We start from the raw sequence: 72,089 nt of genomic DNA, 5'->3' as shown, positions 1-72,089 counted from the left end.
TCTTGTTTTCAAATCCTACCAGGACCTCCCCCTTCCCCTTTTCTGCGATTTCTTCCAACATCACAGCCTTCCGAGATATCTGCGCTCCTCCAATTCTACCCTCTTCAGCATCCCCGATTTTAATTACTCCACAATTCGTGCAGCTGTATGTCTTGGGTTGCCTAGGCCCTAAACCTCGTCCCCTCTTCACCTCACTTTCTTCCTTTAAGACGCTCCTTAAAATGTAGTTCTTTGAAGAAGCATTTGGCCACTGGCCCTAGAATCAAATTTTGTTTTATAATGTTCCTGGGAAGCACCCTGGAGCATTTTATTATGTTAAACTGCTTTAGAAAAGGAATTGTTTGTGTACCTTTAAAGTGACAATCAGTATTCATTTCCCATGACCTATTTTTAATGAATTTCCTTCAAGTATCTTTAAGAAACTGTTGTTGACTGTGGTTTTTCAATCCGTGAGCTAAAGTCCTGCAGCCGACGTGCAGTTTGATGGAATAATTCCAGCGATATATGGCTCACCCTAGATTTTGTGAAAAGATGATTGTGGTAGTCGGTATTAGGGGTATTACGGTACCCAGGTGATGCTGTAAGATGGGAGGTACCTGAGACAGCAATATCATTGGTGAAGCCTGCCTGCTGGTTCCGCCCAGTAAGGCGGAGTATAAGAGCCTGTGTCTCCCCAGCAGCTGCATTCTGTACCTGGGCTGCTGGGGGAAACATCTAGTCCAATAAAGTCTTCAATTGTCTCCAATCTCGCTTCTGGAGCTATTGATCGAGCATCAATGATGGTAAGTAAAAGTCTCTTAAAAGGCATCCAACTGAACAACAGTCCCATTCAGGACAACGATTGCTTACATGGATTAAATATATTTTGCGTATTTAAATGTTTCAATTAAGGCACTTCACAGGAGCATTATAAAATGAGATTTGACACATAGTCACTTCAGGTGATGCTCAGGCAGATGGCCAAAGATTTAGTCAAAATGGTAGGTTTTAAAGAGTGCCTAAAGGAAGGAGAGTGAGAAGTAGAGAGCCAGAGAGGTTTGGTGAGGGAATTATAGAGCTCTGGGCCGCTAATGCTAATGATTAATATCAGGGACTGGGCCTCAGTTTTTAATTCAGAAAATCAAACTCCACCCAACTAATGAGGAAATAAACATTCTTTCATTCAAAGGTAAATAATCAATAATCTGACTCAGTTTTTCAGCGTTTGACTGAAATTTCTGCCTTTTATTATCGTGTGTACTGTCCTGTATTGTTTGAAAAATGCCTCAAATTATGAATGAGTAATTGCATTCTGAACAACACCAGTGGGTACAAAAACAGAAAACACTCGCCAATCTCAGCAAGTCTGATAGCACCTGTGGAGAGAGAACGGAGCTAACGTTTCGGGTCTGGATGATTCTGTCAAACCAGCGGATAAGTAACCAACATAATTCTGTAACAGCTCTGTGAGTCTTTATACACCACATAGATCACCATGGTTGAAGGAGGTGGCTCACAATCACCTTCTCAAGGGCAAATAGGGATGGGCAATAAAAATGATTACCTAGCTCACAACACCCTTTAAAAAATAAAAACAAAATCACAAACACCTTCTGTAACTCACCGACACCACTCTATAATCCACCAACACCACTCTGTAATCCTACAACACCACTCTGTAATCCATTAACACCACTCTGTATAGAATCCCTGCAGTGCAGATGGAGACCATTCAGCCCGTCAGGTCAGCAACCACCCGACCAAGATCACCCTACCGAGGCCCACTCCCCCATCCTATCCCCGTAACCCCACCTAACCTACACATATTTGGACATTAAGGGGCAATTTTATTGAGGTGGCCCATCCACCTAATTTGCACATCTTTAGACTGTGGGAGGAAACCAGAGCACCCGGAGGAAATCCACACAGACACAGGGAGAATGTACAATCACCACATAGGCAGTGACCCAAGGCCAGATCAACCCCGGGCGCCTGGCACTGTGCGGGTGACTGCCTGTGTAACATCCTTAGAGTAACTTAGCGACATCACTCAGTAACTCACTAACACCATTCAGTAGCCCATCAACACCACTCTGTAACTCACCAGCAGCCCTGTATAAACTACTAGTGACTCTGTATGACACACAAACAGTTCACAGTAAGTGACTGATTACACTCTATAACGCACCAGCGTCACTGTATAATGTCCTGACAGACTTTCTCAGGTGATATTCACATTCACATCAACAATGCAACTGGCCTTGGAGTAAGAAGAGCCTTGACAGATGGTTTCTTGCTGTGAGTTCTGATCTTAAGCAAGTTGCCCCCATTCCTGGATATCTAAGTTGCACCATTTCAAAGTTTAATGGTTGAATTGGTCCATCATGATTTGCCTCACTTCCTAATTGTTGAGCATTTTCACACCTACTTGCTGTAAACATTCAGAATGGCAACTCCAGGAATTGGAAGTACTTCAGGCAGTACAAACACCAGTCTGCTAGTCTTCCTGCTGCTTTAATATCATTGTTTAGCACAAAGCTAAAGAGCTGTCTTTTAAAGCAGACCAAAGCAGGCCAGCAGCGCGGGTTCAATTCCTGTACCAGCCTCCCTGAACAGGTGCCGGACTGTGGCGACTACGGGCTTTTCACAGTAACTTCATTTGAAGTCTACTTGTGACAATAAGCAATTTTCATTTCAACACTTAATACAAGTGAATTGAAATGAACAATGAAGATAATTGATGAAATCGGCAAGCTTAATATTTGTGAATTTGAAAATGGGATTCTCTACCTGAAGCATGTTGAATGTGGTGCAGACTTTATTGCTGCTTGAAAAACTTACACAGACCGGGGTCCATAAGTCAAGGTTTGAAACTCCCAAAAACCTTTCCAAAACAGGGGTGGACCTATACCCCGAATACAAAATGTGAACCGCTGATTGGTGATCGCCAGTCTGAAATGTGAGAATCAGAGAACTGTTACAGGCAAAGAGGCCATTTGGCCCATCGGATCTGCACCAGCTCTCCAAATGAGCAATTCACCTCGTACCGTTCTTCCGACTTCTCCCTTCAATCCTGCAAATTCCTACATTCCAAGTAGCAACCTCATTCCTTTTAAATGGCTCAATTGAACCTCCCTCTGGAGGTTCAACATAACTTTTTTTAAATTCATTAAAAAGTTATGGACATTGCTGATTTGGCCAGCATTTGTTGTCCATCCCTAATTAACCTTAGGGGCTGGTTTAGCACAGTGGGCTAAACAGCTGGCTTGTAATACAGAACAATGCCAGCAGCGCGGGTTCAATTCCTGTACCAGCCTCCCTCCGAACAACAACACCCCCTCCACAATAGTCCTCAATACCGGGGCCCCGCAAGGCTGCGTACTTAGCCCCCTACTCTACTCCCTGTACACACACAACTGCGTGGCAAAATTTGGTTCCAACTCCATCTACAAGTTTGCTGACAATACGACCATAGTGGGCCGGATCTCGAATAACGACGAGTCAGAATACAGGAGGGATTTAGAGAACCTAGTGGAGTGGTGCAGCGACAACAGTCTCTCCCTCAATGCCAGCAAAACTAAAGAGCTGGTCATTGACTTCAGCAAGCAAAGTACTGTACACACCCCTGTCGGCATCAACGGGACCGAGGTGGAGATGGTTAGCAGTTTCAAATTCCTAGGGGTGCACATCTCCAAAAATCTGTCCTGATCCACCCATGTCGACGCAACCACCAAGAAAGCACAACAGCGCCTATACTTCCTCAGAAAACTAAGGAAATTCGGCATGTCCATATTAACCCTTACCAACTTTTACAGATGCACCATAGAAAGCATCCTATCTGGCTCCATCACAGCCTGGTATGGCAACTGCTCGGCCCAGGATCGCAAGAAACTTCAGAGAGTCGTGAACACCGCCCAGTCCATCACATGAACCTGCCTCCCATCCATTGACTCCATCTACACCTCCCGCTGCCTGGGAAAGCAGGCAGCATAATCAAAGACCCCGCCCACCTGATTTATTCACTCTTCCAACTTCTTCCATCGGGTAGGAGATACAGAAGTCTGAGAACACGCACGAACAGACTCAAAAACAGCTTCTTCCCCACTCCTAAATGACCCTCTTATGGACTGCTCTCATTAACAATACAGCCTGTATGCTTCATCCGATGCCGGTGCTTATGTAGTTACATTGTATACCTTGTGTTGCCCTTTTATGTATTTTCTTTTATTCCCTTTTCTTCCCATGTATTTAATGATCTGTTGAGCTGTTTGCAGAAAAATATTTTTCACTGTACCTCGGTACACGTGACAATAAACAAATCCAATCCAATCCAATCCTCCACCACACTCTTAGGCAGTGCATTTCAGGCCTCAATCACTCGCTGTTTGAAAACGTTTTTCCTCATTTTGCCATTGCTTCTTTTACTAATTTCTTTAAATCTGCGTCTTCTTGTTTTCGATTGTTTCACAAGTGGGAACAGTTTTTCTCTATCCACTCTGTTCATCATGATATGAATACTTCTATCAAACCTCCTCTCAGCTTCTCTTTTCCAACAAAAACTGTTCCATGTTTCTCCAATCTATCTTCATAACTAAAGTTCCTCAGCCTAGAACCATTCCCGTGAAATTTTTTTGCACTCTGACCATCGCCTTCACATCTTTCCTGAAGTATGTGCCCAGAACTGGACACAATCCCCAGCTGAGGCAATACTAGTGTCTTGTACAAGTTCAACATAACTTTTTAAAAATTCATTCAAACGTTATGGACATCGCTGATTAGGCCAGCATTTGTTGTCCATCCCTAATTATCCTTCGGGGCTGGTTTAGCACAGTGGGCTAAACAGCTGACTTGTAATACAGAACGATGCCAGCAGCGTGGGTTCAATTCCCATACCGGCCTCCCCGAACAAGCACCGGAATGTGGTGACTAGGGGCTTTTCACAGTAACTTCATTGAAGCCTACTTGTGACAAAAAGCGATTATTATTATTATTATTATTAAGAAGGTGGTGGTGAGCTACCTTCTTGAACCACTTTAGTCCCTGAGATGTAGGTACATCCACAATGCTATTAATGGAGGCAGTTCTAGAATTGTGACCCAGCGACAGTGAAGGAATGGTGATATATTTCCAAGTCAGAATGGTGAGTGATTTGGAGAGAAACCTCCAGATGGTGGTATTCCCATGTACCTACTGCTTCTGTCCTTGATGGTCGTGGTCGTGGGTTTGAAGCTGCTGTATAAGGAGCCTTGATCTTGTAGCTGGTACACACTGCTGCTACTGTGCATCGGTGGTGGAGAGAGTGAATGTTTGTGGATGGGATGCCAATCAAGCAGATTGCTTTGTCCTGGATGGAGGTGAGCTTCTTGAGTGTTGTTGGAGCTGTACTCATCCAGGCAAGTGGAGAGTATTCCATCTCACTCCTGACTTGTGCCTTGTAGATGATGGACAGAATTTAGGGAATAAGGAGGATGCCTAGCTTCTGACCTGCTCTTGCAGCCACAGTATTTATATGGTTACTCCAGTTCAGTTCCTGGTCAATGGCAGTGCCCAAGATGTTGATAGTGGGGGATTCAGCGATAGTAATGCCATTGAATGTCAAGGGGCAATGGTCTGATTCTCTCTTGTTGAAAATGGTCATTGTCTAGCACTTGTGTGGTGCAAATGTTACCTGCCATTTGTCAGCCCAAAACTGGTATTGTCCAGGTCTTGCTGCATTTGGACATGGGCTGCTCAAGTATCTGAGGAATTGCAAATGGTGCTGAGCATTGTGCAATCATCAGCAAATATCCGCACTTCTGACCTTATTGCGCAAGGAAGGTTATTTGCGAAGCAACTGAAGATGGTTGGGCCGAGGACACTACTCTGAGGAACTCCTGCAGTGATGTTCTGGAACTGAGATGACTGACCTCCAACAACCACAACCATCTTCCTTTGTGTTAGGTATGACTCCAATTTGTGGAGGGTTTTCCCGATTCTCATTTATTCCAGATTTGCTAGGGCTCCATGATGCCACACTGACTCAAATGCGGCTTTGATATTAAGGGCAGTTACTCTCACCTCGCCTCTGGTGTTCAGCTCTTTTGTCCATGTTTGAACCAAGGTTGTAATCAGGTCAATAGTTGAGTGACCCTCGCGGAACCCAAACTGAGCATCAGTGAGCAGGTTATTGGCAAGCAAGTGCTGCTAGATAGCACTGTTGATGACCCCTTCCATCACTTTACTGATGATTGAGAGTAGACTGATGGGGCAGTAATTGGCCTGGTTCGATTTGTCCTGGTTTTTGTGTACAGAACGCATCTGGACAATTTTCCACATCGCCGGGTGCATGCCAGTGTTGCAGCTGTACTGGAACAGCATGGCTAGGGGTGTGGTCAGTTCTGTAGCACAGGTCTCCAGTATAACATCCTTGCTCTTGAACTCCATGCCCTTTTAGTAAAAACTAGGATCTTGTATGCTTTTAACTACTCTCTCAATCTGTCCTGCCACCTTCAATGAGTGATCATACAATCATAGAATCATAGAACTTACAGTGCAGAAGGGGGCCAGTCAGCCCATCGAATCTGCATCGGCCCTTGGAAAGAGTACCCTACTTAAGCCCCACGCCACCACCCGATCCCGGTAACCCAGTAACCCCACCCAACCTTTTTGGACACTAAGGGCAATTTTAGAATGGCCAATCCACCTAACCTGCACATCTTTGGACTGTGGGAGGAAACCGGAGGAAACCCACGCACACACGGGGAGAACCCACACACACATGGGGAGAACGCGCAGACTCCACACAGACAGTGACTCAAGCAGGAATCAAGCCTGGGACCCAGGAGCGGTGAAGCAACTGTGCTAACCACTATGCTACCATGCTGCACATATACACCCAGGTCCCTCTTCTCGCACTCACTTTCGTGTAGCACCCTATATTTCACACTGTCTCCCCATGTTCTTCTGAAAAAACCAAATTACGTCACGTTTCTCCCCATTGAAATTTATCTGCTGCTTTTCCACCCATTCCTCCAACTTGTTATGACCTTTTGAAGTTCTACACTATCCTCCTCACAGTTCACAATGTTTCCAGGTTTCAAATCATCCTCAAATTTTGAAATTGTGCCCTGAACACCAAGATCTAGGTTATTAACATATATCAGGAAAAACAAGGGTCCCAAAACTGGCCCGGGGAATAACACTATACACCTTCCTTCATCCCAAAAAACATCCAGTAACCATTACTTGCTGTTTCCTGTCACTCAGCCAATTTGGTATCCATGTTGCTACTCCCCCTTTTATTCCATGAGCTATAACTTTACCCACAAGTCTGTTGTACGACACTGCATCAAATGACTTTTGGAAGTCTATGTACATCACACAACATGTTTAATTCAAATTAAATCAATGTGCTACATTTGATTTAATGAATGTATTTCACAAGGATAGTTGGAACCACAAATGTAATGGTTTAAAAACACTCAATTACTTTTAGCTTGAAACCAGCTTCATTCTTCACTCTTTTTGTCAGAGGATCCATATCTGTTTGTCGATTGGCCACGCCATGCATGATCTGCTCTGCATGGGCGTGTCTTAAACTCCTGCACATTTTCTGGCAACACGGTCCATATTGCCTGCTTAGTGAGTATAACCGTAAACCTGTATTTCTGAGCTGAAATTGAGGCCAATTCCTAATGTGGATATTAATACTAAACATGGATATATTAGCTGAAAAATAGAAGGGGGTGGTGGTGTTCAACTTAAGTGCCAAGGACAGGCCTAAACATGCTTTTGATGCTGAAAGAATTTGGTCGTCATATAATAAGAATCTTTATTAGTGTCACAAGTAAGCTTACAACAACACTGCAATGGTGTGACTGTGAAAATCCCCTAGGCGCCTGTTCGGGTACACTGAGGGAGAATTCAGAATGTCCAATTCACCTAACAAGTACGTCTTTCGGGACTAGTGGGAGGAAACTCGGAGCACCTGGAGGAAACCCACGCAGATCCGAGGAGAACATGCAGACTCTGCACAGACAGTGACCCAAGTCGGGAATCGAACCCAGGTCGCTGGCGCTGTGAAGCAGCAGTGCTAACCACTGTGCTACCGTGTCATCAGCGGGTTGACTCATTTGCCATGATCTACAGTAAATAAATCTAATTCCGAATGTATCAGAGAATTACAAAGTCACAATATATTGAAAGAACCAGTGATAGTCTTGATCATTCTGCCATATTATTGTGTGATGTAGCAATTGAGATGAATCCAATTTTTGTTTCATGCCAGATCGGTATCTTTAGAAATGAATGGTTATTTTAATATGGGTGTTGAGTGGGTGCGCCAAATTAAACTCCTGAACCAAAATTAGCTCCTTTCCTGCCAATGGAGTGTCAAAGAAACTGACGTTTTTGCGTGGCAATGTGAGCCACAGCAGAAATATTCCTTAGAGAGGTCAAGGGGTCCATCGCTTTCTTGATCAGCTGCTAGATTGTGGTTAGAACACTTGTGCCTTGATTGGGTGTCTTTGTTTCTTAAATGATACATTTCGCAAGCCAACTTAACAGGAAATTGCTGGCAAATTGAACACTTTGTGTGAACAGTTTCTCCATTAAAGATTGTAATGGGTGAAATTTAACCCAGCTACTCATCTCTGCTTCCAAACAATTTTAGATTTTGACTTCTTCAAATTAAAAGTCTGACTGCACCCAGATACCTTTTTTTCCAAATCAATAGTTTTCATTAAAGCTTCCACTTACAGACATTGTGGAATCATTTAATCTTACAGCACAGAAGAGGGCCATTCATCCCATTGTGTCTGTACTGGCCCTTTATAAGAGCTATTCCAATTGTCTCTCTGCTTTTCCCCATGGACTCACAAATGTTTCCTTTTCAAGTATCTATCAAATTCTTTTTTAAAGTGTGTGGCATGCTAAATAGGATAGATTTTGAACAAATCTAGTAACTCAAGACTGGACATCCACGAGGCTCTGCGGGCTATCAACAGCAGCAGAATTGTACGCAACCACAATCTGTAACTTAATGGCCCGGCATATCCCTCACTCTACCATTACCATCAAGCCAGTGGACCACCCCTGGTTCAATGAAGAGTGCAGGAGGACATGGCAGGAGCACCACCAGGCATACCTAAAAATGAGGTGTCAACCTGGTGAAGCGACAACACAGGACTACTTGCATTCCAAACATCATAAGCAGCAGATCTAAGCAGTTTCACAGCCACCAGATCAGATCTAAACTCTGCAGTCTTGCCATATCTAGTCATGAATGGTGGTGGACAATTAGGCATTGGGCAGCACCGTAGCACAGTGGTTAGCACATTTGCTTCACAGCTCCAGGGTCCCAGGTTCGATTCCCGGCTTGGGTCACTGTCCGTGCGGAGTCTGCACGTTCTCCCCATGTCTGCGTGGGTTTCCTCCTGGTGCTCCGGTTTCCTCCCACAGTCCAAAGATGTGCAGGTTAGGTGGATTGGCCATGATAAATTGCCCTTAGTGGGCAAAAAGGTTACCTGGGGTTACTGGTTTACGGGGATAGAGTAAAGGCGTGGGCGTAAGTAGGGTACTCTTTCCAAGAGCCAGTGGGCCAATGGGCCGAATTACCTCCTTCTGCACTCTATATTCGATGAACTCACTGGAGGAGGAAGCTCCACAAATATCCCCATCCTTAATGATCAGGGAGCCCAGCACATCAATGTAAAAGATAAGGCTGAAGCATTCGCAACAATCTTCAGCCAGAAATGACTAGTAGATAATCCATCTCGGCTTCCTCCGGGGGTCCCCAGCATTACAGATGCCAGTCTTCAGGCAATTTGATTTTATTTTTATTCATTTATTGGAATTGGGGTTCGTTGGCCTGGCCATCATTCATTCCCATCCCTAATTGCTCTTCAGAAGGTGGTTTTGAGCGGTCTTCTTTAACCACTGCTCTCCATAAGACCATACGACCATAAGACATAGGAGCAGAAGGAAGGCCATTCGGCCCATCGAGTCCACTCCACCATTCAATCATGGCTGATTTCAACTCCATTTACCCGCTTTCTCTCCATAGTCCTTAATTCCTCGAGAAATCAAGAATTTATCAACTTCTGTCTTAAAGACACTCAATGTCCCGGCCTCCACCGCCCTCTGTGGCAAGGAATTCCACAGACCCACCACTCTCTGGCTGAAGAAATTTCTCCTCATCTCTGTTCTAAAGTGACTCCCTTTTATTCTAAGGCTGTGCCCCCGGGTCCTAGTCTCCCCTGCTAATGGAAACAATTTCCCTACATCCACCCTATCTAAGCCATTCATTATCTTCTAAGTTTCTATTAGATCTCCCCTCAACCTCCTAAACTCCAATGAATATAATCCCAGGATCCTCAGACGTTCATCGTATGTTAGGCCTACCGTTCCTGGGATCATCCGTGTGAATCTCCGCTGGACCCGCTCCAGTGCCAGTATGTCCTTCCTGAGGTGTGGGGCCCAAAATTGCTCACAGTATTCTAAATGGGGCCTAACTAAAGCTTTATAAAGCTTCAGAAGTACATCCCTGCTTTTATATTCCAAGCCTCTTGAGATAAATGACAACATTGCATTTGCTTTCTTAATTACGGACTCAACCTGCAAGTTTACCTTTAGAGAATCCTGGACTAGGACTCCCAAGTCCCTTTGCACTTGAGCTACACCATGTGGTGTAGCTACACCCACAGTGCTGTTAGGGAGGGAGTTCCAGGATTTTGATCCAGCAACAGTGAAGGAAAAATGAATAATTTCCAAGTCAAGTGAGTGACTTGAAGGGGAACCTGCAGGAGGTGTGTTCCCATGGGTCCTCTACCCTTGGCCTTCCAGAGGCTTTTCCTTCTAGATGGTAGTGGTCATAGGTTTGGAAGGTGCTGTCTAAGGAGCATTGGTGAGTTCCTGCAGTGCATCTTGTAGACTGTAGAGACTGCTGCTACTGTGCGGCAATGTTGGAGGGAGTGAATGTTTGTGGATGGGATGCCAATCAAGCTTTGTCCTGGATGGTTTCAAGCTTCTAGAGTATCGTTGGAGCTGCACTTATCCAGGCAAGTGGGGAGTATTCCATCACATTCTTTATTTGTGCTTTGCAGATGGTGGGTAGACTTTGGAAAGTCAGGAGGTGAGTTACTCATCACAGGATTCCTGAGCTCTAACCTGCTTTGGTAGCATTTATATGGCTATTCCAGTTCAGTTTCTGGGCAATGGACAGGATGTTGACAGTGGAGGAATCCAGCAATGGTATTGTCATTGAATGTCGAAGGATGATGGTTAGATTTTCTATTGTTGGAGATGGTCATTGCCTGGCACTTGTGCGAATGTTACTTGTCACTTACCTGTCCAGGTCTTGTTGCATTTGGATATGGACTGCTTCAATATCTGAGGAGTCACGAATGGTGCTGAACATTGTACAGTCATCAGCGAACATCCCCATTTTTGACCCCCCACAAGAGACCCATTTAATAGGGGCCCCCGGGACCCCTGTAATAGGGGGATCCTCCCAGAGACCCTCTGCCTAAAGGAATCCCCTTGCCACAGATTCCGCCCCTCCCCACACAGACCCCTCCCAACCACCCCCTCACCCCTGAAAAGAGATCCCTGTCTGGAAGCTTGAGAGCAGTCCAGACAGGGGCAGTGAGAAGAATTACAGCTATAACACTTACCTTGAAGCTCCATGTGTCCATTCTTCAAAGGAGAATATCTGTGATCTGTGCCTGGTTCCCACAGATCCAATAGCTGCAAGCCATTCATAGCATGTTAGTAGTGGTCTGCGATTGACAGCTTCGACAAACCACCTGCAGCTTTGATTCATTCATCTCACTTCACTGTTCAGTGGCCTAAGTGGTGAAACCCTAATGTTTACAAACATTGACCACATCAAAGAGAGATAAATGCATTGTAATCACACACTTGCGTGATTGGAATTCACTTAGTGCTTGGACTGCAGGGTTTTGGATGAGTTCAGGTTTTCAGTCTCATCCTAACTTCAATGAACTTTTATTTTATGTATTCTTTAGTTCACTTACAGGATGTGTGCTGGTTTAGCACACTGGGCTAAATCGCTGGCTTTTAAAGCAGATCAAGCAGGCCAGCAGCACGGTTCAATTCCCGTACCAGCCTCCCCGAACAGGCGCCGGAATGTGGCGACTAGGGGGTTTTCACAGTAACTTAATCGAAGCCTACTTGTGACAATAAGCAATTTTCATTTCATTTCATGTGTACGACAGCATTTATTGCCCATCCCTAGTTGCCCTTGAGAAAGTGGTGGTGAACTGCCTTCTTGAACCAGTGCAATCCACATAGTTGAGGTACATCCACAGTGCTGTTAGGGAGGGAGTTCCAAGATTTTCGCCCAGTGACAGTGAACGGACGGTGATATATTTCTAAGTCAGGATAATGAGTGATTTGAAAGGGAACTTGCTGGTGGTGTTCCCATGTATCAGCTACCTTCTAGATGGTAGAGATCATGGGTTTCAAAGCTGCTGCATATGGAAACCTGGTGAGGCCCTGAAGTGCATCTTGCAGATGGTACACACTGCTGCTACTGTTCGTCGGTAGGGAGTGATTGGTAGTTAGGGATTCAGTGATGACAATGCCGTTGAATGTCATGGGTGATGGTTAGATCTTCTCTTGTTAGAGATGATCATCGCCTGGCACCTGTGTGGCATGAATGCTACTTGCCACTTGTCAGTCTTAGCCTGGATATTGTCCAGATCTTGCTGCATTTGAATGTGAACAGCTTCCGTAGCTGAGGAGTTGTGAATGGTGCTGAGTATAGTGCAATCATCCACAAACATTCCCACTTGTGACCTTATGATGCAAGGAAAGTCATTGATAAAGCAGCTGAAGCTGCTTGGGCCGAGGACACTGCCCCGAGGAACTCCTGCAGTGATGCCCTGGAACTGAGGTGATTTAACTTCAACAACCACAACCACCTTCCTTTGAGCCAGATGTGACTCCAGCCAGTGGAGGATTTTATGCCTGATTCCCATTTTTGCTCGGGTTCCCTGATGTCACACTCATCAAATGCTGCCTTGATATAAAAGGCAGTCACTCTCACCTCACTACTGGAGTATGGCTCTTTTGTCCATGTTTGAACCAAGGCTGTAATGAGGTCAGTAGCTGAGTGGCTCTGGTGGAACCCAAAGTGAGCATCAGTGAGCAGGTTATTGCTGATTAAGTGCCGCTTGATAGTATTGTCATTGACCCCTTTCACCACTTTACTGAGAATTGAGAGTACACGGATGGGGAGGTAACTGGCCAGATTGGATTTGTACTGTTTCTTGTTTCAGGACACACCTGGGCAATTTTCCACATTGCTTTTTAGATGCCAGTGTTGTGCCTTCAGCAATTTTTTGTTATCACTTAGGGTGAATCAAATTGACTGAGGACTGACATCTGTGATGCTGGAGACCTCCGGAGGAGGCCGAGATGGATCATCCACTTCTGGCGGAAGATTGTTGCAAATGCTTCAGCCTTATGTTTTGCACTGATGTACTGGATTCCATTGAGGTTAGAGATATTTGTGGACCTCTGCCTCCAACTGAGTTGTTTAATTGTCCACCACTCACGGCTGGGTGTGACAGAACTGCAGAGCTAAGATCTGATCCGATGGTTGTGGAATTACTTAGCTCTGTCCATTACTTATTGCTTATGCTGTTTGGCACACAAGCAATCCTGTGATGTAGCTTCACCAGGTTAACACCTCATTTTCAGTTTGCCTGGTGTTACTCCTGGCATGCCCACCAGCAATCCTCATTGAACCAGGGTTTGATCCCATGGCTTGGTGGTAATGATAGAGTGGGGGGTATGCCGGGCCATGAGGTTACAGATTGTGGTTGAGTACAATTCTGCTGCTGGCCTACAGTGCCCCATGGACTCCCAGTTTTGAGTTGTTAGGTTTGTTCGAAATCTATCCCATTTAGTACGATGGTAGTTCCGCACATGTGAATATGGGACTTTGTCTCCACAAGGACTGTGCTGTGGTCCCTCCTCTTGATTCTGTCCCTGTCGAGCAGCTATGTCCTTTAGGCCAGCTCGGTCAGTATTGTTGAGCCACTATTGATAATGGACATTGAAGTCCCTCCAAGTGGTGTTCAACATGGAGGAGTACTGATTCATCAGCTGAGAGGAAACGGTATGTGGTAATTAGCAGGAGGTTTCCTTGTCCATGTTTGACTTGGTGCCATGAGAACTCATGAGGTCCAGAGTCGATGTTGAGGACTCCCAGGGGAACTCCCTGCTGATTGTATACCACTGTGCCGCCACCTTTGCTGGGCCTGTCCTGCCGGTGGGACAGGACATCCCCAGGAATGATGATGGTGATGTCTGGTACATTAACTGTAAAGTATAGTTCTATGAGTACAACTATGTCAGGCAATTGCTTGACCAGTCTATGGGACAGCTCTCCCAATTTTGGTACAATCCCTCAGAATTTAGTCAGGAGGAATTTGCAAGGTCTGACTACAGACATAATTCCCAGGCCCTTCTCAGGGTCAGCTTTCAATAATTCTGTTCCATTAATTTTGTGCATAGTTCCTCCATGGGACAGGTTCTCTGGCAAGACAATGAAACTAGTTATTATTAATTCATTCAAAGGCAAATTAGAAAGATTTCTTTCAGAAAATAGCACCTTATGTTACAGTAGCTGAGTAATTTGCGACATAACATTTGGAAAATGAGGCAGGACTTGGTGGAATAGGTACCTTTGAATCTGTAGCCCCCAAAGCTCTCAACCACTAGGATTTCCTTGTGACATGCCTGGGTTTGCTGGAGACTAATTGACAGTGATTGGCTGCTATGTTTAGCTACCAGCTCTATTATTGTTTATCACAGAACTACCAGGATGGTAGAAGTTGAGTTAAATGAACCTTGGTTTTGTTTTCATCCATCAATTCCTGCATTCCTTAATTTGCGATACTTTACGTTTGTTGCTGCTGAGTTTGGTGTTCCCTCTGCTGCATAAATAGCATCAATTCTGCTGAAAAGAGAGACATGTTGCTGAAGCTTTTTATCTTGCACGTATCAGGACCAACACAAGAGTGCCAAATTTCAAACAATCACAACAATTTAGACTAAAGGAGGAAAGGGTGCGATTGTTTGGCAAGTCAACTCTGATTGACCGAGTATTGCCGTAGAGAGAGCTACAGGGAATTATAGGCCCTTCGTATTTCAGAAACTTAAAAAAAAGACATAAGACTTGATTATATTCCTTTCGTTTGGAGAGAATGGATCCCTACATGTGAATGTAAGTTGTTTCTAGCAAGCGTAAATGAGAGCATATTATGAGATTATCTTAAATTGGTTGTTAGGTTTGCTACTGGCACACTTAGGATTGTTCACCAAGTACTGCCCAATTACAGAATAACAATTGACGCTTTGTTTTGGGCTTTGCACGCGTGAGCTGTTTGAGTAATCTATATTTTGCCTATTAAGAATAACTGAAGGAATATGCTGCTTGATTCGATCAGCCAATCATTGGTACGTCCGGCCTACATAGCTGGCATCACACCGGCACTGAAATGCGTACACAATGTTGCTCAATTATATGGTAGGCAGAATGTCTTTTTAAACTGATGGTAGCATCCTAATGGAAAATGCTACTTGCGACGCAACTACATGGCAGCAGCATTAAAAGACTTGCTTAGGTTGTTCAAATCTTTGAGATACTTCGCCATTCCAGAGTAATTTGAGATAGACTGGGCACTTTTCAGGTAACACGTCTCTCTTTTTAACAATATTCAAGTTCTTGTGCTACCAAATAACTGTTCAGTTCAATGGTTCAATAAACCCTGAGTATTGTCCTTTTTTTTGTCAACAGTATTTAGATAAATTCAGTGTGAAAATGTAATGCAGCTAACTTTGTTGCAATCATACAGATCAGGGTTCCTTCCTTTGCAAAATGAAGCTCAGATGTTCATCTTCTGTGTTGATTTATGTATGGCAAGTACTTTACAATAAACCCAAGTGACCGCCTCTAGTAACAAGGCAAGTCGGTTCTTCCTTACATTTATCCGTGTCGCAAATGTAAAGGTTGAGGCAGTTTGGAGGGTTGCTTGCATTGAGGGTTGATTCATTAATGCCAGTTAATTTTTATTGTTAATTATTTTCAGAAGAGGAGTGTATTCCAATTGGCAATACATGACCAGTGGTGTCCCCCAGAGGTCAGTACAGGGGCCTCAGCTTTTCATCATATTTATAAGTGACTTAGGTGAAGAAATAGGGAGCCATATATCTAAGCTCACTGACAACACTAAATTAGGGAGCAAGTTAAGTAATAGTGTTGATGGGGCAGGAGGTTGCAAGCTTTTAAACCTTCCACTCATCAGGACACAAGAATACCAAATTTCAAAGGGAAAAAACATTTCACACTGGATGAGAAAATGGTACTGATTGGTTGGCAACTGGACTCTGATTTGTCAAGGCATTGCCATGGAGAATGCACCAAGGAACAGTTGCCCCCAAGCTTTTGCTTAAATTCAAAAAAAGCAAGTCAACTCTAATTGGTTGAGGATTGCCATTGGGAATGCACGAGGGAACATTTGCGCGCCCCCTCCCCCTCTCCCCTCTCCACGCTTTAGTTTAATTGAAAACAATGTAATGAATGGGCATGTTCTTCTCTGAGCCTGTAGCAAGGGTAGATGAGCCAAATTGGGAGACCGACTTAAATTGGTTATTAGTCTAATTCTTAGCACACTTGGGATTGTTCTGCACGTGCTGTCCAATTGCAGAATAATTAGATGTGATTTATGATTGGACAGAACTGACTGACCAATCCCAAGTATTCTAAGAATTATATTAATTACTAATTTAAGATTATGGGCGGGATCTACCAACCAATCCGTCAATGTTTTTGGGTGGTGGAGGCGGCCCGCCAGCGGGATTTACTGGTACCGCCATTGTCAACGGGATTTCATGTTGACTGCACCCCTTGTTGCTGGGAAACCCGTACACCATCGTGGAACCGGAATATTCCCCCGGCGTGGACGGTAAATCCCGCCCTATCTGTCAGGTTTGCAATGTAGTTTACTTAGCTAGAGGCAACATGTATTTATTTTCAGGACTCTGTCCTCTTCAATAAGAAAACATATATCCAGATATTGCATCTTTTTCAATGAAATAAAAGCACTGTGGACAACTGATCCTTGGTGCATTCCCCATGGCAATGCCTTGAGCAATCAGAATCCAATTGCAAACCAATCAATGCTCTTTTCTCATGCAATATAAATTGTTGTTCCTTTTGAAATTTGGTATTCCTGCATTTGTCTTGATGAGCACAAAATGAAAAGTTCTGACAGAATGCCTCTTTTCCCAGCAATACATTGATCAGAATACATTGTTCTAAATTGTGGGAAACTATTAAAGGTGAGAAACTTTGGGGTTCATGCTCAGAAATCACTAAAAATTACTGGAAGTAGGGGGGCTGGAGTACAAACGGATGGAAATTACATTACAGCTGTAAAGAGCTTTGGTGAGACTGTGTCTGGGCCATTGCGTTCAGTTCTGGGCACTGTACCTGAGGAAGGATATATTAGCCTTGGAATAGCTGTGGCGCACATTCACCAGAATGATACCAGGCATGAAAGAGTTAAATTATGAGAACAGGTTTCGCAGATTAGTATTGTATTCCCTCAAGTTTAAGGGGTGATGCAATCAAGTTGTTTTAAATGACTAAATGAGTAGGCAGGTAGGTAGTTAGATAGATAGATAGATAGATAAATTCAGTTGTTCATAAACAAAGTGCATTAATGAGATCCACTTTTTAAGTGCTGCACGAATGAACATCTGCTTATTCTGATGTGCAAAAGTTGCTTTTCAGCTGACGGCTCCTAATTAATGCTGTAGCCTTCTGCAGATTGTATGTGTTTGCTCAGGTGCATTGGTGAAAGGGGCTGAGTCAAACATGGAAAAGAATCTCTTTATTCATATACGTCAACCTACATCTACAAAATACAAAGGGAAACACATTAAAGTAACACAAAACCCCTGTTACATGTTCCAATTCTATTACAATACAACTTTACCTTGTATTAGAACACAGCCTTGTTACTTTTTAAACTAATACTCTTCATTGCATCCAAAGAAAAAGAGTTCCGTTCTGATATATCACAGGAAAGAAGGTAGCGTTTGCACAAAAGGTTTTCAGTCTGTTTTGCCCTGAGTGTAAAATAAACCCTGAATAAATTGGGAGCTAGAATTTGAGCGTGCGACCACTGTGAAATCTATCCTCTGGACTGAAAACAGGACTCATTTCCTCTTTGAAGCTCACTCGAAGTGAATCACCTGATAACCCCGAAGACATCTCAACGCACGGGCATCCATTTGCCTCAGATCAAAGTTGTTCTTCTCAAGGCGTACAAGTATGAGGCGACTCTTCCCCCACTGGTGACCACAGAGAGAATCTCTAGGAATGTCAACAATCTGATTGTTATGGAGGTAGAGGTATTGCAATGTTGAAGGTAGCTGACGGGGGACATAAAGTAGTCGATTGTGACTGAGGTCCAAACACCGTAGCCCCGCCAAGCCCCTGAAAGCACCAAAGGCCACCAGTGAAACTTGGTTGTGCGATAAATAAATTTCCTCCAGGTTCAACATGTTCGGAAAGGCATCTTTTCCAATCAAGGTGATGCCGTTGGTTTGTAGAATTAGCTTCTTCAAGGAGCGAGGGAGTAATTTGGGGATGGCGGTGAGGGAATTTTTGCTGAGATCCAAATATTCAAGCTTGCTCATGTGCTGGAAGGCCTTTTCCCTGATGCCTTTGTTGTTGAGTTGGTTGTCATGGAGACTAAGATATATCAGTGCAGAGGAATTGGTAAACACCTTGTCCGATATTTTCCTAACCTGATTTCCTTCTAAGTGTAACTCACGAAGACTTGTACTCAAATTTACAGGGACGGCAGTCAACAGGTTATCGTTCATTTTAATGATTTGCAAGTTGTGCACTGGCTTGAATGCTCCTGGAGGGATGGACTCATCCTTTATCTTATTGTTATTAAGGCTGATGATTTTGAGATTCTTGCAATTTGCCAAGACATTTGATGATATCATACTGATGTTGTTTGAGTTCAGCAACAGTTCTTCCAGGCTGTGGGGTAGATTGGCAGGGACACTGGAGAGATTGTTCTGGTCCATGTACAAGCGAGTCAGCTTCTGCATGCCTTCCAACGTGCCCTCTACCCCAATATCTGTCAGCATGTTATTGTTGAGGACCAGAAATTCCAGCAACATGTACTCATTCAATAAATCCAATGGAATTAAGTCGATCTTGTTGTTCATTAAGAAGAGATTCCTGGTGTTGAATGGAATTCCATACGGGATCTTATTCAGGCCTTTATCTGAGCACTGAACAATCCTGAAAGCAAACATTTTGGACTGAGGCAAAAAAAATAATCATTTCAAGGAACCAAACTGCTGCTCTTTAATTATGTGAAAATTCAGTAGCTTTATCGAACTATTAGTGATCACAGTTTTGGAAGACTGGCTTGGTGGGGGAGGGGGGAACAATGCACAAGAGTTCAGAGCAGAAAGTTCAGAGACATTGTGGTGCTGCAGTGAGTTACAGAGAAAGAGAGTTCTGGGATCTTTGAGGGCTTAGACAGAAAGGATGAAAACTTGAGAAAGGGAATGCCGCACAGTGATGGATTAGCCAAGAATGCAGGCTGCAGAGCTATAAATGAGGTGAGGTTTATGGACGATGAAGGATTTATGGATTAATCACTTGAAGCTCTTTGATTATTTTTTTGTTTTTGACAACAAAGGTCTGACATTCCTGAGCTCGAAATCTCTGGTGTAGAGCTGTATACACACTACGGTGAATGATTCCATGTCCTCTGCATCACCAAGGCGATGGACCTCTGCCAGTCTCCACCCTACCGCAACCCATCTGCCGCTGAAACCCTCACCCATGTCCTTGTTTTCTCCAGACTTAATTCTTTGCTGTTCTCCTGACTGGCATCCCAATTACAACACTCCCTAAAGCTGAATCCATCCAAATAGTTGCTCTCCATGCAAGGTCCTGAGAGACCCTTGATGAATCCAAATTTTTCTTTCAGCTGAGGTGCAGCAACTCAAAATCACGAGAAACGTAACAGCCCAAGTTTATAGTATCAAAACAATTTTATACCACTCCAGCAGTGAAATGGTTAACGTGTATGATTGGCCACGAGCATTTGTGTTTCAGTCAAAGGTCCAAAGCTGTCAGCCACCCTAACATTAATCAAACAGCAGTGGCTTCCCTCGAGAAACAGAAGCCCTATTGTTGAGAGGTTTCCCTGCAGCTGACAGGGAGACTCCTGTGAGATGCGGAGACTAGTGGAGCCTATCTCTCTGTCTCCAGTGCAGCTGCCAATCTCAGCTTGTGCAAAAGTAACAGACCACACAGTCCACTGGAAAAGAAAACAGAATTGTGCCAGGTCACAGAATTCAGAGACGACCGTCTGGACAAACTGAATCATAGCTGGGATGTTTATAGCTAAAACAACCAGACTGACATTTGTGTCTGATTCCCAGGGCTGCCGTAGTTCTGCAGTCTTGTTTACTGGTTATGTCTCAGCCATGCTTTGTAAAGGAGAGGAAGCTGGGTGTTGAAGTTATAGAAGTATTTATGGCTTAAGGAGGAGACGTTTCACCACATTGGGTCCAGCCAGTCTCACTCCCCCATTTGGTCCACACATCCCTGAAGGTTTACATCCTTCATGTGCCCATCCAATTTGCTTTTGAAATCATTGATCCTCTTCGCCTCCACCACCCATGAAATCTTTCCGTTTTCAGTATATTCACTCAGTCGTTTAAGATCCTGAGGGGTTTTGACAGGATGGATGTGGAGAGGATGTTTCCTCTTATGGGGGAATCTAAAACTAGGGGGCACTGTTTAAAAATAAGGGGGTCACCCATTCAGCAGAGCAATGAGGAGAAATGTTTCCTCTCAGAGGATTGTGAGTCTCTGGAACTCTCTTCCTCAAAAGGCACTGGAAGCAGTGTCTTTGAATATCTTAAGGCGGATCTAGACAGATTCTTGATTAAAAAGGGGGTAAAAGGTTATCGGAGGTAGGCAGGAATGTAGAGTTGAGGTGGCATTCAGATCAGCTATGATCTTTTCGAATAGTGGAGCAGGTTCGAAGGGCCGAAAGGCCTATTCCTGCTCGAGGTTCTTGGGCTGGATTGTCCATCCTGCCGCGCTACATTTCTATTTCACCCCGCCGGCGGGTTGCTCTGTTATGCCAGCCGGTCAATGGGGCTTCCCGTTGTGGGGCAGCCCCACGCCGTCGGGAAACCCCTGGGCTGCCATCAAAACGGAGTATCCCGCCGGCGGAGAATCCAGCCCCATATGTTTGTATATTCATGTGTCTCATTTTGTTTTCCGCAGTGGATGAATGGGGTTTTGGAGGAGGGGTGTTAGTGGGAGGAAGGATTAGAGAGTCCGGGAGGGGGGAATTGATGGAATGGTGAGGAGGGATCACTGGCTTCCGGGGCAAGGGGAGGGAAGAGGATCAGTGGGAGGGGCACAGGCCAATCACTGGGAGGAAAAATCGATGGCTGGGACCAAGGGGGGAGGGGGGGAGGGGGGTGGGGGGGTTAGATGGAGGTGGTGAATGGGGAGTGTAGAATCGGGAGGGGGTATATTGTGTGGGGCTGTGATAGTGGTGAAGCTGGGCGGATTAGTGAGAAGGGGTATCTGTGAGATGGTGATCAGTGGGTAGGGAAGGGTGATTGTGGAAGGGGGAATCAGTGGCTGTGTTGTGTGGGGTGTTCTGGTGTCAGGAGGAGGAGTGTAGGGTTGATGAGGTGAGTCCTATTTTAATGGTCCATTGAGTGGACAGGCCCTTGCTGGCTCCACCCGCTGGTAACTCTGGAAGCCTTCCTGCTAGCTAGCGGGACTTGGTGTGAGTTTCTCCACAACGTGGAATTCAAGACCACAATTCCCCGAAGTATCACATTTATAATCAAACTTCTGTATTAGTTGACTGAACTTATCACTGGGAAAGCAGACTTTCTGGGTTTTTTTCCTCTGGTTAACTTGCATTATGTTTTGAACATTAGAATTTGGGTCCTTTGCAGTCTGTCAGTGGTTTCAACAATAAAACTGTGAAACAAGGGGGTTCTGGGGAGGGCAGGAAATGGGTTGAGTGGTTATTTGAAATGAGAAAAGGGTGACGGTCAGGACAGGGCTGAGGGGGCAGTTTGGCGGTGAAGGAATGGCTGAGAGGAATGATGTGAGGTTGAGCGAAGGAGAGGGAAAGAGTACTGGGGAAGAAAGCAGAAGAGAAAGAAAATGTTAGAACAGAAGAGGAGACACAGAGGACAAAACTGCAACATGAAGAAGCAAATGGATGACCAGGTTTACCAACATATTACCGGCATCACCACAGAAGATCAATTAGCAATTCCTATTTTAACTTATTTTCATGAATTTTACATATTATAAGTGGGGAGAGATGCAATCAGATGCTATTTTAACACATCGTCTGTATAAACTGCAATTCATGCAGCTCAATCCCGAGAAATAGTGGGCCGCATTTTACGGTACCTCACCAGCAGATTTGAGCGTGGAGCTATGGGGTTGGGGGACTTGTAAAACTCCCCAGGTGTCCTCCCGCAGCCGTTTACCTGTCTGCAATATTATGGGGGCCAGGCCAGGCTGAGGACAGTTCGCCCATCTGCCCTCGTTCCAATTCAGCCCCTAAGTGACCAAATAATGGCAACTTAATGGTCGCCTGCTGACCAGACCCAAGTCTGAGGCCAATGGGAATAGATCAGGGTTGGGGATGGGGAAGACCCAGCAGGTTAAATGCTTGAGCCTCAGGCAGGAAAGGTGGGTGCACATTCCCCCAGGTAGTCAGGGATACTCCGTGCCCATCTGGTCTTTCCAACCCAAAATCCCTCTTCCACTGCCACTGGGTCAGAATCCATTAACTCCCTCTCTAACAGCACTGTGGGTGTACGTACGCTACAGGGACTGCAGCCCCCCCGCCCTCCCGGACCCCCCTGTTCTTTCACCATGTGAGACAATTTCATGAGTTAAGTTTGGATTTTGTTATCACTGACCACATTAACATACGATATAAACCATACCTTCCATAGCAGGCACACTGAGGAGGGCAATAATTGTCTTCAAAGTAGGGAACAGGTGTCTGCTTCACTATCCTTTCTCCTGTATTGGTGTTTTTCTTGGTTTTAACCTTCTGCCGCTTTTTCGGTTTCACACGCGCTTCGGGCTTCTTGATGCTCAGTTTGGAGGACCTTGGCTTCTGAGATTTCTGGTGTTTCTTTGTTAGTTTGGTGACTTTGTGTTGCTTTGGAGGTTTGGCGGTAATGTTAGTGATATTCTTCCCTCTCACTAGCCCCTGATGCGCGGTGATGGTACCGTTCCTCAATAGCTTGGGGATTGAGGAGGCGCCTGCTTTCTTCCTCGCTGACTTGGGTGTTGAAATCTTTCCCTGTGGTGACTTACTGCCTGTCGTCGAGTTGCTAAAGTATAGGGAAGAGTTAGAGGCCAGGCGAACATCTTGGTTCACAGTAATTGGCTGTTGAGCTGGTTTTAGGCTTTTGTTGACAGCGAGCTTTTGAACCTGATTGGTTTCTGATTTAATAGAGGCCTGAGCGGTGTTGACGTTCATTGTCAACGTAGAGAATGGCCTCAAGGTGACACTTATGTTATGGAGCAGGAAGGTTGCTATCGTAGTATTGCTGAGGTGTGATAAATTAGGGATTTGATTAAGACTGCTGAACATTGGAGCTTCAGGAATACGACCATTGCCAATCTTATTGCCAAACACGGGAGCCACATGCTCAGTAACATTGGTAGCAACAGCAACTGTTGTGATATCTGATATTTGGAAGTTGGTGCCATTGGCTTCTTGAAGCCTGGTCACATTTTCCAGAGCTTGTGCCGACATGAGAATGGTACGCACTATCTGCACCTCTATCTGTCTGCTTTCCGTAGCTGTTGGAAGAGAAGGAAACACAGGTTTTACAATTTACAAAATGGTATGTACAGACAGCTGGAATTTCTTCCAGCGAGTAGATTGGGAGAGGGCTTGGAACTAAAAACATCCATTTATACTATTTCTCAGCCCACAAGCAGTGCTGAAAAGGAACTTACCTCATGGCTCCAGTCCTCTTGCCTCCTTTTTGCTGCCAGGTTTCCAGAACCCTGGGATCCATTCAAACTTAACAGCTGTTAAACTCTGAGGCATTTTTATTTAAGCAACTCTGAAGAGCAAGTTACTTTGCCCCCCTACTACACTCACGTGAATGGGTTTGAAGCATAAGACCATAAGACATAAGAGCAGAAGTAGGCCATTCAGCCCATCGAGTTTGATCCACCATTCAATGACATCATGGCTGATCTGATACAATCCTCAATTCCACTTTCCCGCCTTATCCCCATAACCCTTGATTCCCTCATTGATTAAAAATCTCTATCTCAGCCATGAACATAATTAATGACCCAGCCTCCACAGCCCTCTGTGGTAAAGAATTCCACAGATTCACTACCCTCTGAGACAAGAAATTTCTCTTCATCTCTGTCTTAAATGGGAGACCCCTTACTCTGAGATTATGTCCTCTGGTCCTAGACTCTTCCACAAGAGGAGACAGACTCTCAGCATCTAGTCCTGTCAAGCCCCCTGAGAATCCTGTGGCCGAGTTTCAGCAGACTAAAGTCTGCTGTCGGGCACGTTGAGTGAGCTGTTCCTCTGTGACTGCAGCGCCATGAAACATCCTGCTATCCAACGGCACTTTGCCATTTTTTTGGGCCTTGGGGAGATTCTCTCCGCCGAGGCCGCACTTAGAGGATTTCCTGGAAAGGCTTCTCACAGATCTGGCGCCATTTTGTCTGGCAGTAGCAACCTTCCCCCGGGACCCCCCCCCCCCCCCCCCCCCCCCCACACCCCTCTCGAAATGATTAGACCCCCCCAGGACGTAACCCCTGGTAGTGCCAACCTGGCACCCTGGCACTGCGAGGGCGAGAACCAGATTCCGCCAGGTGGAGCAATTCGGGTGACTCGCGATTGGCACGGAGCCTGATTTGGGGCTCGCTCATGATTCACCTGTTGCACCCGACGCCGGGTGCCATGGGGTTGCTGAATCTTGCCCTGTATGCCTCAATAAGGGTCGAGTTACATTTTTGAAACGTGAATCTTCTTCCACCACTATCCTGCCCTTCAGTTGTGGTGGGAGAGGGGAGAATGTTAACAATCCCCCATTAACTCTGTTTCTCTCTTCCCTTGTGCTACCTGATGGCTCACTGAGTGTTTTTCGCCTTTTCTGTTTGCACTTCAGGGGCGAGATTCTCCGACCCCCCGCCGGGTCGGGGAATCGCCGGGGGCTGGCGTGAATCCCGTCCCCGCCAGTTGCCGAAGTCTCCGGCACCGGATATTCGGAGGGGGCGGGAATCGCGTCGCACCGGTTGGCGGGCCCCCCTGTGCGATTCTCCGGCCCGGATGGGCCGAAGTCCCGCCGCTAAAATGCCTGTCACACCGGCATAAATTAAACCACCTACCTTACCGGCGGGACAAAACAGCACGGGCGGGCTCCGGGGTCCTGGGGGGGGGGGTGCGGGGCGATCTGGCCCCGGGGGGGTGCCCCCACGGTGGCCTGGCCCGCGATTGGGGCCCACCGATCCGCAGGCGGGCCTGTGCCGTGGCGGCACTCTTGTCCTTCTGCCTCCGCCACGGTCTCCACCATGGCGGAGGCAGAAGAGACTCCCTCCACTGCGCATGCATGGGAATGCCGTCAGCGGCCGCTGACACTCCCGCGCATGCGCCGCCCGGAGATGTCATTTCCGCGCCAGCTGGCGGGGCATCAAAGGCCTTTTCCGCCAGCTGGCGGGACGGAAATTCGTCCGGCGCCGACCTAGCCCCTTAAGGTTGGGGCTCAGCCCCCAAAGATGCGGAGCATTCCGCACCTTTGGGGCGGCGCGATGCCCGTCTGATTTGCGCCGTTTTGGGCGCCAGTCTGCGGACATCGCGCCGTTTCCGCCCCAGGTTTCCAGCGTCTATAGTATTTTGCTTCTCTTTGCTGATTAATGGATGATAACAACAACTTGCATTTATACAGCACCTTTAACATAGTCACAGCATTCTAATGCATATTAGAGGAGCATTATCAGGCAAAATCTGATGAGCCACGTAACAAAGTGATAGGGAAGATGAGCAAATGCTTGATCAATGGGTTTTAAGGAGCATTTTAAAGAAGAAAAGAGACGGAGAGGCTTTGGGAGGGAATTCCAGGACTTATAGGACAGGATGGGAAATTATAGGCCGGTTAGCCTGACTTCAGTCATTGGTAAGATTTTAGAGTCTGTTATTAAAGATGAGATCGTGAAGTACTTGTTAGTGCATGGTAAAATAGGACTGAGTCAGCAAGGCTTTGTCAAAGTGAGGTCGTGTATGACAAATCTGTTAAAGTTCTTTGAGGAGGTAACAAGGAGGTTAGACAAAGGAGAACCAATGGACGTGATTTATTTAGATTTCTAGAAGGCCTTTGACAAGGTGCCGCATAAGATCCTGGCATGGATAGAGGATTGGCTGACTGGCAGGAGGCAGAGAGTGGGGCTAAAGGGGTCTATTTCAGGATGGCAGCCGGTGACTAGTGGTGTGCCTCAAGTGTCTGTGCTGGGACCACAACTTTTCACAATATACATTAATGGTCTGGAAGAAGGAACTGAAGGCACTGTTGCTAAGTTTGCAGATTATACAAAGATCTGTAGTGGGATAGGTGGTATTGAGGAAGCAAGAGGGCTGCAGAAGGATTTGGAAAAGCTAGGAGAGTGGGCAATGAAGTGGCAAATGAAATACAATGTGGAAAAGTGTGAGGTTATGCACTTTGGAAGGAGGAATTTAGGCATAGACTATTTTCTAAATGGGGAAATGCTTAGGAAATCAGAAGCACAAAGGGATTTGGAAGACCTTGTTCACGATTCTCTTAAGGTTAACGTGCAGGTTCAGTCGGCAGTTAAAAAAGCAAATGAAATGTTAGCATTCATGTCAAGAGGGCTAGAATACAAGACCAGGGATGTACTTCTGAGGCTGTATAAGGCACTGATCAGACCCCATTTTGAGTATTGTGAGCAGTTTTGGGCCCCGTATCTAAGGAAGGATGTGCTGGCCTTGGAAAGGGTCGAGAGGAAGTTCACAAGAATGATCCCTGGAATGAAGAACTTGTCGTATGAGGAACGTTTGAGGACTCTGGGTCTGTACTCGTTGGAGTTTAGAAGGATGAGGGGGGGATCTTATTGAAACTTACAGGATACTGCGAGGCCTGGATAGAGTGGACGTGGAGAGGATGTTTCCACTTGTAGGAGAAACTAGAACCAGAGGACACAATCTCAGACTAAAGGGAGGATCCTTTAAAACAGAGATGAGGAGGAATTTCTTCAGCCAGAGAGTGGTGAATCTGTGGAACCCTTTGCCACAGAAGGCTGTGGAGGCCAAATCACCGAGTGTCTTTAAGACAGAGATAGATAGGTTCTTGATTAATAAGGGGATCAGTGGTTATGGGGAGAAGGTAGGAGAATGGGGATGAGAAAATATCAGCCATGATTGAATGGCGGAGCAGACTCAATGGGCTGAGTGGCCTGATTCTGCTCCTCTGTCTTATGGTCTTATTTTATTTTATTCATTCATGGGATTTGGGCTGGCTATTGCCCATCCCTAATTGCCCTCGAAAAGGTAGTGATGAGCTGCCCTGTCCTGGATGGTGTCAAGCTTCTTGAGTGTTGTTGGAGCTGCACTCATCCAGGCAAGTGGAGAGTATTCCATCACACCCCTGACTTGTGCCTTAAAGATGGTGGACAAGTTTTGGGGAGTCAGGAAGTGAGTTAACACTCTTGTGGAACCCAGGCAGCTGAAAGCACGGCCATCAATGTTGGAACAATTAAAAATCGGGGATGCGCATAAGGCCAGAATTGGGAGGGCCCAGATATCTCAAAGGGTTAGAGAATGTTCCAGAGAATGAGAGATAAGAGCAAGATGAGAGCAAGGTGAAAACAAGAGTTAAAATTGAGGTACTGTCAAATCCAGGTGTCAATGTTGGTCAGCAAGTACAGGGGTGATAAGTTTTGGATAAACTCAAATTTATGCAGAGTGCAAGATGGGCTTAGAGGGCTGAAGGACACATTACCACACACAAATAAACATGCAAAGGCTTTCTTCATTTCTAGCTCGGCATTTATTGAATCGGTCAAGCACCACTGTACCTCTGTGTGATAAACATGAGGAGCGCGCTAAAGACATGATCCAAGAGAGCCGGGAAACATCATTACGTACAACAAGGCCAAGTTCACGAAGGTCAGTAAGTGTGTCAGAACTCTGAAAAACACTGACTAAACTCTGATTGCACACTCCTGCAACACCCCGTAATTTGGAGCTGAAAATAAGTGTTTCGGTGGACAACTTTACTTTCTCCGAAGAGCTAATTACACGGAGAGCAGAGAGATCAGTTTGACTGGTGCAGATAATGGCTACCTTTTTTTCTGAAGGTTGAAAATTACAGACAATCAACATCTTCCTCATCGTTATATTCAAGCAACTGTTATTACCGAAACAGTTGATGCTTGCATCAGTTATCTGGCTCGTCTGCAAGTGCGAAACAACCAACAGTCCAGGTGGGCTGTGATTGCCCGATTTTACTTTGTTTCCACCAATGGAACTGGGTTTTACCGGATTACCCACAATCTGCAGCCATTTTGGATTTGGTCATTAAATTCTACAGAAGGTACGGTCATTGACCTTTCAACAAAAAAATGGCAGAAACATAAAATCAGATTCCCGATCCTTGGGCATTCCTAATACAGGAACATGAGGTGGCTTTCGGAGCAAACACCAATAAGCAATCTTATCCATAGATTACGCACAATGAATCTGGCATGGCAGGCTCATGAAAATCCAAAGCCTAACAACATGAAACTGTAAGAAGATGTAAATGGAAGACATTGTTTACCCAGTCTTTCGGGACTCAGGGCCAAAATGTTTTACAGTCAATGAGGAATACCTTTTGAAAAACACTCCCTGTTGAAATGCGGCAACTAATTTGAGCACAGCATGCTTCCACAAACAGCAGCGTGATGATGGCAATTTAATCTGTTGTCAGCAATGTTGGTTGAGGGATAAATATTGGCCAGGACACCAGGGAGAACTCCCCTGCTCTTCTTTGAAATAGTGGCCACGGAATCCTTTACGTTTATCTCATCTGACTTAGAGACAAGAGACCTCTGCCCACTGAGCCACAGCAGGGACTTCCACAGGGCATTGTGACCTTTCCGCTAGACTGCTACCCCGTTCCCCCACCCCTCCCCCTCACACGTGCAGGGACTTACTAACTATGTCCTTGTGAGACCGAGGTGAAGATGATGCCAATGAACCAGAAATCGGTCACACTGGAAGAACAAAGCTGAGTAGGGAGCTGGTGAGAGCAAGGAGCTGAAGGTTGGCAGACACATTGCTCAGTAAGGTGGCCTGTTACAGGGTAGTGAGGACTATGCCCAGGTAGGCATGATACATTCCATAGATTCCCTACCGTGCAGAAGAAGGCCATTCAGCCCATCGAATCTGCACTGACTCTCTGAAAGAGCACCCTAACTAGGCCCACTCACCCTCCCTATCCCCGTAACCCCACATAGCCTGCACATCTTTGGACACTAAGGGGCAATTTTAGGATGACCAATTCACCTAACCTGCACATCTCATATAGATGCACTGGAAAAGATAAATGACAGGTTATTTTTATCTGACAAGCAATGTAATTCTTAATTCATTTGATCCCGGGGGTGATTTAGGCAGTTAAATTATGAGGGCAGGAAACATCAACTTGGCTTGTATTCCCTTCACTGTGGACGATTCAGGGCTGTGCAATCATGGCGTTCAAAATGTTAAAATGATTTAAGAGGTAGATATGAAACAATATTTGATTGATTGGCTGATCAAATCGTACAGCATCTTCTTTAAGAACAAAGAACAAAGGAAAGTACAGCATAGAAACAGGCCCTTTGTCCCTCCAAGCCTGCGCTTACCATGCTGCAGATAGAATAGAATAGAATAGAATCCCTACATAGCAGAATGAGGCTGTTCAGCCCATTAAGTCAGCACCGTGGGCGCAATTCTCCCATCGGGAGACTAAGTCCCGACGCCGGAGTGAAAATCGGAGTGTTTAACTCCGTTGTCGGAGGCCGCTCCCAGCCCCCTATTCTCCCGCCCCCGGGGGGCTAGGAGCGGCGTCACGTCATTTACGCGCGCCGGGCTTTGGCGCCACGTAAAAGCGGCGCCGCGTAAATGACGGGGCCAGTGCCACGTAAATGAGGTCACACACGCATGCGCGGGTTGGTCAGCGCCAACCCGCGCATGCGTGGTTGCCGTCCTCCCCGAGGCCGCCCCGCAAGAAGATGTCGGATGGATCTTGCGGGGCGGCGGAGGAAAGGTGGTCCTCCTTCAGGGAGGCCGGCCCGCCGATCGGTGGGCACCGGTCGCGGGCCAGACCCCTTTTCAGGCTGCCCCCGGTGCAGGAACCTCCATCCCCCCCCCCACAGGCCGCCCCCCACCACCACCCCTCCCCCCCCAGCATTCCCACTCTGTTCCCGCCGGCAGCGTCCAGGCGTGGACGGCGCCGGCGGGAAGCCGTCGTGTTGGGCAGGCCGCTCGGTGAGCGGCGATTCTCCCGGCGGGCAGCCATGATTCTCGCCGCGCCGGTTTGGGGGGGTGGGAGAATCGCGTGCCGGGTGGCGTGGCGGGACTTGCGCGGCGCCCCGGCGATTCTCCCATTCGGCGTAGGGGGGGAGAATTCCACCCCAGATCTCTGAAAGAGCACCCTACCTAGGCCCATAAATCCCACCTATCCCCATAACCCCACCTACAGAGAAATTCCCAAGGCCAATGCACTTAACCCGCACATCTTTGGAGTGTGAGAGGAAGCCAGAGCACCCAGAGGAAACCCACGCAGACATGGGAAGATTGTGCTTACTCCACAGAGACAGTCACCCGAGGTCGTAATCAAACCCGGTTCTCTGGCGCTGTGAGGCAGCAGTGCTAACAATTGTGCCACCGTGCCGCCCTCTGCAGTAGGCAGAGTACAGAGTACGCAAGCAGACCATGCTCACAAAAGCCAAAATCAAACACCCACTGTTGATGTGATTCCACAACTGGGCAGCACTTGCTGAACAATTCTTGATTGTGTGACACCAACAATCAATTTCAGATAATCAGTTGAGCTCATAACGCGTGGCACAATTACAATTGCTAGAAATGACAAACATTTATAGGCAGGGACCCATTAACTGCAAACAAAAGGAATTGTTCAAGTCTTTCACCTTTCTTGAATGACCTGGGAAATGGGGTGGGACTATAGTTCCCATTGCTTTCCCCCTCTGCCAATCAGAGTTGACTTGCCAACCAATCATCACCTTTTTCTCCTGTAGTATAAATTGTTGTGTTTCTTTGAAAGTTGGCACTCTTGCATTTATCCTGGTGAGTGCAAGTCGGAAAGTGTCAGTAACGTCTCTCTCTCTCGCTCTACAGCAATATTCAAACTAGGGAGCATTAAAACTGAACAGGCTGGGGACGGATATCAGGAAGCAATTTTTCACACAAAGGGTGGCAGAAATCTGGAATTCTCTCACACAAAAATACGTTGGGGCAATAGGAGCCTTGAAGGCCGGGATAACAGAGTTTTATTGAACCTGGGTAACAAACAACTTGAAGCGAAAGCAGGTAGATTGAGTTGAGCCACAGATCAATCATGACTTAATTGAATGCGGTGGAATAGCTGGATGGGCTGAATAGCTTCCTGTGTTCCCAAATGACCTGAGAGTTCTATTTCCTTTAGGATTAATTCTTAAATTCCTGCACAACGTGCGCTGCACAATAAAATAAACTGGATCATGTAGCACGGCATTACCAAATTGCCAGGAGCAGATTGCAATCATAAATACTGGGTGACTCGGGGCAGGATTTCCCCCCTGGGCTTCAGAATCCAGCTGACATGGCCGGATGGGGGATACGACCCCGCACTGTGTGGGCAACAGTCGCCTGACTGTGATTTCCCCCAAATTGGCCAATGAGGGGATTATCCCAGTCAGCCTCCGATAATTTGATAGGCCTTTAACGAGATCAGTCGGCTGCCCGCTGCTTGTGGGCAGGTAGCCTTTCCTCTGCTCTCCCCCCCCCCCACTCTTTCCCCCCACCCCTCCCCCCAAGCCCACCTCTGGGAAAATGTCCCAGGAGCGAATGAATCCAGCCAACAACATGAATTTATGCGTTTTCCTGCCTCAATCGTCAGTAACCCCTATCTCGGCCCAGCGATGTGTTGATGCTTGACACAGAAGGAAAGTTCTGTGTTACACCACACTGTGCAATTCTTGATTCTACTCACTGTTTTGTGAATCAGTGGCTGAAGATTGTAGTAGCAGTGAAGCCCACATCAACGTCCCTGCAAAACTCTTCATTTGGCCTATATTAGAATGTATAATGAAACATGCACAGAGTTAGAAAGAATAACAGAATCTGCAGCAATTTAATTTGACTTGCAGAGAATGTACAGCCTGGAAACAGGCCATCGACCCAACTGGTTGTATATGCTCCACTCAAGGACTCTCTCACTTTATTTCTTCTCATGCTATCAGGATATCACTTTTTCCCTCATGTACTTATCTAGCTTCCCTGGTGAACATCCATGTTATATACCTCAAGCTCCAAATTCTAACCATTCCGTGGGGAAATAAGTTTTTCCTGAATTCTTTAGTAGGTTTATTAGTGACCGTCTTATATTTAGTACCCCTAATTTTGTACTCTTCAACTGGTGGAAGCATCTTCACCACGTCAACCCTACCAAACCCCCCTCTTTAAGGTCAGCCCCTCGGTCTTTTTTCTAGCGAAAAAGAGTCTCAGTTCGTCAACCTTTCCCCTTCTCAGTTCCAGGATCTTCATCTGTGAACTACGCACAGTGTCGAGCATGATACATGCTTTAAGTGCAATTTTACAAAGTAACATATGCCTGTTCAATTTAGGAAAACATACACAATAATAACGGGAAACTCGCCCGCTAACTCCCAGCTGACACTACCTTTATCGTTCTTCATTTTATTTTGACTTTCACGTTGCCTACATCCTTGACTCCATCTGAAACTCTGGATCACTGTCGATGTGAGATGCTGATGTATCGGCGATGGGCTTAGTGCTGCACTGGTATATATGGCCACAGTTACTAGCAATCCCAACGAGGACCTTGATGTGACAGAACTCCCAGATTTTCACAGACAAACACTAAAAGGGGAAGCATTTCTTTGCAGGTCTGCTGAAAAAGGTCACAGGAGGTCATGCAGGAACAAGAAGGAGACTTCTATAAAACAATTGCATTCTGCAAGTCGGGGGACTTAAGAGCAACCAGGCGGTGCCATTGTGACACTTTCTGTTGGTGGAACTCTCCATATCCAACTTATGTACCTTTACCTGATTATTGAAAGAGCAGACTCTCTGACACAGAAACGCCATCCCTGCCTACTCATGTTAACTGCAGTCATTATTACAAATGTAGACAAGTTCAAAGAAATGAACTGAGGCAGGGTGAATTTCAAAGAATGCACCATTTTTTTTTCCTTCTAAATAATATTTGCCCCAGTAACAAAGTTCCGCTGACAGAAATCTCTGTAAACAGACCTCACAATATAGAGCCTGAGAACACAGAGATTTTACACTAAGGTGCCAAAGGACAAGTCCTGCATAAAAGGCCTCTTTTCCAAACACCCTTCAAAATACCAAAGCACTTATTTGCTCTCATTTTTCTGCTGGTCTTCACGAGGGTTCCTGGAGCCTAGGGTCAGGCAAGGTCACAAGGTGACGGAGTTGCAATGTCGCAGTCTATTGCAATGGAGATCTTGCAGCAAATTCTCATTCGCTGCAGGTCCTGACATAGTCAACATGCCTGGGAGTTATTAAGTAACTGTCAGCTTCAACTTTAATGCCTCCTCAGTGGTAGACATATTTTTTAAAAAGCTAAATACTGCTGGAAATCTGAAGTAACAACAGAAAACGCTGGAAAAACACAATAGCATCTGTGGAGCGGGAAACAGAATTAATATTTCAAGTCCGCATCACTCTTCAGACATATTTTATAAGCATATTCCATAGACATATTCGAGGTTAATTGAAATTGGGAGCGGGGGTGCTCGCTTCGGCAGCACATATACTAAAATTGGAACGATAGAGAGAAGATTAGCATGGCCCCTGCGCAAGGGTGACACGCAAATTCGTGAAGCGTTCCATATTGTTTCTCCCTACCCTCACAAAAAAGAACAAAAAAATAAATTGGGAGAGGGTTCATTGCCTGCCGTGGTTGAATCGTCAGGATGAGGACATGCTCACCTGGCATAAAGTCATTATGGCATAGAAGGAGGCTATTTGGCCCCTCGTGTCCATGCTGGCTGTCTCTAGTGCATCCAGTCAGTCCCATTACCCCACTCTGCAAGAACATAAGAATTGATAAGGGCATGAGGATACTGGGCAGGGTATTGAGGGAAAAACTGCCCCCCCTCGGGGGACGGACCAAGAGCCAAAAGGCGTAGATTTAAGATAATTGACAAAAGAAGCAATGGCGACGTGAGGAAAGATACTTTTACACAGACAGGGTTTAGTTCGGAATGCTCTGCCTGAGAGTGTGGTGGAGGCAGTTTTAGTTGAAGCATTCAAAATGGAATTAGACATGTGTAGCGTTAATGGGGAAAAGGCGGGAAATGGCATTAGGTGAGTTGCTCATCCAGGGAGTGGGTGCAGGCCCGATGGGCCAAATGGCCCCCTCCTGCACTGTAACATTGCTGCGATTCTGTGAACATAAGAAATAGGAGCAGGCCTAGGCGAATAGGCCCCTCCAGCCCGTTCTGCCAGTCAATAAGATCACGGCTGAGGGGTGTGGGGGGTGGATGTGGGAGGGCAGGGATTTGGGGGGCAGTGTGGAGATGGGTGGGGGTGATTGAGTAGCCCAGGGAAAGACAGGGCCAAGGGTTCCAATGTGGGGCCCCAAGGAACATTTTGTCCCAGTCCTCAAAGAGAGAGAAAATAAAATGAATTAAAACTTGTCTAGGCCTCATCTGACCCTGGCCTGTCCCCACCAGATCTGTACTGAAAAACAGCCCAAACTCAGGTCACCAACCCCCCTCCCCCACACCCTGATGTTGTCTCATGATCTATATATTTAGAGTGAATCCCAATTGTGTTGGAGGGAGGCTTTCTTTACCCCAGAACCTAAAATTGCAGGAACAATGCGTTACTTCCGGGTCAACAACATCACAGAGAACGAGTGCCAGGCGGCCATAATGTTGATGGCCTGCGGGATGCACACATTCGGATTGACCAGGAGTCTTACATACCCATCGGCACCAGATACACGCACATTCAACCGACTCATGCCACTTGTGACACAAAACATTAACCCGACCCCGGCAGTGATCGTTCCAAGGTATTGTTTTAATATGGCGGCGAGGTCCCCCGGTGGGTCCGTCACTGAGTTCATATCACGGCTGCAGAAGATAGCCGAGTTTTGTGAATATGGAACTGCTTCATCGGATATGCTTTGCGATCATTTGGTCCGCGGAATAAATAATGTGCAAACTCAGAAAAACGTTTTTGAGCAAAACCTCCCTGACCTTTCAAAACGCACGGTAGATTTCTTTGTCCCGCGAGAGAACAGAACGCGGCGTCCAAGAAATACGAGGGATGGAGGTGAACGTTTTGGGGTGCCGCCCCTCATGTGTCTGCAGTGTCCCATACTATCCGGCATCAAATGGCTTGGCAGACGGAGTTGTGCAGACGGTTAAACGGGGGTTATAGAACCAGACTTCGGGATTCTTGGAGGCCAGGTTGGCATATTTTTTATTCTCGTGCAGGACCACGCCGTGCTGTGACTGGGGTGGCCTCCGCTGAGTTGCTCATGGGTCATAGGCTTCGTACCCCACTCAGTTTGATTCTCCCAGACATCGGCACGAAGGTGCACCATCACCAGGAATTGCGAGGGCGGTGCACGGTTCGGCGCCGACCCCACCGTCATTTCACATCTGACGATGCGGTGCTCGTTCGTAACTTCAATAACGGTGCTCGCTGGCTTTCTGGGATTGTTGACCGTCAAACAGGACCAGTCTCTTCGCATGTTCGGGTCCAGAGGCAACCAACGAGACAGCATTTGGATCATGTTCGCTCACGGAGGTTGGTCCCATGTGAGGTTCCTGGGATGAAACCTATCTTGGATCCTCCGACTCCACTGCTGAGCCAGCCTGCGGTGAAGCCTCCAGTCTGTGTCGACGCTGACATGCCCGACAGTATATTCCGATTCAGAAATGGAGATGCAGCTGGCTGGGGCGGGATTCGTGGACTTTCATGACAGCAAAACTGGCGGCGAACCTGGATCGATTCAGCGACTGTGGAGGGGTTAGCACCGGCTCCACGTGGAACACAATTGATTCCAATGAGAAATGATGCGGGATTTGCCCGGCCCATGATTGACACTCGGGAGGCTAACAAACTGCAGCAGCGCATACACATTACACTCCTAATACACACTCATCCCAGCCAAGAAGATGGCACTGGTTGCACACCCCTGCAGCTGATGGTTCGGCTGAGGCCAGCAGGCACCTCGGGGTGTGGCCTGGGGGGGCCACCCACATGACCCATGGCCCTAAGTTCACAGTGGACATCAGCAGCATGCGCAGCTGCATGGCTGCCTTGCCGGCTGTGGCAATGGTGCTCCACGCCCGTCCACCCCAACCCCACAACCCACCTACTGACCACCCCCCACTACTCCCCCTGGCCAGCGACACAACTGTTAGAAAGCCATGGCGATGTTGGACACTTTCCGTACCTTTCATCCGCCGCCGGTTTCATGATTTTTAAAGGCACAAGTGATCCACGCCGTCAGGAGCTCAAACCACCGGTGGCGGAACATCGTGGAGCCTCTGCAGAATACTGGGTCGGGCCTGCTAATGATATGCAAACGGTGTTTACTGTATGTGCGTTCCGGAATGCATTGACGCCGCTGTTGAGGTGACAGAAAATTGTGATTTGGCGTCAAATCGGCGCCCGCCGCAATTTTGGCATTGAAACTGATTCTTCAGCCAATCGCGTTGTGCGATTTCGGCTTCAGCAAATGAAGAATCGCGCCCTTGAGGTCTCGGATGGCGATTCAACAGTTCAGCGCCTCCTGCCAATTGCCCAACACAGCGTTCCTGCCGCAGACGACGTTCCCCTGCGAGGTACACACCGATCTATCCGGCGCTTACATGACGATTTACCGGAACCGAAGAGAGTCCAACGTCCTCTGCATGCTTTTCCTTCTCCTTCCCATCGGTCATCGAGGGGGTCTTCAGGCTTCGCGGGGGAGGAATGCCCTGGACTTACGGGGGAAGGGAAACGATTATCTTCCCTATGGTTCTTGCGGAGTATGAGCTGAAGGGTGAGGGAAATCCATTGCCTGTTGTATAAAAGGTCGGTCAGTAGGGATTTACCGGGAAGTGTGTATAGCATTATTGTAAATAAATCACTAGGCCCAATTCTCAGGAAAACTTTTGTAGTGAGTGGGAATTGCCGTGAATTCCCGGCGCTCGACCCCGCAAGGCCGGCAATGCAATTCAACATTAATTAGTCCACTTAACTGGCTTCTTGCAGCAAATGACGGCTCGCCAACCGCCCCCCCCCCCCCCCCCACTAACAAATTCAAGCAGCACTTAAACAGCACTTCAGCTGCACTTAAGCTGCGCTTGCTCAGCCAACACCAGCCAGCACGCAACAATGGCGCCGAGGAGACCGGCCCCAAGATTCGTGGACGCTGACCTAGGGAGGCTCCTGAATGTGGTGGAGGCCAGGAGGGATGTCCTGTTCCCCCGAGGATACCGGAGGGTGAGCCACAAGGTAGCCATTACTGCCTGGGATGAGGTGGCGGCAGCTATCAGCTCGGGAGTGTGATCAGGAGGACTGGTCTTCAGTGCCGGAAAAAGTTTGACGACCTACACAGGCACCACAAGGGAGTAGACACCAACGCCCACCCCCTCCCGAAGGACCATCCGCCCCCTTCAACCCCCAGGCGACCCCAATCCTCCCTGTTCCCCCCCCCCGCATCAACCCCCCCCAACCCCGCCTTCACACTCTGTCTCCCACCGTGAACCACGCATGTGGCTAACGATGCCCTATCTGTGTCTCCTCAGGAAAAGCTCTCCCACAATCATCAGTGACGGCCATGGCTGAGGGCCTCGGCAGAATGACCGCCTCGCTGGGGGCTGTCACCCAGTACCAGGTCGGCCTTGCTGAGGTTCTGCGGGCCATGTCCCACTCTCAGATGGGCATGGCCGAGGTGCTGCGGAGCTTCATCCAGTCGCAGGTGAGCATTGCCGAGGCTGCAGAGCATGTCCCAGTCACTGAATAGCATCGCTGAGGGCGTCGACACGATTGTGCAGACCATGGGGAGCCGCCAGGGCTGGCAGAGCCAGATGATACAGGGACAGCTGGGGCTCGAACCAACTGGCCCTCCACCCCAAGGTGGACCCCAAGACCCTATGAGCACCGTGCTGGAGGAGGGGGAGCTGAGTGGCGACAATGGCTAGCAGCTCCACCCCTCTGATTAGGCCACATCTCGAAGTCAGCACATGGGACAGGACGGCACGGCTGTGCATGTGCCGCCGTCAAGTGAGCCGGGGCACTCCTGCCCCCAGAGGACGCCTGCCAGGGGCATCGGAGGCCATGGGATTGAGGTAAGCAGCCCGTTGCTCCACCTCAGATGTGCATCCAGCGAAATACCAAGATGTAGTGGTAGAGCTAGGAGGGCCAGGCACATTGAGGATCACTGAGGGCACCGGAGGAGGGGGGGTGGGGTTCGATAGTGGGTGGAGGGGGGGTTGGTGGGGGTGGCACCACCTGAAGTGGGGTATTGTACAGCACATTAAACTCTTTTTGCACAACCATTATGATGCCTCTGTCACTTTCTTCCGCATTGCCCATCTCTCCAGTCAGCCCCCTCCCCATGGCGCTCACTTACCCGCGGCCGTGGACATGTCCCTCGGAGCTGTGACCCATCCCCTGGGTGTTCGGATGTTGCGTGTGTGGTGTTGCCTCCCGCAGTGTTCAAGATCGGTGTCCAGGCATCAGGGTGTGACTGGGATGCTGGGCAATGACTCCCAAATGCTACATGGCCTGCCCACCCACGGGAATACACTTGGTTTAGAACAAACAAAGAACAAAGAAAAGTACAGCACAGGAACAGGTCCTCCGGCCCTCCAAGCCTGCGCCGACCATGCTGCCCGACTAAACTAAAATCTTCTACACTTCCGGGGTGCTTTTCCCTCTATTCCCATCCTATTCATGTATTTGTCAAGATGCCCCTTAAACGGCACTATCGTCCCTGCTTCCACCACCTCCTCCGGCAGCGAGTTCCAGGCACCCACTACCCTCTGTGTAAAAACTTGCCTCGCACACCTCCTCTACACCTTGCCCCTCGCACCTTAAACCTATGCCCTCTAGTAATTGACCTCTCTACCCTGGGAAAAAGCCACTGACTATCCACTCTGTCTATGCCCCTCATAATTTTGTAGACCTCTATCACGTCGCCCCTCAACCTCCTTTGTTCCATGAGAACAAACCAAGTTTATTCAACCTCTCCTCATAGCTAATGCCCTCCATACCAGGCAACATCCTGGTAAATCTCTTCTGCACCCTCTCTAAAGCCTCCACATACTTCTGGTAGTGTGGCGACTAGAATTGAACACTATACTCAACGTTGCGTAAAGTGCTCACTTAACCACGATTGCCAATTCCCTACAGGTTACAACCTTAGTAGCACAGCCAGACGCTCAGCAGTGGGTGGCGGGGTATGGGTGATCGGTGGGGCTGACAGCAGGGACAGGTGTTGCCCCCAGATTGGGTAAACACGATCCAGGGTTGTCATAGTGGTGCCGCGAGCGGTTGCCCCCCCCAGCGCCTCTCCCTCTACCCGCTCATTGCGGCCCCACCCCTGCGGAGGGTCCCCTACACCCCCGCCGAGCGCAAGGTTGGAAAACCCAGCGCCCCCCGGTCTCTTTGCTTGTGAGCAAAGATGGCTACTTCCCTCCTCGGCTCCCCACAGAAGCCTTTCCACCAGGTTCACGTTTTTCAAAAGGAGTACAAATCGGTGTGTGGTAGTCGGTATTATGGGTATTATGGTACCTAGGTTGAGGCTGTAAGATCATTGGTGTGGGAGGTACCTGAGACAGGAAGATCATTGGTGAAGCCTGCCTGCTGGTTCCGCCCAGTAAGGCGGAGTATAAGAGTCTGTGTCTCCCTAGCAGCCTCATTCTGTACCTGCGCTGCTGGGGGAAACATCTAGTCCAATAAAGTCTTCAATTGTCTCCAATCTCGCTTCTGGAGCTATTGATCGAGCATCAATCTATTGGACTAGATTTTAAAGACTGGAGCTCCGAATCAAGCCGGAGTGTCTGCAACTCAGCCCCCACGCGGCAAACTCAGCAACAACCTTCAAGCACTGGCTGGCGTGCTTCAACGGGTACCTCAGGGCGGCCACGACTGCACCCACGGAGGACCAGAAGATGCAAGTTTTCCACTCAATGGTGAGCCCAGAGATCTACACCCTCATCTAGGATGCGGACGATTTTGAGGCCCCAATGGCCCTGTTGAAAGGACACTATATTCACCCAGTAAAGCAGGTTTACGCTCGACATCGCTGGATGAATTCTACCGCGCGCACCTGGTACTAGGGATGAACTGTGACTGCCCGCAAGTTTCAGCCAGCGACGCACAGAACCTTTAATCCGGGACGCATTCGTTGCAGGTATGCTGTCCTCCCAAATCCATCAGCGGCTGCTGGAGAAAGAGACACTAGGCCTCAAGGTGGCATGGGCCCTTGCTAGCACCCGTGGCGGACCCCGATGCATCCACATCCGCCCACAAGCTTGTGCCGCGCAGCTGCCAGGCAACCCCAGGGGCCCGCTGTTATTTTTGCGGGCAAGCCAAGCACCCCCGGCAGCGCTGCCCGGCCCGCTCCTCCACCTGCAAAGGTTGTGGCAAAAAGGGCCATTTTGTGGCGGTATGCCAGGCCGGGCGGTCGCCGCTGTCTCCGGGGGCGAACCGGGGCCGCCACCACAACTCTCTCCACGTGCGGGCCGCGGGCGCCGCCATCTTCATTTTCCCGAGCCACGTGCGGGCCCCGGGCGCCGCCATCTTGGTCCCCAGGGACCACGTGCGATGCGTGGGCGCCGCCATCTTGCCCACCCCCAGCCATGTGCGACCCGTGGGCGCCGCCACCTTGGCTGGAGTCTCAGGACTCCGATTCGGATGACCACACACCGCCCGAGGAGAACCTTCAACTTTTACCATGACTCACCTTGGTGACCCTGGACCAGTCTCGCCCCCGAACGCTCTCGACCGCGACGACGACCGTGCTCCTTAACGGGCGCAAAACATCCTGCCTGATCGACTCCGGGAGCACAGAGAGCTTCATACACCCCAACACGGTAAGGCGCTATTCTCGCCCCATACACCCAGTTAACCAAAGAATCTCCTGGCCTCCGGGTCTCACTCTGTAGAGATCAAGGGGTTCTGCGTAGCGAACCTCACGGTCCAGGGAAGAGAATTAAAAAATTTCCGACTCTACGTCCTCCCTCACCTCTGCGCTGCCATGCTTCTAGGGTTAGACTTCCAATGCAACCTCCAGAGCTCAACCTTTAAATACCCCCCCCTCACTGTCTGCAGCCTCGCAACCTTCAAGGTCGACCCGCCTTCCCTTTATGCGAACCTCACCCCGGATTGCAAACCCGTCGCCATCAGGAGCAGACGGTACAGTGCCCAGGATCGGACCTTCATTAGGTCGGAGGTTCAGCGGCTACTGAAGGAAGGTGTTATCGAGGCTAGCAACAGCCCCTGGAGAGCTCAAGTAGTGGTTGTAAAGACCGGGGAGAAGCACAGGATGGTCATCGATTATCGTCAGACCATCAACAGGTATACACAGCTCGACCCGTACCCTCTTCCCCGCATATCTGATTTGGCCAATCATATTGCACAATACAAGGTCTTTTCCACGGTGGACCTAAAATCCGCCTACCACCAGCTCCCCATCCGCCCGGGCGACCGCAAGTACACTGCATTCGAAGCAGATGGGCGGCTCTACCACTTCCTAAGGGTTCCCTTCGGTGTCACAAATGGAGTCTCGGTCTTCCAACTGGAGATGGACCGAATGGTTGACCGGTACGGTTTGCGGGCCACGTTTCCGTACCTCGACAACGTCACCACCTGCAGCCACGGCCAGCAGGACCACGACACCAACCTCCTCAAATTCCCCCATACCGCAAAAACCCTTAACTTAACCTACAACAAGGACAAATGCGTGTTCAGCACCAACCGTCTCGCCATCCTGGCTACGTAGTGCATGATGGAGTAAGGCCCAGATCACGAACGCATGCGCCCTCTCATGGAGTTTCCCCTCCCCCACTGCTCCAAGGCCCTGAAACACTGCCTGGGATTTTTTTCATATTACGCCCAGTGGGTCCCCAATTATGCAGAGAAGGCCTGCCCACTAATCCAATCCTCGGTTTTCCCCCTGTCGGCAGAGGCCCGCCTGGCCTTCAGCTGCATAAAGGCGGACATCGCAAAGGCCACGATGCATGCAATTGATGAATCCCTTCCCTTCCAAGTCGTGTGCGACGTGTCCGACGTAACTCTGGCGGCCACCCTCAACCAAGCGGGCAGGCCCGTGGCTTTCTTCTACGCACCCTCCATGCTTCAGAAATCCGTCATTCCGCCGTTGAAAAGGAGGCCCAGGCCATAGTAGAAGCTGTGCGGCACTGGAGGCATTACCTGGCCGGCAGGAGATTCACGCTTCTCACTGACCAACGGTCGGTAGCTTTCATGTTCGATAATGCACAGCGGGGCAAGATAAAGAACGATAAGATCTTACGGTGCGGGATCGAGCTCTCCACCTACAACTATGAGATCTTGTATCAACCCGGGAAGCTAACTGAGCCTCCTGATGCCCTCTCCTGCGGCACATGTGCCAACACACAAGTGGACCGACTCCGGGCCCTCCATGAGGACCTCTGCCACCCGGGGGTCACTCGATTCTTCCATTTTATCAAGACCCGCAACCTGCCCTACTCCCTTGAGGAGGTCAGGACCGCCACCAGGTACTACCAAATCTGCGCGGAGTGCAAGCCGCACTTCCACAGGCCAGAGAAAGCGCACCCGATAAAGGCTTCCCGTCCCTTTGAACGCCTCAGTATGGACTTCAAAGGGCCCCTCCCCTCCACCGACTGCAACACGTACTTCCTGAACGTGATTGACGAGTACTCCCGGTTCCCATTCATCATCCCCTGCCCCGACATGACCGCAGCCACCGTCATAAAAGCCCTCCACAATATCTTTACCCTGTTCGGTTTCCCCGCCTACCTACACAGCGACAGGGGGTCCTCCTTCACGAGCGACAAACTGCGTCAATTCCTGCTCAGCAAGGGCATAGCCTCGAGCAGGACGACCAGTTATAACCCCCGGGAAAACGGACAGGTAGAGAGGGAGAACGGAACGGTCTGGAAGACCGTCCTACTGGCCCTACTGTCCAGGAATCTCCCAGTCTCCCGCTGGCAGGAGGTCCTTCCCGATGCACTCCATTCCATCCGATCACTGCTGTGTACCACGACAAACGAAACACCTCATGAACGTCTCCTAGTCTTCCCTAGGAAGTCCTCCTCCGGGAGCTCGCTCCCAACCTGGCTGGCAGCTTCTGGACCCATTCTGCTCCGTAAACACGTGCGGGCGCACAAGTCGGACCCATTGGTAGAGAGGGTCCACCTCCTTCACACTAACCCTCAGTACCCCTATCCCGATGGCCGGCAGGATACAGTCTCCCTACGGGACCTGCCGCCCGCTGGATCCCCACCCACGCCCCTCCCTCCCACCGGCGCACCCCATGGCTGCCCCCTTCCCAGGTGGATCGGTTCTTTCACTGGTCCCACCCAGGGTTGATGAAGCCACCGAAGAAGCCAAAGTCACGCTCCCGGAGTCACGGTTTCCAAGCCGGCGCCTGCATCACCGCTGAAACTGCGACGATCACAGAGGACGACCAGGGCCCCCGATCGACTAATTGCTTCATTCTGATATGTACATGTAAAATGAATACTGTAAATAGTTGTGACATGTAATAATGCAAAAGACTGTACCACTGACGGATACTACCATAACCTCTACCACTGTATGACATGAGACCACCACCCTTTTTTTTAACAGGGGGTGAATGTGGTAGTCGGTATTATGGGTATTATGGTACCTAGGTTGAGGCTGTAAGATCATTGGTGTGGGAGGTACCTGAGACATGAAGATCATTGGTGAAGCCTGCCTGCTGGTTCCGCCCAGTAAGGCAGAGTATAAGAGTCTGTGTCTCCCTAGCAGCTGCATTCTGTACCTGCACTGCTGGGGGAAACATCTAGTCCAATAAAGCCTTCAATTGTCATCCAATCTCGCTTCTGGAGTCATTGATCAAGCATCACGGTGCTAGCATGACCACTTGCTGGGGAGGCCGCTGAATGACAGGAGGATATGGTGCCGCTCTCGATGATTGTATGGAAATGGGGCTTATGTGGTGATAATTGTTTTTTCACCACGCCATGGCGAGATCCCGATTTCGCCTACGGGCATGGGCTGGTTGAAGCGCAAGCTGTTTGGCTGCCGTCATGGATCGTTCTTGGCCTCTCCCGCTATTTCACTGGCCGTGTTACGATTGATCGACAGAGCAACGGAGCCGGAGAATCTCACCCAAAGTTCTTTATTTTACTCGGTGTATACACATCAGGGGCAAAATTCTCCCCCAACGGCGCGATGTCCGCCGAATGGTGCCAAAAACGGCGCCAATCAGACGGGCATCGCGCCAGCCCAAAGGTGCGGAATGCTCCGCATCTTTGGGGGCCGAGCCCCAACATTGAGGGGCTAGGCCAGCGCCGGAGGGATTTCCGCCCTGCCAGCTGGCGGAAATGGCGTTTGTTGCCCCGCCAGCTGGCGCGGAAATGCGGCGCATGTGCGGGAGTGTCAGCGGCCGCCGACAGTTTCCCGCGCATGCGCAGTGGGGAGAGTCTCTTCCGCCTCCGCCATGGTGGTGGCCGTGGCGGAGGCGGAAGGGAAAGAGTGCCCCCACGGCACAGGCCCGCCCGCGGATCGGTGGGCCCCGAGCGCGGGCCAGGCCACCGTGGGGGCACCCCCCCGGTGTCAGATCGCCCCACGCCCCCCACCCCCCCAGGACCCCAGAGCCCGCCCACGCCGCCTGGTCCCGCCGGTAAATACCAGCTTTGATTTACGCCGGCGGGACAGGCAATTTCTGGGCGGGACTGCGGCCCATCCGGGCCGGAGAATTGAGCGGGGGTCCCGCCAACCGGCGCGGCCCGATTCCCGCCCCCGCCCAATCTCCGGTACCGGAGACTTTGGCGGGGGCAGGGGCGGGATTCACGGTGGCCAACGGCCATTCTCCGACCCCCCGCCGGGTCGGAGAATGACGCCCCAGGTCCTTGTTAAAAGACCAATAGTAGGCTTTAAAAGAGAATGAAATCCCATGGCTTCGGTTTAATTCCTACTCTTCCTTCACACCAGATAGGAAGGAGTTAAAAATGATGCGTTGCTGATTCCATTGCAGATGGGCAATGGAGCAAATGGAGCAGCTAATTACTCAGTTGTGGATTTAAGAACTTGCTTTCCCACGCACTCATGTCTTTGAAATATTATGCAGTCCCTCTCTCTGCACGAAAAATCCAACTGTTTAGTTACGAGCAGTCAGCAAGTTCCTGTAGAGTTCCAGAGGAAGTCAATAGCACACAGAGGTTCAGCTCTAAAATGTGGCCTCACACACGGATGATAAACTGAAGCCCATATTATGTGTTGTATGTCCTGGAGTTACTCTGTGCATTCAGGTGCAATGAAAGAAAAACACTTGTGTACACATACAGCACCTTTCACAACATCCTAAAGCTCTTCACAAACAACACAAGATATAGAACACCATCACTTGGAGACTCCCCTCCAAGTTATACACTATCCTGACTTGGAAATATATCATTATTCCCTCACTGTCCCTGTGTTGAAATCCTGAAACTCCCTCCCTAACAGCACTGCGGATGTTCCTACATCTCAGTGACTGCAGCGGCTCAGGAAGACGGCTCACCACCACCTTCTCGAGGGCAGCTAGGGCCCGACGATACATGAAGGATAGCCAGCAATGCCCACATCCAGTAAAATAGTAGTTAAGTCCGAAGAGTAGTGAAATATGTGGGGTGGGATTTTCCGTCGGCTGATGCCGGAATCAGGAAACACGATTCGGCGGAGAATCGGTTTTGACGCCAAAATTTTGTCGGCCATCGGTTTCACGCCAAATCGCAATTCTTCGGTGCCTTGACAGCGACGTCAATTCGTTCCAGAATGCACGTACAGTAAACACCATTGGCATATCATTAGCGGGCCTGACCTGGAATTCTACGGGGCCTCTGCGGTTCTCCGCCTCCACCAGGCGAATTCCTGATGGCGAGGTTCACTTGTGTTATTTCGGAGGGTCAACAACATTGCTGGGGGTCTACAGTCACATGTAGGCCAGACCAGACCAGCCAAGAGTGGTCAGATTTCCTTTGCTAAATGGGCATTAGTGAACTGGATGGGTTTTTAAAACAATGTTCCAGAGTCACCACTGTGAAGGTCACCACTATGAAGTCACCACTGGGCAGCACGGTAGCACAAGTGGATAGCACTGTGGCTTCACAGCGCCAGGGTCCCAGGTTCGATTCCCTGCTGGGTCACTGTCTGTGCGGAGTCTGCACATCCTCCCCGTGTGTGCGTGGGTTTCCTCCGGGTGCTCCGGTTTCCTCCCACAGTCCAAAGACGTGCAGGTTAGGTGGATTGGCCATGATAAATTACCCTTAGTGACCAAAAAGGTTGGGAGGGGTTATTGTGTTACGGGGATAGGGTGGAAGTGAGGGCTTAAGTGGGCCGGTGCAGACTCGATGGGCCGAATGGCCTCCTTCTCCACTGTATGTCCTATGTTCTAAGATCTGCTTTAAATTTTTTTTTAATTGAATTTAAACTCCACCTGTTGCAATAGTGGGATTTGAACCCATTTCCCCGAGGATTACCCGGATTATCAGTTCCAGTGATTGTGCCACTGAATAACCATCACCCTTTGGCAGCTTTGGATTTGAAACTGGTTCCTCATGATTCAGGTGCAGTAGCGCTACCAACAAAGCCAGGGTTGACAGACCAGACGCTGGATGAGTTTCCGCCAATTCATTTCGGAGATCAGGATCTTCAGTGACGTGGATATATTGGTGAAGCTGGGACTGTTTACCTTGGAGAAGGGAAGGTTCAGGGAAGATTTTATTGAGCTGTTCAAGATCACGAGGAGTCTGGACAGAATCGATAGGGAGAAACTGTTCCGAATGGGGAAGGATTGAGAACTAGAGGACCTAGATTTAAGGGGACCATCTGTTGCTAACTTTTGGTTGGTTCACTTGGCTCTGTTTTATAACCTTTGCTCTCGAGTCGCCGGGTATCTTTATGATACCGCCACGAGGTTCAAGTCCGAGTCATGATCAATAACCCAATACACCGATTAGTAAGATTTAAATCAAAGCACATTTATTATACACAGTAATCACTACTCATGCACAAATTCTACGTCTAAGCTACTTCTACAACTAACAGGCCTGTACTTAGCTTCGGACTGGCTCACCAGGTCAGGGGAACAAATGGCCTTTCGTTCGGGTTCTGAGTCTGCGGGATTCGAAGTTGGTACGGATTGGTAGCTAGAAGCGCCTATCTCGTAGCGAGCATTGACTTAAGACTTACAATCTCTCGGCGGCCACTGGACCGGTCATGGTCAATGTTGGTTCGCGTTGCTGGGTGACCCGGTCAGGAAGGAGAGGGCCGATTTGAACTTGAGGCTTAACTTTATAGTCCCCAGGGGCTTCCCGCCTTTCGGGGCGGACGCTGTACCTGGTTCTAGGTGATTGGACTTCGTTCCAATCGCTTGGTTCGATTTCTCCAATACTGGAGCGGTTCTCTGATCGATGGGCGGTCTTGAGGTGTCCGTTAACCTCTTTTGTGTTGGCTCCTGCTGGCGCTGGGGCTTAGTTTTGTTTGTCCCAAATGTTGCTATTGTTCCCGGGGATTGCTCATTAGTATGTAGATGGCTGCTACATTATTATGCTGATGGTCGCTGGTATCGATGCTGTCTGGGCTTTTGCAGAGTTAAATACACAGCAAACCTGCACCTGCTGGTTTCTGCCTGTGTTGGCTGAATTTCGCTTCAGTCTTTGCCGTTCGCCATTTTAAATCGGGACTTGGCCAACTCAGGTGGCTACACCAGCAAACAAAGCAACAACGACATGAGGAAAAACATTTTCACGCAGCAAGCCGCCACGAGAGATTTGGCAGCCCAGCCAGAAATCCAATTACCCTCGGCGGGACTGGATGATTCCGCTGGTGGGCGGGGCCAGAAAATCTCACCCTTGCTGTTCTGCTCTATTAATGAAACCACCTATTTATCCCTCCTAACTATATCAAAAAATAATTTTCAAAATTAAATTCTCATTTTATTTAAAACCAAATTGACTTTTTAAACGCTGCCAAATTGCTCTGGTTGATGACAGATTTTGCATTCAGCAAGATGCAGGTGTGCTTCGGTGGAAATATGGGGCTAAGAACAATTTGCAAAAAAGACACCAATTTGGGTGCCGGGTGCACCAGCATATTTGATTGTACCAAAAACAGAAACACTCCATCCAGGAATTAGAAAACGTGTTGGTTTGTCAGGAATTAAGGGTGGGATCTCTCTGTTGTGCCCACCCCGAGACCAGGAATTTTCCAAAGTCAATGCACCTTTAAATGGTCTGTCAAATTTTCCGCTCCCGCCGCGTCGATTCAAGTGGTGGATGGGAATGAACAACCTGCCCCAGGGCACGTTGATTATGTTAATGAGGGGCCTATAACCTCTTTTACGACCCTGTTCAAAGATTTGGCACAAAATGGGCAAAGCATGTGCCCTGTGTTTCTCTGGGGCTGTCGTGTCCAAACAAATCATCGTTAGGGCCGATGAGAGACCACTGAGGTAAAATGAAGACCGTTTTAGCTTTATTCACAGCGACCACTCCTCCTGGGTCCTTCTGGACTGCTGCTCTCCAAGACCCTGCCCAGTCACCCCCTCTCCCCCCTCCCCCCCACCCCTCATCCCAGCCCCCAGTGTGTAGCACTCTAATCGCTGTCTCAGAGGCCATAGGTTCAAGCCCCACTCCAGATACTTAGGCATAGAATCCATTTATATTTGTAGTGCAGTACTGAGGGAATGCTACACTGTTGGAGGTGCTGTCTTCCTAATGAAACATGAAATTGAACCCCTCAGGTGAAGCTGGAAGATCCCATGGCATTATTTTGAAGAGGAGTTCTCTCCTTTGACCTGGTCAGTATTTATCCCTGCACCAACATCACTTAATCAGATGGTCTGGTCAATATAATAGTTGTCTGTAGGATGTTAGGAACGGGCGCTCCGGTTTCCACCCACATGTCCTGAAAAAAATGCTCTTGGGTAATTTGGACTTTCTGAATTCTTCCTCCGTGTACCCGAAAAGGCGCCGGAATGTGGCGACTAGGGGCTTTTCACGGTAACTTCATTGCAGTGTTAATGTAAGCCTACTTGTGACAATAAAGATTATTTATTTTTTATTTTACATAGGAACAGGAGCAGGCCATTTGGCCTGTCGATACTGCTGCACCATTCAATACGATCATGGCTGATCGGACATTTCAATGCCTTTTACACCCACCATCCCCATAACCCTTCGCGTTATTGTCAATCAGAAATCTTTCAATTTCTGCTTCAGACACACCCAATAACTGAGCTTTCACAGCCCTCTGGGGTAGAGAATTCCAAAGATTCACAAACCTCTGTGTAAAGAAATTTCTCCTCATCTCAGTCCTAACTGCCTTCTCCCCTGGTTCTAGATTCCCAACCGGGATAAACATCGTACCTGCATCTACCCTATTCCTTTAAATGTTTTGTTGCTGTGCAAAACATTGTTCCCTATGACACTGACAACACTACGAAAAATACTGTGTTGGCTGTAAAGTACTTTGCGCCTTCCTCCGGTCATGGAAGGTGCTATTTAGATGTAAGTCGTTCTTTATTCCAGGATTTACCCACAGGCTGGCTTCATAATTGATTGACCATTTTGCGAGGGCTCCCACCAGGGGCCGGGGGCATGGTTGACAGAGGAGGGGGTGCTAAGTCAGGACCTCGAATTGGTGTCTGCAAATGAGGCCTGATTCCGAGCCTGCCTCAGGCTGCCACCTGCTGGCGCATGCTCCAGTTTCTCAGCAAAAATACGTTCCTGGAACCATGGTACAAATCTGGAACTCTCCCCCTAAAGGAAGCTGGTGGACAACTGGAGGTGTCAAGATTCAGCTGGATAGATATTTGTTCAGTAAGGGCATCAAGGGATTGAGAAAATAGAGTTGGGGAGTAGGTCTGCCACAATCGCATTGATTGATGAGACAGGCTCAAGCATTTGTTCCTAAAACCTTAAGATGTACTGAAAACGCGACAAGGGACTGGGGACAATTTTACTACGTGCGGCCTTCAGCAGATGAGATCACTATGTCACCGTAGCTGTCATGATGGCTACAGTGGAAGATTCCAGCTGACTGGAATTTGTTAGGAAGCTTGCTGTCGCTCCATCTCCACATGCACCGTCATACTTGCCATTTTTCTGATCTCAAAAGGTGACCTCGGGCATTTTCTTTTTGCAGTTCAGTCAGGTTTGTCAAAGTATCTAACTCTCAGCTGAAGCCTCGGCCTAATTTCTCTGTAGTTACTGCTCTGTAGATGGAGAAACTTTCAGCAGAAAAATCCCTCCGGCTTGAGGGGGAAAAAAATGAATGACTCCTTTCCTGGACCAGCAAAGCGCTTTGCGACGTCCTCAATTCACTGGGTTCAAGACCCCATTCCAGGGCTTGAGCACAAAACAAAAATCAAGTGCGGTACCGAGGGAGCACCGCACTGTCGGACGTGTCAACTTGTGGGTGAGATGTTAAACCGAGGCCTGTAATGGCACTACTTCGAAGATGAGCAGAGAGGTTATTCATAGAACATAGAATTTACAGTGCAGAAGGAGGCCATTCAGCCCATCGAGTCTGCACCGGCCCTTGGAAAGAGCACTCCACTTAAGCCCCACACCTCCACCCTATCCTCACAACCCAGCAACCCCTTTAACCTTTAACCTTTTTTGGACACTAAGGGAAATTTAGCATGACCAATCCACCTGACCTGCACATCTTTGGACTGTGGGAGGAAACCGGAGCACCCGACGGAAACCCACGCAGACACGGGGAGAACGTGCAGACTCCACACAGTTACCCAAACCGGGAATTGAACCTGGGACCCTGGTGATGTGAAGCAACCATGCTAACCACCGTGCTACCATGCTGCCCTCGTGACCTGGCCAATAATCAGTATCACAAAAACAGATTATCTGGTCTCATTGCTGTTTGTGAGATCATGCTGGGTGCAAATTGCCTGCTGCGTTTCCTACATTACAACAGTGACTGCACTTCATTGGCTGTGAAGTGTTTTGAGACATCCCATGGTCATGAAAGCGCTATATAAATGCAAGTCTTTCTTTTTTTTAATAAACATTTTATTGAGGTATTTCTTTTGCATTGTAACAGCAACAAAATCAACAATGTACATAATAAGGAAAATATTAACAGAGTGCAAATACCACCTCCCTCTCCCACAGGTACGGATTTCGGGGGCTTCGAGTCCCTCCATGCTAGTAGTATCCGCCTCCGGGCTACCAGGGAAGCAGAGGCCAGAACGTCTGCCTCTTTCTCCTCCTGGATTCCCGGATCCTGCGACACCCCGAAAATCGCCACCTCTGGACTTATTGCCACCCTCGTATTTAATACCTTGGGCATGGCGTCGGCAAACGCCCATAGTTTTGGGCATGCCCAGAACATGTGGACACGGTTCTCTAGCCCCCCCCCCCCCCCCCCCCCATGCACTTCGCACACCTGTCCTCCACCCCAAAGAATCTGCTCATCCGGGCCACTGTCATGTGAGCCCGCTGAACGACCTTAAATTGGATCAGGCTGAGCCTGGCACATGTTGCGGTCGCGTTGACCCCACCCAACGTGTCCGCCCAGAAGCCCTCCTCTAACTCTCCCCCCAGCTCCTCCTCCCACTTTTGCTCAGCTCCTCGTTCTGCGTTTCCTCCGATCCCATAAGCTCTTTATATATGTCCGAGACGCTCCCCTCTCCTATCCATCCTCGAGAGACCATTCTATCCTGAATCCCCCTTAGCGGCAGGAGTGGGAAGGTTGGTACCTGTCTATGCAAAAGTCCCGCACCTGCAGTTACCAAAATTCATTTCCCCCCGCCAATGCAAACTTCTCCTCCAGCGCCCTCATACTCGGGAAGCTTCCTTCTATAAACAAGTCCCCCATCCTCCCAATCTCCGCCAAATTCGGCACCCCCCCGTCCATCCTCCCCGGGGCAAACCGGTGATTATCGTAGACTGGGGACCATACCGATGCCCCCTCTGCTCCCACATGTCTCCTGCACTGCCCCCAGACTCTCAGGACCGCCACCACCACTGGACTGGTGGAGTATCGCGCCGGCGGGAACGGCAGAGGCGCTGTTACCAACGCCCCCAGACTTGCCATTACAAGAAGCCGCCTCCATGTGCACCCACGCGGGTTCCCCCCACCAGCCACCTCCTAACCATGGCTATATTAGCCGCCCAGTAAGAGTTGCTGAAATTCCAAGTCTTTCTTTTGTTCAATAAACATTTTATTGAGGTATTTCTTTTGCATTGTAACAGCAACAAAATCAACAATGTACATAATAAGGAAAATATTAACATAGTGCAAATACCACCTCCCTCTCCCACAGGTCCCATCATTACTTATCCCCCTAATCTACGCTTGCCTAACCCCCTCCGCCCCCCCCCCCCTTTCTGCTGACGATTAATTCTCTGCGAAGAAGTCGATGAATGGTTGCCATCTCCGGGCAAACCCTAACAGTAACCCTCTCATGGCAAACTTAATTTTCTCCAGGCAGAGGAAGCTAGCCATGTCAGATAGCCAAGTCTCCGATTTCGGCGGCTTCGAGTCCCTCCATGCTAGTAGTATCCGCCTCCGGGCTACCTGGGAAGCAGAGGCCAGAACGTCTGCCTCTTTCTCCTCCTGGATTCCCGGATCCTGCGACACCCCAAAAATCACCACCTCTGGACTCATTGCCACCCTCGTATTTAATACCTTGGGCATGGCGTCGGCAAACGCCCACAGTTTTGGGCATGCCCAGAACATGTGGACACGGTTCGCTGGCCACCCCCGTGCACTTCGCACACCTGTCCTCCACCCCAAAGAATCTGCTCATCCGGGCCACTGTCATGTGAGCCCGCTGAACGACCTTAAATTGGAAAAGGCTGAGCCTGGCACATGTTGCGGTCGCGTTGACCCCACCCAACGTGTCCGCCCAGAAGCCCTCCTCTAACTCTCCCCCCAGCTCCTCCTCCCACTTTTGCTCAGCTCCTCGTTCTGCGTTTCCTCCGATCCCATAAGCTCTTTATATATGTCCGAGACGCTCCCCTCTCCTATCCATCCTCTAGAGACCATTCTATCCTGAATCCCCCTTAGCGGCAGGAGTGGGAAGGTTGGTACCTATTTATGCAAAAAGTCCCGCACCTGCAGTTATCAAAATTCATTTCCCCCCGCCAATGCAAACCTCTCCTCCAGCGCCCTCATACTCGGGAAGCTTCCTTCTATAAACAAGTCCCCCATCCTCTCAACCTGCGCCAAATTCGAAACCCCCCCATCCATCCTCCCCGGGGCAAACCGGTGATTATCGTAGACTGGGGACCATACCGATGCCCCCTCTGCTCCCACATGTCTCCTCCATTGCCCCCAGACTCTCAGGACCGCCACCACCACTGGACTGGTGGAGTATCGCGCCGGCGGGAACGGCAGAGGCGCTGTTACCAACGCCCCCAGACTTGGGCCCTTACAAGAAGCAGCCTCCATGTGCACCCACGCGGGCTCCCCCCACCAGCCACCTCCTAACCATGGCTACATTAGCCGCCCAGTAATAGTTGCTGAAATTCCAAGTCTTTCTTTTTGAACCTAAACAAAAGATGAGAATTGAGTCAGGATAAATAGACTGCAATCGGCATCGGGAAAACTGGACACAAGACAGCACCTTTGAGCAGGTTTCAAACTTGCTGAAATTAAGGTCTGTCCAGCACGGGCTATATCATTTTCACTTTAATAGCTGGATAGAGAAGATTTGCAGCCTGCAGTCAACCTCAAAATCAAAACATAAGCAAAATATTGCAGAATTCACAAGGCTGGGCAATGGGCCTCGAAACATGAGTCTAGATGGGCTAAGGTAGGCCCTTAATATTTAGTACCAAAACTGCTAGACTATGTTACGTCATATGAATGAGTCAAGCATCTATTTTTACTGGGAGTGAATAATAACACAGTGTTGCTGAAAAATTAGACATGTTGCTGAAGCTTTTTATCTTGCACTCATTAGAACAGATGCAAGAACACCAAATTTCAAATGGAGCAACAATTTATACCGCATGAGAAAAGGATGCTGATCGGCCGACAAGTTGCCTCTGGTTGTTTGAGGCATTGCCCTGGAATGCACCAGGGGGCTATTGCTCCCCACATTTTTGTTTAATTCAAAAAAGGTGTGATTATGGGCACGTGTTGCTTTTTCTGCAGAGTAGAGGTCCCTGTGTATGAATATATATTGCCTAGCAGGCAAATGTAAGCCAGATTGCAAACCCAACTGATAATCTTAAATTGGGTGTCAGCGTAATTCCTGCCAGCCGATCAGCACCCTTCTCTCATGGAGCATCAACTGCTGTTCCCTTTGAAATTTGGTATTCTTGTGTCTGTCCTGTTGAGTGCAAGATGAAAAGCTTCAACAGCATGTCTCTCTTCTCAGCGATACTCAAGTTCTTTACTGTCAAGTGACTATGAATAACACAAATCCGTGGCAGGCATCATATGTAAAACCCCAAATCTCTGCAAACCAACCAAACATAATTTTTAACTTCTTTAATTTCTTTAACAGACTGATAGTTTAGTCCAACTGCCAAGGCTAGCTCCTTGAGTAATTTAATGTTCATTTAGCAAAGACTAAAATATACTTTAAATCATCTTCTTAAAAATTCTAAGGGCGGGATTTTCCAGGCCCGCCGAAGACAATCCCTTCACGGAAGGGTTACCGGCAGTGGGAAGGGCAAGCCATACAAAACACCATAGACATGGACGGAATCGGTGGCCTACTCACGTGAATAGAGTCCATTTTATGGGTTAAAAATTCAATAGCATGTGGTGGTCTGATATCAGAGCTTCGACTTTCTGATTGGTGTGTTTTCAGTGCAGTACTGAGGGAGTGCTGCATTGTTGAAGGTGTCGTCTTTGGGGTGAAAGTGCGATCCAAAGCCTATCCAGCTGTTCAGGAGGGTGAGAAGGATCCTATGAACAGGATCATTTTCCTGTTGCTTTGGCCATTTATCTCTCAACCACCCATCACCAAAACAGAATATCTGGCCACTGATTTCATTGCTGTTTCTGGGAGCTTGCTGTGCACTAATTGGTAATGGGCACTGAATAGATACTGATCAGATAATCTGCTTGTGTGATACGTATTGACCAGGGCACCGGGGGAAGCTCTCTTGTTCCTCTTTTAAATAGTGTCATGGGATGTTTAGTGGCTGCCTGAGAGGGAAGGCAGTGCTTCAGTTTAACATCTCCATTGAAAGACTCCAACAGTGCTGCATCGGGAGTGTCGACCGAGATTTTGTGAGTGGGTCTTGAATCGCCAGCCTTTCAGAATCAGAAGTAAGAGTGCTACCCACTCGGCCACTGATGACTCCAGAAGTGTTCATCTCTGAAAGATCCAAGGCAGCAATGGAAGGGAGCACAAGCCAACAATCTGTAACAAATTAACACTTCAACATCCCTCAGGGGAGGAACTATGTGATCTCATGTCAGTCGGGTGCCAATTGCGCAATACTTTGTGAACTGACCTTTAGATTCAGCCAGGACAGTAGGGGAGCAGCAAAAGGGCTAAGGCTTCAGTTGGCTACTTAGCACAGTCAAGAATAAGAGACAGCCAGCCAAACCCACCAACATTTCCCTAGGTACGACTGTCTGTTCACAAGGCCAAACCTTATATAATATTCCTGGTTCCTGGCCATTACATTTCAAACATGTGGTTGTGATTAAGTCAGTGCCAATGTGAGTCATGGCTGGTACCAGTGGCTGGCTGCACAAATAATTCTTTCTGCAACTAGGTACTTCTTTTGATAATCGACTAAAGGGGTACAATGTCAGCTGTCATTTTTCAACCACTCACAGCCTTGGCTCAAACATGCACGGCATTAAATTTCTGGCTGAGGTTTTCAGGATCATCAGGTGGAAGGTCCCTCTGTGTTCGCACCATTTTCATGATTTTGTTTTCCCCTGGTGTCATGGTCAATAATTGAGAAGACTTCCCCTTCATGGACACCCTAATGTTGCAAGGTCAAATGAGAGAATCAAGACTGGTGACTTGAAGACAATTGTGTATTATACATCTGTGAGCTAGGCAGAAATGACATCAGTTTCTCCATGTGCAACATGTTCTACTCACAATGCTTTAAAATGCCCACTCCGTGCTTCCAGCTCTTTCTACAGTTTTTTTATTTTTCTCTGAGCCAGCACCCATGCTTAACCAATCATGTACAGTGAGAATCAATAGTAATCAGACTCACATAATCAAACACAGAACAACTGAACCATTGACCACTTCCAGAGAGCTTTGAAAAAGTTGGATTGTGATGCGACCATCAATTCACACGAGATGATTAGTAGAAGTGAACAGTGGTTTTAATAAGCTAGATCTGTGCCTGCCTGCGACAGCTCTGTACTGAGTGCCGCCTACAGGCTGCAGATCTATATACCACCTCCGAGGGGGTGGAGCCACAGCCACAAGGACATCAACATAATACAATACAGTGGTGAATTGTAGCAGCAATACATTCACCACAGATTGTTCTACAGAGACGGTGAGGAGGAGGTTTAATAGAGGCATTCAAAATCATGAAGGGTTTCATTGGATGAATAAGGGGAATCGGTTTTCGCTGGCAGGAAGGTCACTAACTAGAGGGCTCCAGTTTCAGATAATTGCCTAGAAGAGATTTCTTTCTTACACAGCGAGTTGTTATGATGTGGAATGCACTTCGGCAGAAGCAGATTCAATAATAACTTTCTGAGGGAAATTGAATAATGAAGGGGAATGAAATGCCAGGGACATGAGCCAAAAGCAGTGAATTAAAGGGGCTCTGTGAAAGAGCCAGCACAGAGAAGATGGGCTAAATAGCCTCATTTTGTGCAGTGAGGTCCCTCATACATGACTACACTGGTCATCACACTTCAAACTAATGAATGGTGTGCACACCCAATGATTATCTCCATTCACATTATTGCTCAATTCGGAAAAATCGAAGGTGGAGTGATTAACATTGAAGGTCATCCAAATTTAGATGAGCACAGAGATCTTGGAGGTGGTAGCGCTGGTGAGTGTAGTGATGTGCATCAATGTAAATACATGTAGGCTAGCTAGACACTAGAGGGAGCACCAGAAACATCACACACACACACTTAACCAATAGATCAGATAGATAGGACACGACCAATAGACATTCACGATACACAAGGAGGTGACACGACCACAGGGGGGCATTACACCAACCCATATATAAAGGACACCACACACATGATCAGCCTCTTTCCAGTGGAGACAGTCAGTGAGTACAGACACAGGGTTGATTCAATATTAGACCCACCACATGGATTGCAGCAGCTGGTTAGTCAGTCTGGGTAGCGATAGTAGGATTAGCAGTAGTGTCGAACCCCAGTAACAGAAGTGTAAATAGTTTAATAAACTTGTTGAAGTTATCTCCACGTCTGAACCTTCCTTTGTCAAGTGTTTCAATCCAGATAGCCATAACTCAGCGTACAGTGACAACCAGCAACGATACCCAGGCAAGATGGTCGAGATCCGGGTTCCGCAGCAGCTCCAGTGCCACGGCGATCTCCGCAAAAACTGGCGGGCATTCCGGCAAAAGTTTGAAATCTTCCTGGTGGCAGCCGAACTAGAAGAAGTGTCCGATCCTGAAATAACAGAGTTTCTCCTCACCATCGCCGGTGCCAGAGCAGAGGAAATCTTTAAAAATGTCAAGTTCTCCAAGGGACAAAACAGGAGCAACTTCCAGGCAGTCCTGGACAAATTCGGCAAATACTGTGAGGAAAACACACTCCAACCAGCAAGAAAAGGTAAGAGAAGCAGCAGTACTCGCCACGATGCCGAGATTCCGGAGCAGAGAACAGTTTTGATCGGCGGCCATCTTTCTAAAGGGACTGCACTTGTGCAGTTGCGCGAGAAGCGCACAGAACGGGAAGGCCCGTTTGACAATGCGCGAGAAGCCGCGCATGCGCAATTGCGAAAAAGGCCCCAAGTAAAGGAACCGCGATCTGCGCATGCGCAATCGCTTTCTACACGCTGCGTCATGACGTCAGACCACACCCATTTAAAGGGGAAATGTCCCAAATCAAAGAAAAAATCTTTTAAAGCTGTAAAACAACCTTCCTTCACCTGGAATGACAGCACAATGCCTCAAATTGAACCAGGGAATGAAATTAACCTCCGAAGAACCCTGCAACAAGCAGTTACCTCTGCCCAAACTGATGATTCCGACCTTGAATACTTCGATACCGACCTTTACATTTTCTCTGGACCTCGCGTGCCCAATGCCAGCTCCGACGCAAACAGTGATGATATGGTCCTAGAAGACTACGACTTGGACGAACCTTTCACCTTGGGAGGCTACCCCAGTACCAAATCCGAACCGCAACTAGCCGTGTTGCACATTGGCGACCCCCGTACTGAATCCGACGCAGACGCGGATTTGTTCTTTAGATTTGAGGATCTTCAGCCCAGCAGATATGACATCCCAACTCATCAGTGCAGGATGATGCTGCAGCCTGAAACCAAGAGACAGAGAGCGGTACAAGCCCACAGAGAGCGGCCTGCTGCCACACAGAGCGTGGTCCACGCACCGCTCAGGGTTCCTGACTCGACGAAAGAAGACACTCAAGACTCCACACCACAGTCCTTGCATGAACAAGAAGTGACTCCAGTGTCACAAGCCTCCACAGCGAGCTCGTGGACAGACTCCACGATAGAAGAAACGCAAAACTCCAGAACGCAGTCCTTGCACACACAAGACGTGACTCCAGTGTCACAAGCCTCCGCAGCCGGCTTGTGGACAGCCTCCACGATAGAAGCAATGCAAGACTCCGACGTGCAGTCCTTGCAGGAACAAGATTATGAGGATCTAGCAACCTCCTCTGGCCAACTAGCGGCAGACGATGCAAGTCTGCCATGCTCAAGTAAACAGCAAGAAGACTATGAAAGTCTACCACGCTCCAGTGCACAGCAGGACGACCATGACGGTCTATCATGCTACAGTGAAGAACAAAGCGACGATGACAGTCAAAGCCCAAATGAAGGACAACAGCAAGACAATGACAGTCCACCCACATTGTTTGCGCCACCAGATGAAGACTCTGACAATTTACCCAACCCAAGTGAACAACAAGCAGCTACTGAGGATCTACCCACGGTATGCGAGACGAGTGACGACAGTATCCCACTTCCCATGCAAGATGTGCAAAGTGACAGACCTCAGCTAGTGTGTACAGAGGCGCTTGACAATCACTGTGAGACCACTGGTGACTCCGGTGACACCACAATACTTCCACCCTCATTCACTCGAATCTCTCCACAAGTCAATGCATTCCTGCATGTTCCGACTCCAGACGTGCAGCTTCAAGAAATCTCAGCTGACTCCAGTGAACCTGCTAAGACTCCGGACGGGGAGCATCAACAAACCAACACTGACTCAGCTAAAACAGACCAGACTCCAGATGGGGAGCAACCAAACGCCGACTCTGATTCACGTAAGCCGGACTTTACTCCAGACAGGGAATGCCGCAACCTCAGTGATGGCACGCTCAGGGTGACAGCAGATGCCACAATGACAGGAGATGGATCACTTAACAATTACACTGGGGCAGTAATAACAAGCAGCGGCTACAGTCCAAGAGGAATACACCAATATTCACCGCAGCTATATCCACACATTTTTTCCACACCAGCAGTGCAGCCAATGACAGCTCATGCTGGACAAACCCAGTATTCAGGCATGCAGCAGCTAGCAGTCTATGCAGCATATTCTCAAACAGGCCAGCACTATGGATTGCCCACTAATGGAATCAAGACCGAAGGAGGACTACCGCAAGCGCAATCTGCACTACAGACTGGATGCCATAGTTACAGCCCAGGATTTGCTGCACCCCAGCCTGGCCAGACGGCATATTCCTATCAGATGCAAGGTTCCAGTTTGACACCATCACCAAGTATTTATGCGAGCAGCAATTCTGTTTCCAATTCAACATGCTTCAACGGTTCTCAGCAGCATCTCCCTTCCAGCACAGCATGTGGCCAGAACCAGTATATACAGTCTTATCCAACTTCAACATACGGCACATCCATGACCTCGAATGATACTGTTGATGGTACCTCTTCAACATCAACACCTTATCAGCTACAAGATGCCATCTGACAGCATCATCACAAACATCGAAAAAAGAAAGGGACTCCAAATCAGACAGCGAAGTGATTTGACCACTTCTTGGTTCCTGTCGCACAGGGACGTTGATGGCGTTCATAACCAAGAGAGACATTTGACCATGATGATTGATGGTTTATGGACTCGCACAAATGATTTGGACTTATTGTTTAATCACTGTTCCCATGACTTATATAATATACCTTACCTTATCTACCTGTTCTTTGTTCAATTTTCTCAAAGTGTGCAGAAAATATAAAAAAGGGGGGATGTGGTGATGTGCATCAACGTAAATACATGTAGGCTAGCTAGACACTAGAGGGAGCACCAGAAACATCACACACACACTCTTAACCAATAGAACAGATAGATGGGACACGACCAATAGACATTCATGATACACAAGGAGGTGACACGACCACAGAAGGGCATTACACCAACCCATATATAAAGGACACCACACACACGATCTACCTCTTTCCAGTGGAGACAGTCAGTGGGTCCAGACACAGGGTTGATTCAATATTAGACCCACCACGTGGATTGCAGCAGCTGGTTAGTAGCTATAGTAGGATTAGCAGTAGTGTCGAACCCGAGTAATAGATGTGTAAATAGTTTAATAACGTGTTGAAGTTATTGCCACGTCTGATCCTTCCTTTGTCAAGTGAACCACAAGGAAGCTGCTTATGTTACACCTACAACATTACAAATCAGTGGGGATTACGGAGATATGATGGGATCAAAGTCAAAGGAAGGATTGGAAAACAAGAACTGAGACGTTGCTGAATGGGAGCCAATGCGGATCAGTGAGTACAGGGGCGATGGAGGAACGGGACTTGCTGAGAGTCAAGACACGGGCAGCAGAATTCAGGAGGTTTCCGGAAGGTGGGAGCTGGGAAACCAGCCAGGAATGTGCTGGGATAGCTGAGTCTAGAGGTGGCAAAGTCAATGGTAAGGTTTCCAGCAGAGGATGAGTTGGGACAGGGGCAGAGATGGGCGATGTGATGGTGGTAGAAATAGGGGTCTTAGTGAATAGAGTGGCTATGTGGTCAGAAACAATCGAAGCCTATTTTCTCCAGCATATATTAGAACTGGCACATTGGATTAAACATCATAACTTCCTGAACTTCACAATGCCTGAAACCAGATCTGGAGCCGATGATCTGAAGGAACCTTACTCTGATTACTAATTGGTAATTATTAGAAATCAGCATGCAACCAATTTATTTTTAAAACTAACCAGTGACTTTGATTAACAAAAAATCCTGTATCTTCTGTTGCACAGCCCCTTGGATAATAATAGGCATGGATTGGAATATTTTTTGTCAACTCAACATAGAATCATAGAATCGCTACAGTGCATGAGGAGACCATTTGGCCCATCGACTCTGCACCGACCCTCTGAAGGAGCACCCTACCTAGGCACATGCCCCACCCTGTCCACGTAATCTCACCTAGTGGCAATTTAGCACAGCCAATCTACCTAAACTGCACATCTTTGGACTGTGGGAATCAACCGGAGCACCCGGAAGAAACCCACACAGACACGGGGAAAATGTGCAAACTCCACACAGATAGTCACCCGAGGTCGGAATCGAACCCGGGTCCCTGTGAGGCAGCAGTGCTAACCACTGTGCCAGTCGAACAGAAATGCTGATGGATGATAGTGCTTTGTAAATTTGTATTTATTTCTTAAGGCATTCACTGTAAAATGAAAAGGGGAGATACAGCAAGCTTGAGTTAGTGGCTCTGCTGACTTTGGATTGAGTTAGCCTGGCTCACCAGCGCAAGGTCTTCCTGTCTGGTTTTCTAAAACAGCAATGGTGCCCCCTATTGATAGGAGAGAATAAATCCCCTGTTCACATCGATTGATTCCAAGTTATCTTCGCTGATACACTTTCTATATTTCTGGGTATATAAGTAACAATGTCTCTCACGATGGGCAGCCACCTGGTGGACTATTACAACCAGGAGTGCAGTTTGTAGGTCTGGCATAATTTTTTTGTTTTGGTGCTGTTATAACCCTAATGGAGGTCACTGGATAAGGACCGTCTCATGACCTTCACCCATCCACTGGCCTGCCAGACGTGACAGCCCCCTCTCCGCCCCCCTCCTCCCGTGGCCGGGCTTACTACATGCATGAAGACGACAGCTCCTACCAACAGTTGCACTGCGGGGCCTTGCCGAGAGTGGCCCTGATCCAGGTTTCTCTGCAATGAATAGATACTCCACCCGCATGGATCTCGACACGGGAGCGGCAGTGTCCGTGATCAGCCGCCGGAATCAGTCAGGCCGACAGACATTGACTCTCCGGGACACCAATACATGGCTTGCCACGTAGACAGGGGAACCAAAGGGGAATCAGTATGGGCAGCAAATCAGCGAATCTACCTTTGGTAGTTGTACATGGAGCTCAACCAAGTCTGCTGGGATGGGATTGGCTGCACCACCTGTAGTGTTCTTTGTGTTGTTCGTTTAGAATGGTTGGCATAGTGTTCCACAAAGACCACAGTATTGCTTTTAATTTAAACAAAAACTATGATTTTATTTACACTACTAAACTGGTTTCGACACTGTCCCTCACGAATACAGAATAGATCGATAGCATCTAACTACACTCAGCTACTGTGAATCTAACTCACTGCTTTCAACTAAGCCCTCACCTCACACTGACTATTCCTGTTGCGTTCTCTCTCTGTTCCCCGGATGCCTTGCCTTCAGGGTTAGCGTCACTGCCTTATATCCTATCCTCTGCAGCTCCCTCAAGCGGCTATTCCTAGTCCTACATTAACCCTTGAAATGCTGGGAGCTATGATAATACCACACCACCTACAGTTGGATGGTCAGAGGATTTGCAGCATACAGCCGCATGGCCCTGAAGGTGCCTTGGCGAGATTCCTCCCTGTCTTCCAGGAAGGTTTAGGTACCATAAGAGGGGCCATGGTCCGCATTAGCATCGACCCTTTGGCTTAACCACGTTATTTTCACGCTCGACCAGTCCCATACGCTTTGCAGCCAAAAGTGAATGCAGAGTTGTCATAGAATTTTATCATAGAATTTACAGTGCAGAAGGAGGCCATTCGGCCCATCGAGTCTGCACCGACTCTTGGAAAGAGCACCCCGCCCAAGATCAACACCCCCACCCTATCCCCATAACCCAGTAACCCCACCCATCACGGCGGGCAATTTTGGACACTAAGGGCAATTTATCATGGCCAATCCACCTAACCCGCACATCTTTGGACTGTGGGAGGAAACCGGAGCACCCGGAGGAAACCCACGCACACACGGGGAGGATGTGCAGACTCCGCACAGACAGTGACCCAAGCCGGAATCGAACCTGGGACCCTGGAGCTGTGAAGCAATTGTGCTAACCACTATGCTACTGTGCTGCCCAAGTTGGACCGACTTGAAAGCCTGAACATCATTCGTCCCATCCAATTCTCCAACTGAGCAGCGCCAGTCATACCAGTGTTGAAGCCTGACGGCTCAGTACTCCTTTGTGACAAATACAAGGTGACGGTGAATCGTGTTTCTCGACTAGACCATTACCTGGTCCCTCGAAGAGAAGACTTGTACGCAAAGCTCAGTGGTGGCCGCATGTTCACCGAGTTAGACATGATCCACACATACCTCCAGCTAATCCTGGCCCCCAAATCCCGGCGTTTTGTGACCATAAATATGCACCGGGGGCTATATGAAAATACCAGGTTGCCTTTGGGGTTCCTTCGGTGTGCGCCATATTTCAAAGGGTAAAGGAAAATATCCTGTGGAGGTTACCTCGCGTGCTGGTATATCTGGAGGATGTCTTAATTACGGGCTCATCTGACCAGGAACACTTACACAACCATGCCAAGGTACTCCGGTGCTTCGAGGAGATCGATGTCTGCCTCTGAAGGGAGAAGTGTGTTTTCAATGCGGCCAAAGTCACATATCTGGGGTACCGCGTGGACTGCCATGGGTTGCACTCCGTGGAAGAGAAAGTGCTGGCGATCCGACAGGCTCCCATACCAGGCGGGCCGACGGTGCTTCGCTCATTTTTAGGCCTGGTGAACTATTGCGAAAAGTTCATCCCCTGCCTGGCCACATTCTTGGCGCCTTTCCACCGTCTGTTGAAGAAGGATCAACCTTGGTAATGGGCAACAAACATCTTTCGCCACGGTGAAACAGCAGCTTTCATCCTCAAAACTGCTGACCCATTTCGACCCTTCAAAACCACTCTGACTGACGTGAGACACTTCCCCTTACGGGATTGGGGCCATCCTGGGCCCACCAAATGGACGACGAGTCAGGGCGTCCCATCGCCTTTGCCTCATGGATGTTGGCCGACGCAGAAATGATATATGTGCAGATTGAGAAGGAAGGGTTGACCATTGCCTTTGGGGTCATAAAGTTCCACCAGCATGTCTGCGGACACACGTTCACCGTATTCATGGTCCACAAGCCCCTGCTCGGATTGTTGAAGGAGGATTGGGAAATTCTCCCCATCACGTCTGCCCGAATCAAGCATTGGGCATTGATATTAGCTGCGTATGAACACTGTTCCGGAGCCAGAATCCCCACGCAGATGCATTGAGCCGCGTCCCCCTCCCCACCAGGCTGTTTACGCCGCATCGGCCGACCAAGTCATTGTCGCCCTCTATTTTACTGACTCTCTGCCGGTCACGTCGTCCCACATCCGGGATAGACCCAGACGGATCGGCAACTGTCATGCGTCTGCCACATCATTCAGTATGGGGCCTAGCACCACGTCTTGCTGAAAGATCTAAAAACCTATACATCCATGATGCAGGAGATGAGCATCGAGGATGGTGTTATTCTTTGGGGAACACGCGTGGTTTTTCCCGACTAAGGACTCACTCCACTCCTATAAGACCTCCACAACAGACACCCAAGAGTGTCCAAGATGAAAATGTTAGCCCGTACCTATGTTTGGTGGCCCAGAATCGATGCTGACATCGAATGATTGGCCAATAGCCAGGAGCGCCAGAAGATGCCTCCGGCGGCACCACTCCACCCATGGGAATGCCTGGGTCAGTCTTGGTCTTGCCTCCATGTTGATTTTGAAGGATGCTATCAGAGGGCGAAGTTCCTCATCATCGTGGACGCCCACTCGAAGTGGATGGAGGTGTTGGTGTCTGACAACAGGACGGTGTTCACACGTGCGGAATTTTGAGTGTTCATTACCACAAACGGTATCCGCCACATACGTACCGCCCCATACCACCCAGCTTTGAATGGGTTGGCTGCAAGGGCGGTACAAATGTTCAAGCTTGGGAGGAAGAAACCGATGTCTGGCTCCTGGGAGATCCGATTGACTTGGTTCCTGTTTTGTTAACGCACAGCTCCGCATGCCACAACGGGGATCGCACCAGCAGAGATGCTGCTGGGTCGTCACCTCCACAGCTGCATAAGTCTCGACCTCCCAGATATTGGCGGGAAGCTCCTACATATTCAGGGCAGAACCGAAGCAGACACAGGCCGATGTAAGCCTTTACACATGTTAGCCCCTGGGGATTCAGTGCACGTCCAGAATTTTGGCAACGGAACCGCATGGATCCCAAGCATCATGTTCTGAACCGGGCCAGTCTCCTACCAGGTGCGCACACAGGGCTGCGAGTCACATTAGCACATAGACCACCTCCCTGGCTGTGTGCCAGATGTGCCCACTCCTGTTCCGGAGGCCATGTCAGCTGCCATTATTGCCGCCATTGTCGCCACCATCGGCTCTGCCAGCCATCAAGTGTCCAAATGCCGAGTTTGAGGACGCTAGGATGCCGGACGAGGACCCGCCCAGTCCCGATTCTGAATCGGACATGGACATTCTGCCAGCCTTACCAAGTCCCGATGCCGCGCGACTGCGCTGACATTATCCAGGTGTTCTTTGCGCAAACGCTGGTCCCCATTCCGGTTTACGCCTCCAGATGCCACGCAAATAATTCCTGAGCGCCATTCCAGGGTGCAGAGGATGCGGTGTCCTGCGCACCAGGCCATGGCCATTAGTCCTGATTTGGGATGGAGGAGTGTTATAACCCCCAGTAGTTCATGGGATAAGGACCGTCCGGTTTTCTGTGGCCTCCACAGAATACGAACTTCCTCGGTAACGGGGCAAGTCTTCCCCTTACAAAGGAATGCCCTCACTTGTATAAAAGCCCTGACCTGGGTGCAGGGCGAGGAAGGAGACCCTTAGGGGAGTGAAGACGCGTTGTATTGCTCATAAACCTTTATCCAGTATTTTTTACCTGCCGTTTATGGGTGCTGCTTACTGTGAATTTTACAGGTGCTATGCAAATTCTGATGGCACATTAACTTTGTTATAACAAAGCTTTTTATTAAGCTGATAAATCCATTTCATGATGTGTAGTTTTCAAGTTCTCAGCCACGGCTGAGTGGGTCGACTCAACCCACTCAGGAAGGAGGATGTTGAGTTCCACTTCATAGACTTGAACATGTAAACCAGGCTGCCTGTCTAATGCTGTACTGGGGGGAGCTGCACTGACAGTGGGGCAGCACTGAGGGAGAGCTCCACTGTTTGAGGGTCAGTACTGAAGTTGAGCTCCACTGTTTGAGGGTCAGTACTGAAGGAGATCTGTGTTGTTTGAGGGTCAATACGGGAGATCTGCATTGTTCGTGGGGCAGTAGTAAAGGAGTGCTGCACTGTTGGAGGGTCAGGACTAAGGGAGCGCTGCATTGTTGGAGTGTCAATACTGAGGGAGTGCTGCAGTGTCAGAGAGCCAGTACTGAGGGAATGCTGCACTGTCAGAGGGACAGTATTAAGGGAGTACTTATTGTATTAATTGGAGGGTCAATACTGAGGGAGTGCTGCACAGTCAGACAGTCAGAATTGAGGGAGTGCTGCACTGTCAGAGAGTCAGTCCTGAGGGAGTGCTGCACTGTCAGAGAGTCAGTACTGAGGGAGTGCTGCACTGTCAGAGGGTCAGTCCTGAGGGAGTGCTGCACTGTCAGAGAGTCAGTACTGAGGGAGCACTGCACAGTCAGAGAGTCAGTACTGAGGGAGTGCTGCACTGTCAGAGGGTCAGTCCTGAGGGAGTGCTGCACTGTCAGAGAGTCAGTACTGAGGGAGTGCTGCGCTGTTAGAGCATGTGATTGTCTGAATAATGCAGACATTCACATGGAGACTCATTTGGGATGGAGACAAACCATGAGGCATAATTACTTGGACAATGGGACCCTGCCTAAGAAGGGAATTCCCAGCCATGTTCAAATTAAGTTACAAGGAATATAGTAGCCATGAACATATTTGGGTCAGTGGGCAGTTGGAGAGAGAAGGTCATCTGCCAAGCCAAGCCTATGTGTGCTTAAGTAACTTTTTTTCTGTGCAACATGACAAGCAGCGGAGATTCTGAAGGAAATCAACTCCAAGTGGATTCTCTTTCTCTCTCTCTGTCTCATCATCCCACTTTCAAGTTTTGAACCTAATCTGCTGCTTTTGACTACCCAAGTGCCTCAGAGAGAGATTTCATTTTTAAATAACTCAACCCAGCACTGCTGTCTCCAGTGGAACAAATAAATCGCCCATCCACATCTTTCAATCGCCTCTACGCCAAAAGCAGCAGAACCACCGATTGAAAGCATCACGTTTGCCAAGTTCAGCCTGAAGCAGGCCAACTCTCTGTGTGTTTAAGCAATTGATTTTTTTCCGTGGAACAGGAGAAGCAGCTGTGACTTTCCAAACCATAGAGCAAGCTGCCAGGTCTTGCACTGTTGCATCATTATTATCCACCATTATCACGTTCTGTTTGTGGGAGCTTGCTATGTACATGCTGGCTGCCTCATTTCCTACATTACAATAGTGTTTGAACTTTTAAAAAAATGCTTCATCAGCTGTAAAAGGTTTTGTAGTACTGAGGTCATGGAGGATCTGTATAAATACCAATCTCTCTTCCTCCAAGAGGCTCCTTAAAACCTATTCCTTTGACCAAGCTTATGCTCCTCTGACTTAATATCTCCTTAAAACGCTCAGTGTTAAATTTTGTTTTGCACTGCCCCTCTGAAATGTAGTGGGATGAATATTCTGATAAAGGCATTATATAAATGCAAGTTGTTGTTGCTATTATAAAAGGTGATCACCCCTCAGCCAGAAACAGACCCAACTCTCTATTGCCCATCCGCCAAGCTACCTTCCTCTCACTTGCCTGAGGCCTTCTCCAGGATTCCCAGCGGCAATGCCGTGATGCTAGCCTGTAGGAAATGGGGCCACCATTTTGTGCACAGCAAGCTCCCATTAACAGCACTGCGATATGACCTGATCGCCTGTTTTGGGGATGTTGATTAAGGGATAACTATTGGTCCCAGGACCCCAGGGAGAACTCTTTTTATCTCCACCTGAGAAGACAAATGGTGCCTGAGTTTAATGTCTCACCTGAAAGGCAGCAGCCCCCACAATGCTGCACTCCCACTGTACTACATAGGAGTGTCAGTATTTCTTTTTTGCACTCAAGCGGTGGAGTAATATTTAAACCCAGAATGTTGTGACTCAGAGACAAGTGAGCTCTACTGATGTCAGTCTGCTAGCTTGAAATAAAAAATTATAAGCATAGTGTCCTCGACCTGGTCAAGTTGTATCTGCACTCCCACTTCCCCATAAATACTGGGGCCAAATACGAGAGTCAAAGTACCTGAACCAATTTTTCCATTATTCCAATCGGAAAATGCACAGCTCACCCTTTCCCAAGTGGTCTATGCTCCAGTGGCGTGCAGACTGAATCACAGTTAAGCAATTGGGAAATTTTACTACCTTTAAGACACTATATAAATGCAACTTATTGTGGGTGAAATTGCCCTGTACCAGCCCAAAACAGGCTGAGGTGAATTGGCAGCTAATTTCTCACCTCACCTCACCTTCTTTTCATTGATGCTCCGATTTCCAATGTTTCTATAGTTTTAGCGGGGGGAAGGCGGGAGCAGGTTACTGAGTTGGATGATCAGCAAATGATCATAATGCATGGTGGAGCCGACTCAATGGGCAAAATGGCCTACTCCTGCTCCTATTTTCAATGTTTATACATTTCTATATCCTCAGATCGTCAATCTGTTTTCTGGAGAACTGTCCCCTAGACTCACTGTCACTTTTACCTGGCTTGAGATTTAAAATCCAGGCAGCGTTTTCCAGGTCAATGGAAAATAAAAACCAGCATAGTGAAAAGCCTGCTGCCAATGGGCTCTTTGGGCTGTTGGCAGGGACTGGTTTCGTCCTCATTGTGTAGCTCGCTGCTATCGTCGCCCAGCTAGACTCCCCATTTTAACCTTGGTTAAAGCAGCACACTACTGACCTCTATTGGTCAGTCACACTGACAGCAACACAAAACGATTCATCGAATCAAAACAGAAAATACCAGACAATTGACAGCAACTGTGGAGAGAAAGGGGAGTTAACGTTTCGAGTCTGGATGACCCTTTGTCAAGGCTTCATAGAATTCTTCAGAAACACCCAAACAGCTCCTTCAGCCCGTCAGATCTCAACTTGGGTTTTTTTCTCACTGCAAGTCCTCGCAATTAATGCAGTCTTTATGTGTGATCTTCCGGCTTGGATACACTCGCGCTCAAGCGTAATGAGGCCTGTGAATAGTGGGAGAGGCCAAAAACAGGAACCGCGCCAGGCGCCAAATAGTTTGCAATGCAACCGGCCCGCTCCCGAAGGCAAAATCGGTATCTCGCTGTAGCGTTGCGAGAAACTAATTATTACCACTTAAGCCCCATTTCCACATAATTAACAAAAGCCACCCATCATCCAACGGCCTCCCGCCATTCACCGGCCACCCCAGCAAGGATTCACGCTGGCGCCGATTAGTACTCTTTTTGAAAAACATGAACTTGACGGAAGGGCTTCTGTGGGGAGCAGAGGAGGTGAGTAACCATCTTTGCTCACAGGCACAGAGCCCGGGGGCGCTGGACTTGCTGCTCCTGTGCTTTGTGGGGGATGGGGGACTCTTGGCTGGGGCTGGGAGGCCCCCCGCAGGAGTGAACTGCCATGGGAGGGTGGGGGGCGCTGGGGGGCAACGAGGGGGCAACCGCTCGCTGCACCACCATGCCACCCTCTGGATCGCGTGCCCCTGTCCCTGTCCGTCTGCCCCTGGATCACTCATAACCCCCACAAACGGCCGAGGCCTCTGGCCATGTGGCTGAAAAGCTATTGCGAATAGGGAATTGGCAATCATGGTTAACTGAGCACTTCACACAGGCAAAGTGGATTCCCGAGGGTGGGCGGGCCACGCAGAATGTGGGAGTCATTGTCTGGCATCCCTAACAGACCATAATGCCTGGACAGTGTACCGGAACACTGGGAAGTAACACCACACACGCAGCAGCCAACATCCGAACACCCAAGGGATGGGGCACAGACCCAGGGACATGTCCATGGCCGAGAGGTGGGTGAGGGCCATGGGAGGGGGCCAGCACCCGTTCGGGTGGTGTTGCGAGCAGATGTCCGAGACCTGGGCCCTGGTTAGGGGGGCCTGCTATGGCCTGTGGTACATGGGGAAGGCGTTCCGAGTTGGGTGGTGGGAGGGGGAATCAATGGGGGAATGGAGGGTCCCGGGGTGAGAGCCACCGCTGTTTGTCGGTCTAACACCCTCTCCAAAGCTGCACAGATATTGAATGCTATGGCAGGGATGTTGGACGCAGTACATGGCCTAGTGGTGCTGATGCTAAAGGAAATCCCACGATGGCCCAGGGTGCATAGGCGTCGCTGGTCTATTGAACAGATAACGGACAGCGCATGTCGCAGGAGACTCCGTCTCAATAAGGAGATGGTGCGACCCTGTGCCATATCCTCGTGGCCTTGACACCGTGTGGAGGAGGCGGACACCTGCTTCCGATGGCCATCAAGGTCACTGCAGCCCTGACCTTTTATGCCACGGGATCATTCCAGGGATCGAGTAGGGACCTGTGTGGCATCTCACAGCCCACAGGTGCATCCGGAAGGTCACAAATGCCCTGTATGCCCGGGCAGAGACTACATAGGTTTTGACATGGGCCAAGCCCAGCAAGATGCCCGGGCAGCAGGTTTTACCGCCATCGCCGGGATGCCCCAGGTCCAGGAGGTTATAAATGCCACGCATGTTGCTCTGCGTTCACCGGGCCACCTGGGGGTGCCCTATGTTAACCGAAAGGGGTTCCACTCCCTGAACATACCGCTCATGTGCGACCACCAGATGGAGATAATGCACGCGTGTGCCCACTTCCCGGGGAGTTTGGACAACAACTACATCTTGGGGAATAGATCATCCCCAGCATCATCAAGGAGCACCCCAGGATGGCTGGTTGGCTCTTAGGGGATAAGGGATATCCACTGAGGACCTGGCTGATGATGCCAGTACGGAGGCCGGAGATTTGGTACAACGAGGCCCATGTGGCCACTCGGACTGTGATTGAGCGGTGCATCAGA

At 48.7% G+C, this 72,089-nt stretch overlaps 1 protein-coding gene and 1 non-coding gene across 2 annotated transcripts; one reads left to right on the top strand and one right to left on the bottom strand.

Annotated features, from left to right (window-relative positions):
* Nucleotides 1–17,870: 17,870 nt before the first annotated feature.
* LOC140396372 (podocan) lies at nt 17,871–33,152 on the bottom strand. The gene is made up of 4 exons (XM_072484944.1): nt 33,019–33,152; nt 32,329–32,406; nt 23,038–23,908; nt 17,871–19,318 (listed from the first exon to the last, which is right to left on the bottom strand). The coding sequence occupies exons 1-4, from the start codon at nt 33,032–33,034 to the stop codon at nt 18,232–18,234; spliced, it is 2,052 nt and encodes a 683-aa protein (XP_072341045.1). The 5' UTR covers nt 33,035–33,152; the 3' UTR covers nt 17,871–18,231.
* Nucleotides 33,153–34,116: 964 nt separating this feature from the next.
* On the top strand, nt 34,117–34,223 carry LOC140396690 (U6 spliceosomal RNA). The gene has a single exon (XR_011936592.1). It is a non-coding gene; the product is annotated as a U6 spliceosomal RNA (small nuclear RNA).
* The last annotated feature ends 37,866 nt before the right edge of the window (nt 34,224–72,089 follow it).

The sequence above is a fragment of the Scyliorhinus torazame genome, chromosome 19 (assembly GCF_047496885.1).
Source record: "Scyliorhinus torazame isolate Kashiwa2021f chromosome 19, sScyTor2.1, whole genome shotgun sequence".
Classification (NCBI taxonomy): domain Eukaryota; kingdom Metazoa; phylum Chordata; class Chondrichthyes; order Carcharhiniformes; family Scyliorhinidae; genus Scyliorhinus; species Scyliorhinus torazame.
The sequence above is the reverse complement of the archived record's forward strand: the minus strand, read 5'-3'. Positions and strand labels throughout refer to the sequence as shown.

What these genes read in the sequence shown, in the direction of transcription:
- LOC140396372 (XM_072484944.1), bottom strand. An exon ending in AGCCACTGATTCACAAAACA is followed by an intron (nt 23,909 to 32,328) that starts GTGAGTAGAATC and finishes CTCTTCCAACAG; the next exon opens with CTACGGAAAGCAGACAGATA. An exon ending in CAGTGTGCCTGCTATGGAAG is followed by an intron (nt 19,319 to 23,037) that starts GTATGGTTTATA and finishes GTTTGCTTTCAG; the next exon opens with GATTGTTCAGTGCTCAGATA.